This window comes from Cottoperca gobio, chromosome 4 (genome assembly GCF_900634415.1).
Source record: "Cottoperca gobio chromosome 4, fCotGob3.1, whole genome shotgun sequence".
NCBI classification, from domain to species: Eukaryota; Metazoa; Chordata; class Actinopteri; order Perciformes; family Bovichtidae; genus Cottoperca; species Cottoperca gobio.
This window is the reverse complement of record NC_041358.1, coordinates 13,538,128-13,610,216: the sequence shown is the minus strand read 5'-3', so window position 1 is coordinate 13,610,216 and position 72,089 is coordinate 13,538,128. Positions and strand designations below refer to the sequence as shown.

General features: G+C 39.8%; 2 protein-coding genes across 2 annotated transcripts; both read right to left on the bottom strand.

The window, feature by feature from the left end:
* Positions 1–17,129: 17,129 nt before the first annotated feature.
* On the bottom strand, positions 17,130–52,968 carry dnajc6 (DnaJ (Hsp40) homolog, subfamily C, member 6). The gene is given in 19 exon segments (XM_029429907.1): positions 17,130–20,029; positions 22,786–22,962; positions 23,378–23,526; positions 23,987–24,322; positions 24,398–24,517; positions 24,675–24,776; positions 25,906–26,049; positions 26,744–27,115; positions 29,165–29,358; positions 29,469–29,548; positions 30,511–30,628; positions 30,856–31,050; positions 31,794–31,927; positions 33,369–33,491; positions 35,824–35,861; positions 35,864–35,971; positions 38,811–38,860; positions 44,781–44,931; positions 52,494–52,968. Coding segments are annotated over 19 exon segments (2,904 nt in total). The 5' UTR covers positions 52,705–52,968; the 3' UTR covers positions 17,130–19,927.
* A 5,632-nt stretch (positions 52,969–58,600) lies between these two features.
* On the bottom strand, positions 58,601–67,673 carry ak4 (adenylate kinase 4). Its single transcript, XM_029430143.1, has 5 exons — positions 67,234–67,673; positions 66,222–66,341; positions 63,178–63,350; positions 61,933–62,051; positions 58,601–61,091 (listed from the first exon to the last, which is right to left on the bottom strand). The coding sequence occupies exons 1-5, from the start codon at positions 67,373–67,375 to the stop codon at positions 61,049–61,051; spliced, it is 597 nt and encodes a 198-aa protein (XP_029286003.1). The 5' UTR covers positions 67,376–67,673; the 3' UTR covers positions 58,601–61,048.
* Positions 67,674–72,089: the final 4,416 nt, after the last annotated feature.

The window sequence follows — 72,089 nt, the reverse complement described above, 5'->3', positions numbered from 1 at the left end:
CCATACCTACCAGCTATACCCATCTTCAGGCATCAACAAACTTCAGTGTACTTTCTTAAAATTCAGTATAATCAGACCACTATTACTCAGTGCCAGAAGCACTTGGAGTGACTATTCAAATGTTTTGCAAGAACAATAAGAGAGTTATCTTTTGAATGAGACCACAATCATGCATCTGGTGCATATGGTTGAAGAGCAGCTTATAATATACTTTGGGTATTTCGTTTGTAGGTATTTTTTCATAAGAGGTTAGAGAAATCACTAACTCACATTTATCTAATCCTAGCACACACTAAGGACCAGTACCTCTACCACCAAATGAACTCTAAGTATCTGAGAAATAAATTATTTTAAGATTGTTTTCTGAAATGTCTTGGGTGAATTGTGATATGCAGGAGTTTGGTTTCATAACAAGCTACTGAGGGTTTGACGTTGCTACGTAAACTCCCCAACCACTCACTTGTGTCTGTGCATGAGTTGATGTTTTCATTCAGCGCCCACTCACACTAAAGCAGTCTGCATGCATCAGTCAAGCAACTCATTCAGGCATCTCTCTCTCTGAGTCACACCTCAGATCTCTACCTTAAGGTCTCTCTGTATCCTCTCAGCAGTGGAGAAAGCATCAATTTGGCACATTCACACACATGTTCAATTGTTAAGTGTACTAAAGTTATTCCTATAATGTTTTTCTGAATGAAAGCGTTCCATCTGCTCTTACTGAATCACACTCCCCTGGCTGGGGCCATAGAATCACCCACAATGTTTTGTTTTTTTTCCATCCAAAAGTTTTCTCAGGCCAACCTGGTTTGTAAACATGGTTTAAATTGTTTACTTACAGCGTGTGGCCAATAATATGATATTTCTTTTTTTTTTTTCATTCCTGCCACATTAATGCTGCTTAACCACTGTAATGAGCTACACAAAACCAGCAATGACTGACTAACACTCAGTAATGTGTTAGTGTGTGCAAATGCGTTCATGTTTCTTTATAAAACAGGCTACCTGAAAACATCAAAACACAGCACAGAATGAAAATTAACTCTGAATAAGACGTGAGGGTAAATTAATGCGAGAGAAACGGGAGTGGTGAAAGTGCTTTTATATGGAGGATAAATAAAGAGAAAAACAATGTGGACAACTATAAAATGGGAAAAGTGGAGAGGAGGCAACACAACAAATTAACCAAATTGGAGAATTTGAAATCCTCTCTGGGAACCATCACCTTATCGTGGTGGAGAGGTTTGTGTGTCCCTATGAACCTGAGAGCTGTGTTGTCTGGAGCCTAGTGCTCCTGGTAGGGTCTCCCAAGGCAAATTGGTCTCAGGTGAGGGGTCAGACTAAGAATGGTTCAAAAACGACTTCATGAAAGAAAGGGAAAGGAAAGGAGAGACCCTGCCCGGAGGAAGCCTGGAGCCCCCGTCTGGAGCCAGGCCCAGAGGAAGGGCCCGACAGCGAGCGCCTGGTGGCCGGCTTTGCCACGGAGCCCGGTCGGGCACAGCCCGAAGAAGCTACGTGGTGCCTCCCATCCATCCATCCTGTGGGCCCACCACTCATGGGAAAAACGTTTCCTAAAACATTGAACCCAGGGTCATTGAGCCGATAAGATAAATGTTGCCTCCAGTAATGTGCAGTCAATCCAAGGACATGAAGTCTAATTTAGTGATGTGTGATGCAATGAAATGTTTGTGAATGAATGTGAATGAATGTGTTAGTCTGTATATTAGCCCTTCCTCCAGCTCCATGTGACCTTGAATACTAATAAGCAGGTACAGAGAATGAATAGATGGACCTAGTGATTGATAAAAGCTCATTTAAAAGCTTTCAGTTCTAAGTTTGATTAGTTTTCCAACTCATCTGATTTTGTACCTTGACACAGAGTTTTAGAACGACTGTGTTCAACAGTTAAAGTTTTCCTAAACACTCCACACTCCTAAAAGAAAGTGTTTAATTATTTGGATTTTATTTATAATTTAGCCATTCAATTATATTCCTTTATTTAATATTTAAAAGGAGAAGCTTTAAAAACAACCTTTGCTCCCTGTTATCAGTGAGAGATTACGTACTTATTGACCAGAAAGTATTGTGCGATGCGAGGGTCTAAGGACAGAGGGTGTCGTAACCTGTACAGTCTGTAAAGCACACTGAGACAAATGTATAATTTGTGATATTGGGCTATATAAATAAATTTGATTTGATTTGATATTAGGGAATGCAACTATGTGTTACGGTTCCGGATAGGACCCAAATGCAGTAAACGGACAAGGTTAAACAAACAGAGAGCTTCATTTCCAAAAAGCTAATCCAAACAAGGTAACAAGTTTAAAAAAACCACGCACAAGTGTAGCACAAGTGTAGCACAAGTGTAGCACAAGTGTAGCACCGAACACTGGCACAGACAGGGATATATACACACAGACACTAAACGAGTGAACGAGACACCGCTGGGGAAGAAAGGCAAAAACACAAGGGCAGGGTGAATGGACACAGCCGAAACAAATTAACAATTACAGAGAGGGAATAACATAAGGACAGGAAGTAAAACAAGACATGATACAAGGGGAGTAAACTTTACAAAATAAAACAGGAAACACAAATCCAGAGTCGTGACACCATGAGATAAATCATTTTGTTTTATTTCGCAATATAATTACTGGTGAAGAAATTCTGAATTTTGTTGGCCTTAAAATAATCATATTTGAAGGAAAATGTAACTCTCAGCAAGAAAGCAACTAAGTATTTTCAAAAATGTCTTATTCTGAAGTAAGACAAAAGAAATACACAACAGGTTTTTAATTGCGTAATGTAAACTGCCCTCCAGGTTTCTAAACAGCACAAATTCCCAGAAGCAAATACCGAGGACAAGACCTGAGTGTCCTTAATGGCCACTACAGCCTTAAGTGTGAACATCAAGACCAACAGCAGGGTTAAATAATGACCTACATTTATAGATCAGCCTTCGAGGTCCACCTGAGCAAACAGCACAGTGCAGAAGCCCCTCATCACCATGGAGATCTCTGTGATCATAGTCTCACCTTTCCTTGTTTAAATAAAAGAATTGGTCAGATGGCAGAAAACTACCCCCTGCCAAATATCCGAGGCCGTTATCTCTCACACAGGTTGAAAAACCGAAGTCCCTACCTATGAGAGTTTAGCACTAGACTGTCGATCGAAGGCACACTGGTCAGCTTTCGCCCCGAGGCTCGTCTGAAATGTGTCTGTGGCCAAAGCACCTGATCTCATCTCGCTTTTAGTACAGCCTCAGACACTGCAGTCTGAACATGAGGGCTGTCTCAATGTTGTGAGAGAAATTGTCTCTTTTGAACTAATGCACAGAACTGGAATATGTAATAGATAAATATTTTACTTTAAGAAAGAATGTTTTAAATCCCAGATAAGAGTCAAAGGCAGATTCATATCAAAGTAGGGCAGAGGACAGAAAGCTACATTTGGGCTAGATTACATATCAATGGAGCGTCAATAAAAGCTCTATACTCTGATACTGTCATGATCGTGATTTTCTATATCTTGTTTTATTTTGAAGTGTTCACTCCCCCTTGTGTCATGTCTAGTTGTACTTCCGGTCTCTGTGTTTTCCCTCCTTTTGTGATTGTTGATTAGTTCCTCCTGTGTATTTGCCTTTCTCTCCCAGCTGTGTCTCGTTCCCTCGTTTAGTGGTTGTGTGTATATATCCCTGTCTGTCCCAGTGTTCCTTGTCTGGTAGTCATTCATGTTACATGGTGTTTCCCTCCCCCCTCCCCCCTCCCCCCTCCCCCCTCGTGGCTACCTCGTCTCACCCTATGGTCTGTATTTTCGGTTGTATTTGTTACTGTGTAATTTTGTAATTTTGTAAGCTTTCCTGAAATAAAGCCCTCTTTTGTTAAAAAGATCATCTTGCATTCTGCGTTTGGGTCCTCACCTTTTCTCCACCGTGACAGATACTTACTATAAAAAAGATTTTGAGTGACATGAGAATATCAGTGTCAACCTCATGTCCGTGCGATACAGGAAGACATTTTGCTTTCTTGCCAAGAATATCTGTCCGTTAAATATGAGCCAGCATACACATTTTTACACTTCGTTTTTTACAGATCAAAGATACAATATATACCATGTTAATTAGTAGGATTTATAATGATTGGTAAACATATTTTTAAACTTTGGAATGAGCCATACTAACTGTTTCCCCCTGCTTCCCGTTTTTATGCCAAGCTAGGCTAAACACATCCTGACTCCAGCTCTGTGCTTAATACACAGATATAAGATGTTTTCTCATCTCGCTTTTGGAAAGTAAAATAAACAAATTCCCAAAATGTTGAACTTTTCCTTTGAGTGGATTTTAAGGAGCTTCTAACTGAATGTTTCAATCTCAAAGATCTCCGTTTAGTTCTCTTTGGGGGCGCCTATTGCCATGAATGGTTACCAGACATCCAAAAAGTGTCACCTGTGTGACGTCAGTTTATTTATTTATTAAGTTTCATCGTCTTTCATGCTCTTTTTTTTTTTTTTCAGCCATAGTAACCGTTTTCTCGCAACGCTAGCAAAGACAATTTGCCACTTCACACACAAGTGAGTTGTAGAGCAAGTCTGTTGCGTTAGCTCCGCCTGCCCTCTGTGGTGGACCAACCACAGGTAGGTGATGGAAAACGCGTAACTAACTGTGCACAGTTTTGGATTTTTCCCGGTAATGTCACCACAGACACCCAGCTCAAAAGCTTTCTTCAGTGGGCTCAATCACCATTGTGTTACCTCATCTGGCAATACTTAGTGATTTAAAAGACATTTATTAAATTAAATATCTTTAAACTTTAAAACAACAAGAAAATAATGAATAGAATAAAAGACTTACTCTGAGCTCATACCCCCTCACCTTTTGTTTTCCGGCAAGCGGGAATGTACAAAACTGTCATGATCTCTGCAATTCTTGTTGTATTGCGTCATTAACATTTGAAGCAAAAGACTATGGAGGCGGAGTAACAACAGTGAGATAAAGCAGCAGATAGACTGCAACAAAGAGCTGAGAGTAACTAATTAGAGAAAGGAAGACAGAGACATAATGAAAGAGTGAGGGAGGTGAAACTGTTTCATGTTTCAACATGACAGAAGAAATAACCTGAAGCGAACTACAAGGTTGAACCTGCACTGTTAAAATAAAAGAAAAATATTTCTCCTATATAAACTTCAACACTACAACTCCTGTGACTCAGTATTAAAACAATATCAAATCAGGTGTGAGTCGTTGTGGGCAGTTTGTCTTAGGGTGTCATTCACCTCACAGCTTTTGTTCCTTATGAAATGTTGTAATATAACAATGAGAATAAACACTCACCAGCTGCCCCGCACCAGCAAACTTCTAGAAGTATACCAAGTGAAATAAACGTCTTTATGTATCTAGAAAAGCGTTATATAAATGTAATGTATTATTATTAAATAAAGCTTTCCTTCCAGCTGATATCCTGAGCATTTGTAGAAAACAGAGCTTTATGTGGAGCAGTGTGTCTCTAGGCATGAGGAGCTATTTCTGATCCACGGTGTCAGAATACACACCAATCGCCCACAACACCGCACACAGGCCAGGATGTTGCATGCAATGCGTTTGCACTACTCTGTGTATCTGCAGGTGTGTATGCATTGTAAATGTAGATGGGGATTAGAGTTTACTGGATGAAAGCCATCTCTACTTTTGTGTCCATACACATGGACTGGATGTGTATGTGAATCTGGTGGTAGAAAGAGATTTTGCAGAGCCTTAGATAAACACGCGCATAGTGACAAGCCTAGCCTTCAGTCAGTGGTCACCTCAAGTGTTTCACTCTATTTGAGGTACAAAGGGGTTTTCTGTGTGTGTTTGTGTGTGCACCGCATGTGACGAATGATATTTGATCCCATAATTCCTCTGAGGATTCCTCTGACACCATTGACAGCAACCCCTGATCCTGAGCAGGCCAAGCCAGCTCTCTTCATGCTGCTTCATCAGTGAGAAAAACAATTTAATAATAATTATCTACAGTTCCCTTCAGCTCAATGAAGCATTTTAAAATGTTTCAGCTCATTGTTTTGTTTTTTCAGGCCACAATTTTAAAGAGCCAGATATTTCCTTCAGGAGTTGATGGAGACCAACAAAAGAGTTAAAAAGAGAGTAAACATCGGACTTTAATTCATCATGTGGCCCAATACAGGATTCAACTTCAACGGTGATAATCAGATCAACCCTAAAAGTAGCGTACAGTAAGTATAATTTCAGAAGCGAATAGCAACAAACCCCAACAACAGCTATTCTATTTTAAATGCCTGTAAAAGGTATTATAATTGTGCCATTGTTAGTTTCCATCACAGCTGCCACTTCACAAGCTCGTGAAGTGACAGAGCCAAAGGGGACACCACTATTTTTAAACTGCCAGTAAGATATCAAAACTCTGCTGACAACAGCAGAGTTAGGAAGTTGACTTGCATGACACCTATAGTGGTTTGAAAACACTGTGTGGCTCTAACCTTCACATGTATGGGTGTTCTGATAAACACACGTCAGGTCTAGAGACAGAGACCGCTCTGCAGTCATCTCGCACAGCAGCACTGCACCATCATGTTACTGCGATAGTATGTTAATATAAAGACACTTCTTCATCACATCATTTTGTCTGTACTAATTTACATTAGTCAGGAAACACAATGAAGCCAAACAGGAAACTCTAACATTACAAAAACAATGTCACCAATAGATGCTTTGATGTAATAAAATGGGCTTTTAGAAACATTTCTTGGCTTCCTGTCTACAAATGTCAAAACTGGGTGTAATAATAAAGTGACATTTCATTTGAAAAACAAGCAACAAAAGTGGTTCAACCATGTTTTATCAGTTGAGGAGCATAGTATTTTATATTTTATATTTATTTAGTATATAGTATTTTCTCTCTTGACTTGATCTCAAGGCCTTTCGTGGTTTTGTATTATTTCACCTAAATTACTGTTATTTCACTGTAGGGTTCAGGGTTAAGACAAAAAACTATCACACCTTCAGCTAGAAAACACACATGATCAGGCTTTTAACAAATACTAGATGCCATCAGCCCTGTTTAAGCTTTTCTCCACTGGTTACCAGTACGTTTTTTTATTTTACTTATTACCTTTAGCCTTTAGGGTGGGGGACTTTACTCTAAAATATGAAAAATACCTACAAACGAAATACCCAAAGTAAATTGAAAGCTGATCTTCAACCATTTGCACCAGATACATGATTTTGGTCTCATTCAAAAGATAACCCTAACCCTAACCCTAACCCACTCCAGTGTTTCTGGCATAGTGGTCTGAATATACAGAATTTTAAGAAAATACACTGAAGTTTGTTGTTGAAAAAGATGCCTGAAGATGGGTATAGCTGGTAGGTATGGACTGGAAAACACAATAAAAACATAGCACCAAGTGTTATGAAGTACAACTTCCAATTTCAGATAAAAGGGATAAAAACTGAATTTATTAGACATATTTTTCTAACACCAGGCGTACACGAACTGTGCATGTGTAAATATTATAATATTTATTAATATAATATTATTTGTATTGCTCATAAATAACAATTATCCCTGCCAGTAGTAATGACACAAAGTACAAATACATTTCTTGTAATATTTTTGTGTTTCTTTTGTATTTTGTAATTAATAAATACAATCATGAAAAAGATTACAACATTTGAAAAAGTAAAAGTATGAGTGTCAGATGTCCAAAGATCGAGCAGTTCATTGGCTACACAATAAAAGCGTCACCAGGAGGCTGAGCTGCTGCTCAGTTCCGTCTAAACAGAAGAGAAGGGCTGGCACTTCCTTATGAGATTGACACTGATTGGCCTTGATGGCTTTAGGTATCGAAACGAAGCTCCGATTGGCTCAGATCAAGTGTCAATCTAACAGCTGATGCCCGCTCTCCACGTGGGTATGCAGACGGATTAACATCTGCTCCGTGTGAAGAAAAACATCTTACAAATGATTAGCTGATTTCAAAGATTGCAACAGCTGTTCATGGGCTTTTATCAATGTGACTATGTTCAAGATGGAAATGTTTTTTTACTGGAAACGATGTGTGGACATCGATAATGAACCGAAGTCTTTCTTTTTTAATCATTACTGCCGACGGGACAATAATGAGACCTAATAGGTAAGTTATGGGTTTGACTGTGAGTGTGCTTGCTTATGTGATATGCCTGCTGTACTTGCTGTTGTGATTTTGATCTCAAAACAGTTTATCTCACTAAATAGATGAGATTTGAAGCTTTCTAAAAATATGCGACATTGCGTAAAAACTCCAACTACAGCTGACTGGACATAGCTGTAGTGCCTCTTAAATGTGGACGGCCCGCCGGTAAGAGGTTAGAGCACTTCAGGTCCCTAGCTCTGGACAGTGACATCTTTTAAATCACTTCTCAAGACGTATCTTTTTTTAAATAGCTTTTTATTACAAGCAGATTTTTTTTATTTCCAACATGTCTTGTGTATTTTATTATTATTATTAATTGTGGAGACTCTTGTCCACAGTCCGTTACAAGGATGACAGAGAGGAGGTGTAGTGTTATACACACAGCTTTATTCTCACACAGGAAAGCTTTATATCACAGGCACAGCTGACAGGTCGCTCTCCTGTCCGTCGCTCTGCTGTCCGCTGCTCTCCAGACTGCGCTGCGTCGTGGCTGAAGAGCGTCTCCGTCCCCTCTAGAACCCAGCCTACTGCAAGAGAACAGAACCAGGCCATCAACATTCATTTATTATGTGACTGATTACCTGATTCCGTTCAGCTGTCTGGCCTCCAGCTGGGACACTCCTGTCTCACCCCAGCAGCCGGCACTCTAACCCTAACCCCACTGCCACACACGCCCACTGCCCGACTCAGGCCAGGAGCCCGCCGGCTGCAAGCTAACCCCCCCCCCCCCCCCCCCCCCCCACCCCCCCAGCCACAACCATTCGGTTACCCGGCCTGTGGATCACCTTGAAGTTGAACAGTTGCAACGCCAGATACCAACGGGTGATCCGGGCGTTGGAGCCACTGGAGCGGGGCATGGTCCGACCAGAGAGTGAAAGAGAGCCCCAGCAGATAATAATGCAGGGTGTCGACTGCCCACCGTATGGCGAGGCACTCTTTCGCTACCGTACTGTAGTTCACCTCCCGCAGAGCCAGCTTCCGGCTAATGTACAGTACAGGGCGGTCGACCCCCTCTACCTCCTGTGACAGATTGGCTCACACCCCGCTGTTCGAGGCGTCGGTCTGCAAAACAAAAGGGAGAGCAAAGTTAGGAGAGAACAGTAGTGGCTCCCCACAGAGGGCTTTCTTTACCCTCTCAAACGCCCGCCGACAAGGCTCCGTCCACTGGACCGGATCTGAAGCGTCCTTTCGGGTCAGGTCGGTCAAGGGGCAGGTCAGCTCCGCAAACCCCGGAATGAACCGACGATAGTAGCCGGCCAGCCCCATAAACCTCCTGACCTCTTTTTCCGTCTTAGGCACCGAGCAGGCGGAAATGGCGGCAGTCTTTTCCAGCTGAGGCCGCACTTGCCCGCCACCCAAGTGGCACCCCAGATACCGTACCTCCCTCCGCCCAACCAGCACACTTCTTCAGGTTGGCTGTGAGCCCCGCGCTCCTCAGGGACTCGAGCACTGCCCCCACCTGCTGCATATGCTGCTCACACGTCTCGCTGTGTATAATCACATCATCCAAGTAGGCAGCAGCATACGCAGAGTGAGGACGCAGAACCCGATCCATAAGCTGCTGAAAGGTGGCTGGGGCTCCCAAACAACCCGAACGGAAGAGTCACAAACTGGTATAAGCCATACGGAGTGGAGAAGGCCGTTTTTTCCCTGGACTCTGGAGACAGGGGAATCTGCCAGTAGCCCTTGGTTAAATCCAGTGTCGTATAAAAACGAGCCGTACCCAACCGGTCCAGGAGTTCGTCGACACAGAGCATTGGGTACTCGTTGAATTTGGACACCTCATTAACCCTGCGATAGTCCACACAGAACCGAATTAACCCGTCGGTCTTGCGGACCAGCACAAGGGGGAAACACCAAGCACTGCTGGACTCTTCTATTACTCCCATTTCCAGCATGGCCTGAAGCTCCGCTTGAACAATTTTCCTGTTCCTGTGTTCAGGCAGCCGATAGGGCCGTGACCTTACCGTCATGCCCGGGGGCGTCTCTATGTGGTGGTGTGCGAGAGTGGTGCGCCCGGGAAGGGGGGGGGGACACATCGGCAAAAAGCCTTTGCAACGCGGCGAACGTCCGCTCTCTGACCCAGTGAAAGCTGGCTGTCACAAAAGACCGGGGCTGATTTTACCATTTTTAATATCTCCGGCCCCAGCTCATCTTTCTCCATCACCGTAGTAGCCAGAGAGACAGAGGCCACCTCTCTCCACTCTTTTAAAAGATTGAGGTGGTAAATTTGTGTCGGGGCCAACGGGCCGGAGCTGTGGAGGAGAGGTTACCCAGGCTTCGGCCCCCAGGCTTCGGCCCCCAGGCTTCGGCCCCCAGGCTTCGGCCCCCAGGCTTCGGCCCCCAGGCTCCGCCGGGGCAGGGAGAGGTGGTCCTCCGTGAGTCCGGCGATGAATTGCTCCAGGGCCACATACCCGACGATGTCCTCGGCGGAGTTGACTCCTGGCTGGAGCCAGCGCCTGGCTGAGTTGAGGAGCTGCTGGGCAAAGGGTCGGCCATAATAATAATAATAATTGTTTTTATCTTATATTATTGTTGGGTATTAGATTTCATTTTATTTTTGTATTATTTTCAATTGTCTGATTTTATTTTCAGTTCTAAAATGTTTCAATCCTGGTACCACCAAACTTTATTTTGAAAAGTGCTTTATAAATATAATACAATGTAATATAGTCCTGAGATAATGCATTTAAGGGGTTCAATCTTCCATTACATTCATGATTTTACTTACTGTTAGGTAGTATGATCTAGTGTTCCAAAAGGAGGTTGTCTCAAAAACGCTTGCATTTTTGAGATTTACAAAGAGAGTTGATCATCTTTGGTGAATGTTACTGATCATCAAGGGTTCAAACTTTATACATCAGTAAATCAGCTCTTTGTCTTTTGCTTGTTCACATCTCCAAAATAAGCAATAAATCAGCAAATGCCAAAGACAATGTTGAAACTGATCATATGTTCTGTTTCCTGTGGGAAATATGCATACCCAGCGAGCAATATCTGTCTTGGCCTGCAAGATACACTTGGCCTGCAATATACACATTCCCCCCCCATCCCTTTTATCAAGTCGCTACATGTAAGCGAGTAGAGTTTACATATTAGTTTATGGCTAGGAAATCAGAGCACTTCACTGTATCAGAGAGAAGGGTTATTCAGCAAGAGAGCAGCAGTAATTAAACTATTCTCTGATAAACCAATCATAATGCAACCCTTCCTTGTTAGGAGACATAAAACATATGGCTTTAATCTCTGATATGCAAACTAGCTCCCTAAAACATGACTTGTTCTGTAGGTCAACAACCCCATCAACCCTTGCATCTCTACCCAAACATCCAATCCACACACACTAAAGAACCTTGAGAATGACAAAAGTGCATCTGCATAGACATTTTAGTCTGAAATTGCTGCATTTGAACCATTAGTGGATGATGCTGTACCTACGAGTATAGCAGGTCATAGGCAAATTAATACAATGTCACAGAGGTCTTGCTTTGTGGAGGCCAGAGACCGCTTAAAAATAAATGTAATGGACTCCACTTGCCGGTTTCCTGCTAAATATAATAAGGATTATGTTTGTTTGCAGTAATTAGAAGCAATGGATTTTGAATTAGGCTGCTTTGCTGTTTTTCCCCAACAGTGTGTTAGCCAGGCTTGCAATTAGCTCTATAGCGATGGTAATGTCGGTCTGTCGGTTGATCCACATGGAATTATTTCAACAACTATCAGACGGATTGCGATGATATTTTGAGTATAAATCCAAATGACTTTGGTGATTCCGTGACTTTACCTCTGGTGGATTTGGTGCACACATTCATGTTCTGCAGAAAATAGTTTCTTATGATTTGTGTGATCTAAGTTTTTATCAACACCATCATCAAGTGTAAATGTTTATTTTTTGGTTTATGAGAAAATACTTGCAAAACTAATGGCCATCAACCTCAGCTGTACTTGATATGATGCTAAACTGAGATGCTAAACTAACCCCTAACCCAGGGGTCGGGAACCTTTTTGGCTGGGAGAGCCATAAAAGCCAAATATTTTTTTATGTATTTCCTTGAGAGACATATATTTAAATACATTTGAACGCAACTTTATGCGTGCATTTTTAAAGAATAACACGTCTCCGAGTACTAATAGCGGTATCAGTGTTTCATTGAACAATTGCTCTTTTATTAAATAAACTAAACGGTTACGTTATTTATCTAATTTATGTGCACGTTTCAGTGTTTACTGCACAGATCTCCGGGACGATGTGAGCTGGCCTTTTTGTGCGACATAATGAAGCATCTCACTGTTAAACCTGCAGCTTCAGGGCCGTGTGATCACGGTCATGCTGCCTGTGAGAGACACGGATGCAGAAGGAAACTTTGGTCACTACGTGTTTCCAAACACTGACAAACATCTCCACCGCTGTGTTCCCGACAGCATTCTGCTGATAAACTGAGCGCATTTGCCGACTTTGCAGCTCAGAAATAAAAATTGAACTGCTAATCCGTTTGCAGTTGACTTAAATATGTTGCATATCTTTTTGCACTTTATCCAATATGTGTATCCTGTTCAATAAATATGGACCGTGTTTGGCCCTAGACGTAGTCCCAGTTTTTAATGTTGGCCCTCTCTGTGATTGAGTTTGCTTAGTGGTGGGCGGATCGATCTAAAATATCGATGTATCTCTTCTCTACGTTCAGTACACAACTCCCGTTAAATCATCGAGGTTGGGCACCTGCAAACACCGCTCCTCTCGCTCATGCTCACTCTGCCCCCCCCCCCCCCCCTGAAAAAAACTGTGAGTGTTGCCAGTGTGACGTCACGTGACGTCACTCAGCAGCGCACTGCTGGCTGCATGATGGCAGAGAAGAGGAGCGCTGTTTGGTGTTATTTTACAGCTGCAGACCAAAATAATACAAGCTGCGATGGTTGCAGAAAACAAATAAGGTACTGTGGCAACACCACAAATGTATACAACATCTATAAACACACCCAAAAGAGAACTCCGAGGTGCAAAGTAAACGGAGGGAGGAGGGCAATCCCCAAACCACAACCAGACCCCCGGCACCGAGACAGAAGTCACTGGCAGAGGCCTTTCAAAAAAAGTATCGGAATCGGCTATACTGGCCACATTTTTGAGGTATTGCACACCCCTACTACTGCTTGCTTTGTGCAGTTTTTCCTCTGCTCGGTTTCGCGATGGGCGGGGCTCCGCCACCTACGCACACCTGTGAACTCACCTTAACCTACAGTCAGAGACAGAGCGGAGGAAAGGAGAGGGGAGAACTAAAAACAAATCTGCTGCTAAATGTTTTACTTTAAAATGACACAATATAATTATTTATTACTTGTTAATCATGTCAGCTCAAAATTATCTGCTAGCCATATTGCGTTATCGAAAGAGCCATATATGGCTCGTGAGCCATAGGTTCCCGACCCCTGCCCTAACCCTAACCTAGGCTCAGTTTGCTGTTCCCCTCTTATGTTGATGTAAATTAAACAATGTAAATGTGTACACATTTCAAACAGAAAGCATTTTTGCATAAAATATACAGTATGTTGCCTATTACTGACCGATTACTTCAAGTTTGACTTCACTGAAGGCCATATTCTCCATATTCAGTTTTGATACAATGCTCTCAAAACTCTGTCACATTATTACAAAATTCACAGCACACAATACAAAAAAAATGCTGTAACAAACACAAGACTTTCCAAAGAAATGAACCATCCACAAGTGCAGTATTTCATCACTGGAGAGGCCATGTGAAAACATGTTTTACGTTCCTTGTAAAACTGGGGGAGTAGCATCTCTGGGGACATGAAAGTTTCCCAGCCAGTTAAGTCTTTAAGATAACAGTTTATCGTGTGCTTCTTCTTAATTTTCCCTCTGGGGATCAAGCTTATTTTGTGTTATCTGGCAACAACTCTAAAGTTTGCTTTTAGGCTTATTTATTTGTACTTAAGCAGAGCAGTACATGCACTGTTTTCCAGACATATCCGGTTTCACATGAACACAGTTACACACAGTTACAGTCGCAGCAAGTTTCAGCAGGAGCTCTTTTTATCGAGTGACCAGTGAAGCGCTTAGGGGTTAAGTGCCTCCATGGGTAAATTAACAGTAGTGCTTGACAGAGCAAGAGGCATCATTTATTCAGTTTTCACCTTCACAACTTCACAGCTTCTCTAAGGCAACAGTTTGGATGCATAAAAACAATGTTCTGTTGGTTAAATGCAATCTGTGTTAGAAAGAAAGACGCACCCTGAAGTGAACTTTGGATTTAATCAAAATACTGCCTCTTAAGGAATAACATGTCAGCTTGGCTTTACATTTGACCTCTACTTTTAAATTCAGACAATTAAATCAAATTGTTGAGTTTGATGACCGAGTTCACGATTTTATATAGTTTATTTGTCTGTATACTCTTAGAGCAGAAATGTGAACACGTAAATAATCAGCCGCAGATGCACATATACCACAGCACAATCATTCAATTGATAAGTAAAACCATGAATATGTTCAATAAAATAGAGCACCAGTGGTTTATAAGCCCACACTATTTACCTTAAGAGGGATGCAAAGATAAAAGCAAGTTTATGAAAATAATTATGATTTGTCTGGGTCAGAGACACCTTTTCAATTATGTACCGCACACACCTGAAGATAGAAAGATCATTTTTTAATTCACCTTGTTTTGCATGCTCTGTTTTTCATGGGATGATAATTATTACATTCAGATGAGAGAAACATCTATTTATAAGCCTTCCCATAAGATCCTGAGTTTTTATTTAACTTTTAAAAATGGCAAAACTTTGATCTAAAGCAATCAGCCCAGTGGAAGATCTTCCTCTCTTGACGTCAAATTATTGAAAATGAAGTGTGTTTCTCACTTTTATGAGAATATGATATGAGAGGAGCATAGTGCACATGCTCAAGTGTGAGTGTGTGTGTGTGTGTGTGTGTGTGTGTGTGTGTGTGTGTGTGTGTGTGTGTGTATGTGTGTGTGTGTGTGTGTGTGAGGTCATTCAGGAGGCCATAGACACCATGATCGGAGTTGCCTGGTACATCAACGATATGAAGAGGAAACACTGTCAGAGTGCAGATTAGATGGAATTACCACGCATGCCAACATCCTCTTGAAAATGTGTATTTACGTCATTGCCATGGAGTGCTTACAGACGGTACAACATGTACTTAATCAAGGTGCATTCGCAAGATAATGCTCCTCTGTGTGTGTGTGTGTGTGTGTGTGTGTGTGTGTGTGTGTGTGTGTGTGTGTGTGTGTGTGTGTGTGTGTGTGTGTCAACAGCTTGACATCTAGATGCGACTTGTGCCTAATAGTGTAAGTCTTACACTGTAAGATATCACGAAACATGCTAATAGTCTCCATCCATCAATGTGTCTCAGAAAGTGCGTCAGCAGAGCGAGTTAGAGGAGGGAAAATCTGAAGACTGCAGCAATCAATGAATCACTGATTGGTGGGACTTTTTTTCAATTACTTTAAATTTCACTGACACTGACAAGGGAGTCCTGTTTTTCCCGGAGCTGAGTCCGAGAGGAAAACTTATCAACCCCCTAAACGGTCTCATTTGAGAGGAGATGAAGTCGTGAACAGCAGCATTGTAATGTATCTTATTGTTACAGTTTGTTTTCAGTACCATCAGTGTTGAAAGGCAACTCCACTGAGAGGGATCATCTCCGAGATTAAATAACTGTTTTGTTGTTGTATAACTGATAGGAAAGAACAAAGCAGACAGTTTTATAGAGAAAATGTTCTTCTCACATTGACTTTAGGGCTGCAACTGACTATTACTTTTTATTATCGATCAATCTGCTGATAATATTCTTCTAACTTCCAACTGATATTGCTACCTGTTGATTAAAAAAGCTAAAACAACATTAGGTTTTAGTCTAATATACCTATACGCACGGATTTGTTCAAGTACTGTACTTAAGTAGATTACAATTTTGGGGTCATATTTCCATCTTGTGTACTCTGCTACATTTGTTTGACAGCGACTGTTAGTAGTTACTTTTCAGATTAAGATCTTACATTAAAAACATATTTAGACTTATAAATTATAATGTATAAAAATAATAATAACTATGTTTCTTTCTCTTCTTTCTCACCCCATTAATCCATCATCTCATGACCTCTCAAACACTTTGGAGGGGACTCGGTTGGGAGCCAGTCAACTAAAATACCTAGTAGTATAAAGCAGTTAAAACTAGCTGCACCTCAGCCAGCTAAAATAATAAAATCACACTTTAAGCATTGATGCATCAGTAACAATCTAACAATGTAATACATGATAATACATCAATCAATCAATCAATCAATCAATCAGGCACAGGGGTCACTTTTACTTTGATACTTTAAGTATATTTTGCTGTTATTTAAGTGAGTGTCTGTCTCTCATGTGGCAGGTTGCCACTGATAAAGTTTACGTCAGGATCAGGAATCGTGGCTGCGCCTGCTGCCCTGGTCCTGCTGGACACCGGGAAGCCTTTTTGACATTTTCCTGGATTCATCCATACTTTCTCTTTTTTCAACACAACATAATTTCTGTCAAATCTTGTATTTGTACTATGTTGTTTATCCTGTACACACGACATCTATTGCACGTCTGTCCGTCCTGGGAGAGGGATCCCTCCTCAATTGCTCTCCCTGAGGTTTCCCCCTTTAATTATGGGGTTTCTTTTAGGAAGTTCTTCCTTGTGTGATGCGAGGGTCTAAGGACAGAGGGTGTCCTATTCTGTACAGTCTGTAAAGCACTGAGACAAATGTATAATTTGTGATATTGGGCTATACAAATAAATTTGATTTGATTTGATTTCAATGATCTGAATACTTGTTCCATCACTGCAGTAGTTCAGTCTTTGTGTTGTACGCTGCTACCCTCTAGTGTTTGAAAGTAGAAACAACCAATGAAACCTGCTGACTGCTGCTTCTGTTTTCTGTTGACTATTTATTTTTGTGCACTGCACTTGATCATTATGTACATCATGTAACGGTAAACAGACCTGAAAAGGAACACATGAACAGAATTCTTTACACAGTTTAGTAATACTTACAGCAGACAGGCAAACACATAACGTACAGTAGTCTGTATCCAAATCTGATCAATTCCATACGCACCACAACTTCAAACAACACACATTCATTGACTACAATATAGAGGTTAGCTTTTTAACATAGCCGTAAGATTGCAGATAGAGAATTCAGTCAGTGAGGGAGCTTAAGAGGGTTATTTCACATGTAGGTCCTCAGTGTAAATAGAGCACAGAAGCACACACGACACACTTCCTGTGTCTGGTAAGTCAGTAGCCTTGAGATCAGGGTCCAACATTTTCAGCCTGAGACCCAGAGTCTTGTTCAGGGATCCATTTCAGTCAAGACGCTCTGCTATGTGATCCATTCTGGGTCCCAACCCCAGTTGAACAAACGCTTTATAGCAGTCATACTCTTTTTTTTCGACCGGACAGTATCGAGTCAACATCCTTAACACAGATGAACCAACTGGGAATCTTGGGTAATAATGTCCAACAAAAGGGAAAAAAACATTACGAAGATCTCCAAAACAGAGAGTATGAAAACAGTAACGATATAAAGATCAGTTCATGAACATGAGGAGGCAAATATTCTGCTCAATTTGTGTGTGTGAAAATTGACTTTAAACACATTTTTGATGTCAAACATCAGAATAAAATGTCTCTACAGGGGTTTACAGTAGAGCTCTGTCAGTGACACAAAGCTGGAAGGTAAGGATATTACAGGATCACATTAGAGTGAACGAATTGCTTCAGTTTCCACTTGTTAATGAGTAAATACGTGTATATTCTGTTTTTGCATATGTTTGTTATTGGACCATGGACTTCATCTCAGGACAATAAAATACCTTTTACACAAGGAGACAATGTCAGGAGTCAATTTCCATCATACAGAGGAACAATAACATCAACATATTAACAAAAGTATATGGAGAGAATTTAAATCTGTTCTGGATTCAAACTATTAGAAACCTGCAACATGTACAGGCATGTGTGTGGAACCACGCTGTTGATATGAAACGGTGTCAGTATGACTCATCCAGACAAAAAGCTGCATTATAATTATAAATAAAAGTGTCAGTGCTGTGATGGAAATATCTCACAAAGGTTACATAAAGTAATACAAAAAAACATGTTGCAATCACTGCGAATCAGTGTTTTGATAAAAGTCATGACGGGAGATATATGAAGGATCTGAGAGAAATTAGGAATTTGAGATACGAAGAAGTGAGATATTGTAAAGCACAATAATTCATATCATCTTACAGAATGACAATATTTTGAATTGCCCGCAAAATAAAACCACAACTGCATTGTAGGGAGTTTGTGGGGCCAATAAGTGCCACATCTGTTGTTTGGACAAATGTTAATGCAGACTATAAAAGGTTATACACACAAAAATTGTGATATAGTCTTACAAGTCATTTCTGTGTTTAGCTAGCTTGTCAGCTAAAGAGTTAAACACAGTGGCCTACAAATATCCCGAACATGTCCTTTACATACATTAGCTGACGACATGTGCAGTTCATTTAAACCAAAATAATGCAGCAGGTCTGATACATAAAACAACAAAATAAAATGAACAAATAAATAAATAACAATGGCTTTCCTCAAAAGCTGCACGGAGTAAAGTTTATGCTTTCACAGATCTCCCTTGCAAAAATACATGTTACTGTATGAGTGGGTGCGCATGAGGCCTCGAGGTGCTTCATGTATGGAACTGTACATGTGCTAATCCTAAAATACAGTAAACAATCCTCAGTTCCCTGCAGACATGGGAACAAACAAGTCTTGATTACATCAGACACACCAGTAATGAATCACTCTCCTACAGTACAAACACCTTTTTTGTCATATGGATATTATGTCAGGAATTGAAATTGTAGCAGCCTTCTGATCTGGGTTTTTATTGGAGAGCCCCATCATTTTCATTTTAAATTATCCTCAGCAGACTAAATGTTAAGGCTAATGGAGAAGCCAACCTGTAATCAAAGCGGTATTAGCAGTTTGTTTTCATCTCTTTGCACTTACATATCACTTTTTAAAGATTGTTACCTCCAAACACCCTGTTTTGGATGGAAAACAGGAAAAGTATCGCAACGTGACGCCACTGTTCTTTTCCATACTTCTAAATACATTCAATTGCATGAAAAACTATGCATTTGATATGACAGAACACCACACAAAGTATCGTTTGATTTATCTATTGATTGATGTTAAATGCTTATTTGTGCCTTACAGCCTATCTGGCTACCTGAATGCCTTATTTAGAGCAGTCACATGACGTGTGTTTCTCTTATCTTGTGCATCCGCCGTCTCTCGTGTCTTTTGATTAGTCTCCTCTGAATCAAGCATTTCTTTTTGTTTTTCTAGACGTCCCGGTGACTCTGCTTTGATTGGTGGGTTGGTTTCAGGGCTAAGGACACTCGACAAGGGAGTCACAAACATACAGTAGGGAGGTACATTTGAGCGGTCACACAGTTAGTCAATGAAGTTCTGAAGTCTTTTACCGTCTTTGCAGATCAACTGGATGTTCTGTGTTTGTATGTGTTGAGAAGAGAAGTATGGGTCAAAGCACAGGTATAAAGGCAGATGTTGGAGGGTGCGGCTGTAGTATGTTGACCAGAGGTGGTGAAACATTTTAGGATTAGATGACAGAATCAGGAGGGGACATCCTCTCCTCACTTACTTCCTCTCACTATTCATTCAGTAGAGGGGTTTTTGTCCTTGGCTTTCAAATTCTGACCAGGCGTCATTTAGTTCCATGAAAATCATCTTGGCATATTGTTCATAGGGCTTTCCTGTCGCCTGTGAGAGAAGACAGAAAAAGCAGTTAAACCCACAGGAAAATGAGCTGAAAACATGTTTATCTCCCCCTCATATTTAAATGATGCTTTTTTGCATTTGGCAAACAGGATACAAAACACCTGCTTTGAAGATAACAGATTGCCGAGGTGTTTTAAAGCCATAACACACTGTTAAAATGTTTCATTATCAAGCCATATGGGTCTCAATGGTTGCAGTCAAAAAAAAGTAAACTAATTGACACACACACACACACACACACACACACACACACACACACACACACACACACACACACACACACACACACACACACACACACACACACACACACACACACACACACACACACACACACACTCACAATCAGTGCATTTACACACAGATGATGAACCACTGGGGTTTTTTGGAGCTCCAAAAAATACTACAACATCAGAAAACCTCAATCATTAAACTCAAATTAAATTAAATTCTCCCTCAATGTGTTTTCCGAGATTTTAAATTAAAAACATTTTTGCAAAATAATAATTTTGAAGCTGCTGATGATTCATTCAATAATCAACACCTTTTTGTCCTTTACGAATGTCCTCATGTTTTTGTGGTCTTATGCAACTAAATCATATCAGACATAAAGCAACCTCTAAGTCTGCCCTGCTTTGATCATTTAAATCCTGCCATCTTATGACGATTGATCAGTGAGTGTTGATCTTGTGATTAACTCAGTAGACCCTGTGATTTGGTACATGTGATGGGTTGTGGCTACGCTCTTGTTCTGATAAAAGAGAGGACGAAAAGTAAAGAAGTATATTCTCCTTGCATTACTGCTAGTGATGTCTACCTGCCATGATCTCACAACAGAACATAGAGCCATAACTGGACACCACTGAGTATTCCTGAAAAAGGCTGCCCGGATTACTGAAACCACAGGTAAGCTCATTTTATCGGCTGATTGTCTTTCCCTTGCCTTGCCATATTTAAAGAAAGTGAGGAACCTATTGTTGTTCTTGTGTAAGTCATTCTCCGTCCATTGTATGTATTTCACAGGTACAACCTGCCTTCCAGACTCCCGATGTTCAGCTAGCGCCTTGTGACTAACTGTGAAGATTCTGAGAGAGACTTTGTGGATCCAATTCAACAATGCCGCTGACCCTTCACCTTCTCACCCTGATCTTGGTGGAGTCCACCATAGGAGCTCCACATGTCATGAAAGTACCGATCACAAGAGTCGATGATGTCAATATTTTTCTGACAATGGCATGGCAAGTAGCCAACCACATACATCCTAACTCCAGCTGTTATGTCTGTGGCCTGATGCCTTACACAGCAGGACAAGGTTTACCTCTGATGGCCATACCTGCCTCTGACTGTGACACCTGCCATCTGATGCATATTCCGTTTTCTCAGTCTTATTCTCACCCTAAGTGTTCCAGTCTCTCCAAAATGAGGCCACTTAACTGTTCTCGAGGACATGTAAACTGCTACAGATGTGTCAAAACCCCCAAACCTGTTCCCATAATGCTCATCCCTCGGAAATTCCCTTGGTGTCTCGAGAATGATGGCGGGACAGCTGTAGGACATTCGGACTGCCTTCACACATTCAAATCGGACTCAAAACAAACGGATATTGATTTTAAATCTCTGGTTTCTGCACCTCAGCAATGTTTGGAAGAAGCAGGCCAGACTCGCTTCAGTGCTCTCGCTCATCCGCACTGCTACCTGCTCCATCTCCTCTCCTGTGGGAATGTACTGGGTATGTGGAAACCTTGCATACCCGCACCTTCCCGTGGATTACAAAGGACGATGCGGCTTGGCGTACGTTGTCCCGGCTATGAGAGTGGCTCACTCCATGCCCCAGAAAGCTCTTGAACGGCAACGGCGTGGACTTTCAGACATCTTTGGGACTCATCATCAAACAAGTTTCAAGAAGATACTGGGCCCGCTTCTTCCTTTTTACGGAGTTATGTCTGCGTTAGATCAAATCGCCGATCTGTCTCATGCAATAGAAATTATAGCTAATGAAACAGGTAGGGCTCTCATGCTCCTGTCCAGTGAACTCGCCTCTGTCAGACTTCTAGCTTTACAAAACAGAGCAGCTTTGGATTTTCTTTTAGCAGCCCAAGGAGGAACTTGCGCGATTATTGGTTCTGAATGTTGCACCTTTGTGCCTGAATATAATGCTACGATATATGATATAGTTAACCACCTTCATGATGCTGCTCACTCTGCTCACTCTGTTCACCAGGATAGTAGTTCTTTATTTGATTGGTTGAAAACTACTTTTGGTTCAATGAGTTATCACATTTTTGAAGTGATGGTAATTGTGGTAGTTTTCCTTATATTACTGTCCATCTTTATATCATGTGTGAAAAGGTTTATTTTCAATATAAGTTAAGTACAAACAATCACAATCCTCTTTGCGACCACCCCTGCAGTACCTCCGTGGACCCTCTGGGGGTCGCCCTGTTAAAGACCTATACCCTAGAGAAGGGTTACCACTTAAAAAATATATATATATTTGACAGAAGTTGGATACAAATTGTAATTATACTTTCTGTTTTTACACATAGAGTCTGTGGGACCCCAAACAATTAAGAAATAAACCCGATGTCAACAAGAAAGGGGTTAATAAAAGAGAACTTGTGTGAAGTGGGGACAGTCTTGTTTTCTCTCCCTGCATATATGCAGGTAAATATCCTCACTTTGTCATTATTAATATTATTATTATTATTATCAAGTCCACCAGTAATTATGTGTCTCACCTTATCCGGGTGGACGACCAGGACGGCTTTGCGGTAGACCTTCTTGACCTGTTCTGGGGTAACTAGGTCAGCCATGCCTACAGGCTTCCAGCGCGTCTCTCCCTCCCACAGCACAGTGTGCATGGTGGACAGCAGAGCACGGATGTTACGCTCCTTCCCCTCGATCCAGTCTAGAATCTGGGTCACAAACAGGAGAGGGAGAGAGGGGGAGCCATTAGACAGTGATGCCAAAAATTTGGAACAATTATTAGCAGAAATGCTTTGATGACAATTTTTGGCTCTGGTGAAATGTATTTAAAGGAGTAATTAGGGGAACCAAAGTTTGGTCGTGGGAGAACTACATTTGTTGCTTCATTAATTCTGAAATAAACAGAAAGGCTTTTACAGCCAAAGGGTTTTGAGTACACTATCCTACTTTGAGGAATCACTGAATTGCTTCTATTGTGCTAAACTGGATAAACAGATGATAAAAACCCAGTGAACTGATGTCGAACCATAATTCTATTTGTGGGACTATAACAGCACATAAACATACCAAACCATTCCTTATATCAGTATACAGATTTTACTCAAAATGAAAAAAAGCCCCTGCCTTTATTTTCTCAGGGTCCATCTCTTTGGCCATCTCCTCCTTCCTCATCTCTGCTATAGTCCTCGGCCCTTTCTTCTCTTTGGTCCCTGCAAAGCCCTGACCAGACAGCAGGTCATCAAAGTTGGCATTCAAGACGTTGGGCTTTGGACCTGGCAGAGAGGTATACAAACACAGAGTGAGAAAGAACATACTTTTTAAAGATAATCTGCCACCTATGTTCCTGCACTGATGCAATGCACTGCGAAACGTTGTCTGACAGATCCATTTCTCCAGCATCAAAATGTTAATGCATTAAGAAATCGAGTCATCAAGCTTTACACCTACCTCTCTGCTCTTTCTAAAATACATTATTTGTTACTTTATTTAACATAGACAATACAGATAAATAGTAATGCAACATATATATAGACAGGGCATCTAGTTGAAGCTAATTCCCTGCAAACTAGGTTTTAACAACTAAACAAACAACGGGATGAAACAGATTTAGGACAAAATCAACAAAACATAATTGTGGCAATTTATGCAAAACATGTCATGTCTACAAGAATTTACCAAATTCCCAACTTCATGACAGACAGCATCAAATCTACTTCCACATCTCCTGCTCACCCGTGCTAGCCTGTACTTTAATCCCCGCAATGGGAGAGCCCCCTCCCATTGCTGAGAAGCTGACATTGTAGTTGGGTCGGTTCTGGGGCGAAGTGTGAGGCATGGGCGTGTGGCTGGGGCTGGGCTTTGGCTGCGGGGCAGGGCTCTGTCCTGGGTGTTGCCATCCTCCACCGCTTCCAGCACCTGGCTGCCACGAGGGGAAGCCTGCTCCTGTGTGGGACTGCCACCCTTCTGCGTGCTGGGGAGATGGAGGAGGTCGCGACGGGGAGCCCATGGGAGGGAGGGAAGGGGCAGTTCCAGTAGGGGTGGTGGGTTTGCTGGAGAAGCCAGAACCTGCTAAAGGAAAGAACGGAGACGATGACATAAGGTGAAATTATCAGACTGCGCTTCAGAAAATGTCTAGTGACTGACCTCCAAGGTTCCCTATGTCAGCAAACGGGTCCAGGGTTATTGGCTTGGTTTGGTGGGTGGGGGTACTGTTGACAGAGCCTGTGGGGCTCGTAGTGGTGGACCGACTGCCCATACTAAAGCCTGCTGGATAATCAACAAACAATGCATACATGCTTGAGCCCTACATGGTTTGGTTGACTTTCCAGATTTTAGTATTAGATGAACATTTAGTGCTGTTCGTGTTTATGTAAGAGTGTGTGTGTTTGTATGTGAGTGTGTTTGGGTTACTGGTTTCTACCTGTGCTTGTAGTAGCAGGTCTGTTCCAGTCCCATCCTCCCTTTGCATTTTGCTGCTGAATGTTGACGGTCGGGGCGGAGGGCGGGGCAGGGGAGCTTCGGCCTATTTAAGCACATGAAGGTTAGTCACAGACTGAGCACACAGTGAATGGGAACTGAGCGAGATGAGGCATTATTAGGGGGCTGTTTGATGTCTAGATGGATCAAGTTGTCATACCATACTGCGCAAGTCATGTAGAACTTATTCGTAATAACCCTCTGACTGAATATGTTTATATCTCTGTATTTTTTTAATGTAATTGTCTTTTAATATTTTAATTTACTGCTCTTCATATGTATTTGTATCACTTATATCTGTTTAATATGCTGCTCTTGATTACCTGATTCTTTGTATATTATCCTTTTGTCAAGAAATACATTTTTTATTTGAAATAGTTTAAATAGAAGTCAGAAACTTCTCCTACAAATGTATCAGGCCTGTTGCAGTAATACCTGTTTTCACAAACATTACTGCAAGTTCAGGTTGGGTTCAGGCCATCAATAAACATTAAATGTTACTGTCAATTTTAAAATTAGCATGATAGACTGATTAAAAGGCATACTGGTAATGTTGCTGTCTAGCTTCATCACTGCTCCATAATGCTGTAAAGTGTAAAGAAATGTCCTTAGGGTCAAAATGTTGTTAATTAATGAGGAATGATTTGTGCTTGGGTGAAATATCAAGCCTGTGCAATCCCAATGCAATACTAATCTGACGTGCTGCAAATACTCATCATACATCATGCAAAACCATTCATTTCCAAACGTACGGCAGAAATATCAAAAACTCTTGCAAAGCCATGCGTATGAGTAAGCAACAAGATGAGAAAAATTATGGGAAAGGAAAAAGACATTAAGCAACTGTGCAGACTCGTGAATCTTCTGGGAAATAAGACGATCACGATGCATGATTATGTGTTAAGGCATAGCAGCAGATTTGCAGATACTATATAAAATGCCTTATCCTAATGTGGACTCTTTAATTAGATAGTAAATTGCCATTGCTGCCTTAAATAACAGGCCGCGCTGAGTGTGTGTACCTGTACCTGTACCTGTGTCATGTGTGATGCTATCTGTTCGGATTCTGTGTTATTCGTTGTATATATATTGTATGTATACTGTGTACATGTACAGTTCCGTGAAAATGAATTTCCCCCTGGGGACAATAAATCTAATCAAATCGAATGCCTTACCCAAGCTTGTAGGCTGCAGGGTGGGTGATGGAGAGCGAGTAGCATGCAGGAAGGGGTCTGGCTGCCCCACATTACCTGTTCCAAGCAATGAACCCATCATGTCCTGAGGCTTCGGCATAGGACCCGTCCCAAAGGGATCAAACGCTGAGGGAAACAAACATACCCACCATTGTTACAGAGTGTGTAGTGCTACTGGGTTTCCTTGTATAATATATTTTGAAATAATCCTAACTGGTGCCAAAATGAAAATTACTTTACCTTCAGATGTAATTGTCTAGTATTTTTTATTTCACAATATATTACAGTTCATTTAGCTGACGCTTTTATCCAAAGCGACTTACACTGATATATCTCTTATTGTTTACGTAACTGTATTACATATTGTGAAATATCTTAAATCATATTCTTCTTACTTTCCCTAAGGATACAAAAAAATAATGGGATCTTACCTTTTGTGGTCTGTGACCTATTTTTCAGATTCTAAATTTTCATGGCCCAGGTATGACTATTTCAGTATAGCATGTTTGCCTTCTTAGCATTTTTAAGCATTTATATTCAAATAAATATGAACTACATCAGCTTGAAAAATATATATAAGTGTACACTGTCATGAAGACCATGAGATTGTGGAGATTTAACCCCATGTCATCTCATGAAAACTCTGACATGTGGTTAAAAGTGTCAAAAAAAGAATAAACTTTCATGCTTAATTAACTCTGTCGGTCTTTAGAAATATAATAAACCCTAAATGCGTATCAAGCTATCTAAGTTTACTTTGTGCAATATCACTTTTGAAGATTTTTTTTATTCAAATGTACTTTCAAACTTGTTATCTCACCTGTTGGCGCAGGTGAGGGACATGGCGAGGCAGTGCTTGGGACTACTTTATGTGGTGTGGACTGGGCAGATGACGCGGCACTCGTTGGCTGGGGTGGGCCCCCGAACAAGTCCCCTAGGAGGTCAGTGGTTGCCGCTGCAGCAGACGGGGGCTGAGATGAAGGACGGTTGATTTGATCCCCATCGAGGCCAAGAAGATCCACTTCCTCGGCGGGTGCAGCGGCAGCAGGCATCTGAGCAGGGCGGTTGGGTTTCTGGGGGGCCGTGCTGGCGTTGCTTCGCTGGCTGGAGAGAAACAGCATCTCATCATCAGAAGGCTCACTCTCCTCGCCGTGGGCCCGACCGTCTGCACCTCCTTGGGGCCGACTTGGTTCTGCAGGAGGATGAGAGGGAAATAGAAGAAAAGAGGTAGAGAAAGAAAGAGACAGAGGAAATGTATTGAATTACCAAATGAGACGGAGGCAAGTGGACAAATTAGAGAAAAAATAATGCAGACAAAGGAAATTATTGGGGCAAAGCAGACAGAGATACAGAGTAGGTTAAGAGAAAAAAGGAAGGAATTATGGACAACTACCAAGGTCATCTCTGCTGCAAGCACCAACTATTCTACTGATACTGTGCACTGTGTGCTATAATACACTAAACTGTACACTTTGCAGTTTGTCACTGGTAGATGCTCTTAGCTATACTAATCAGAGGAGATGATTTCTAAAACAACACAACAAATCTTTATTCTTAAAAATCCAATCAATACAAATATACAGTATGCTTTTAAAGAAGGGATGGGCAGTATGACTATAAACCTCAGCTAGTATTAGAGCAATATTTCACTTTGGTAGAACATTTTTAATTTGTCACACTTATTAGTTTTCCCCTTTGCTTCCTGTAGCTATTGTCACTGGGATCATGTGGTTTTTTTTTCCCAGTTCTCCATATTTCTCAAGATACAGGGAACACATATACATTAGTCCATAGGGTATTAGGGGATGTGTGTTAAGGGGAATCCTTACACTAGTAGTGTATTCAGGTCCCCAGCCGATTGGTATTTCTGCCAGAGACAGATTAAAATCATCTACCAAAATGATATATTACTGCTCAACAAGGATGGGGTTAATTTCAATTCAATCAATACAGATCGTAAATGGAAACAGCCAAGAGTTTTTCCAACAACAGAAGATTCATTCGTCAATACGATCAATGCTCTCTTTATATTTTGGGGAGAGTATGATTGAATTGAACTTATCCCTGGGTAATTTCTCTAACAGGTCTGTGGTCTCCACTACTGTCTTACCCTCCAGATCCAATCCCTCCATCTCATCTTGTAGGAACAAAAATGAGAGTTAGTTCATTAGTGTGTCTGTGTTTCTGCATGTAAATGTATGTGAGTTTGTGTTTTTTGCTGTATAGGCCTACTATATTATTCTATCTTATCAATGATAACATTTGTGCATTGCCATTTGTGTACGAGCGTATGCATGATATTTTTGTGGGTGTGAGTTTATGAATTTGTGTATTATTCACTTGTTTAACTATCCAAAAGTCTGAGTTATTTTTGGCAAACATCAGTTTTTGTAAGTAGCTGACAGGGTTACAATTTGTGTTAAATGAGTGTAGGGTTAGTTTAGGGTTGGAGCTTATGTTTAGGGTTACTTTAGGTTTATGATTAGTTTGAAGTAGGCCTAAGGCTAAATAGATAACGTTTAATTATTTATTTATTTATCACATTCAGGTTTGGAAGCTCTACGTAAAGCAAATAGGCCTAAGGACAAAAAGTGTCCAAATGTGTAAACAAGATTGTCTACAATCCCAGAGTCATTCATGTAGCTAACGTTTCACAGAAATACAGTAGGCTAATCTGTTGAATCAAGCGAAGGTACTTTGATACTATGTAAATAGCTTGTAAAGCTAGCTAACTAGCTAGCTGGTGTCCTGCTAGCTTTTGTTCCTTTTTGAGTTGTATTTTCTTACTGAGGTTGTGAGCTGAAACTTAATACCGGTCCATATTTTTCAAGCTTAACTACTAACTAACTGCTAATGATGTCGTTGGTGGTAAAATGTGACACTTAAATAAATATCAAATACCTTTTAGCAACTACAGCCCCCAAAAGGCTACAGCCCTTTTCGTGTCAGAGCGATGAGATATGTTGTGATTGAATTAACAATATAATCAGTGTTTAAATGACAAGCATTTAGTAGCCTAGCAGTAGGCTAGCTATGAACATAAAACCCTGTTATCATCATGATTGAGCTATTCAGAAACGCTGATAAAACACAAAAGCTAATCAATCATAAGATAGAGCTTCCAACCTAGAGTGTGATGTAGCCTTCAGTAGGCCTATGTTATGGATTAAACAGTCAACTGTTGCAGTCCACATTAGCAGAGGCAGTTTGTGTGTCTTTGTCCCCAGTGTCCCCACAGTACCAGCGATAGCTAGTGCGTCCTGATGCTCCTGGTGGCAGGAGAAGAGCACGTTGGGGTTTAGGTCTTTAGAAGGGAACTGCTCCCATGGTGGTGTCAGGTCTTTTTGCTTGTCCACCCCCTCCACCTCCACGTCCAGTATCACATGGAAAAGCTGGGGATACTTCTCAGGGCAGTCGCATGCATCCAGCTCCGGTCTGAGATGGAAATGTGTGTTATAGTAAGAGAGGGAAAACAGCCTGGAAGTAGCAGGGTTTGTTTTTCTGTCGTACTCATACATGTGATTAAATAGAAGAAATGTCCTTACTTGCTAAACTTCAGCATGGTGGTACCAGGAGCAATGAAGCCAGTGTGGAACTGGATCTGGAAGATCTGGGTGTTGGACACCTAATAACAGTAGATCAAATGTAAGTTTGGACCATATTCTATTTCAGTGTATCATACCAAATTGCATCAATAGTCAAAAGTGCTGTAGTTTCTACTCTATCTGTAAGCACAACATTCTTTTGGACTATGAGATGTTTATTCAAAAGAGGGAAATTGCATGTTGCTTTGCCATCCTTAAGACGTAATTCTCATAGATTTTTTAATCATTCCTGCCAAAATCTTAGCTATCACCTGAATTGCTGTAATATAGGTTTGAGATCTGGGGAGTGAGAGGGATATCCACTCCGACCGATTTATATGATTACATTCATAATTGAAAAGTTATTACCTAAACAGTCTGCTGTAAAGGTCAGTTTGTAGTATATTGTTCCTAGGATGCGTTGACCTACTGTAAAAACCAATACCTGCACATGCCCTTTTATAATGCAATTAAAACCTAAGAAGGAAATGTTGAGGGATGTACACCTTTAAACCAATATTTTAGCAAATATACTGTTGGAAGTACAATAACCAAAGAAACGATAGCCAAAACTAGACCCAGATTGTTAAAATAAAGTTTTGATTTTAATGTTAACTATGTATAAAAATTCTACAGTGTCTCCCAGTGCTGCTGTTTCAGGAAAACCGCATGTATCCATAAACTAGGCACTTCAGGTAATGAAAAACCTGTCTCCAACGTGTTACTCATTTTGTGGGTTTGTGTTTGAATGCAAAAATATTTAATTAAGTAGCAACCACATCCTGAGACTGTTTGCTGGATGATAGTTCAACATATTCTTGTGCCAACAAGAATCTTCCAACATTATCATTGTGCAACATCTTGTTTTTGTCAAGTGTGATTGAGATGTCGACTTAATCAGTACACACACAGGGTTTGTAGTTTGGTTACATTACTCCTCAACGGATGTTGGCTATTTCAGTAAAAACCCTTCTTAGGATACAGCAAAGCACATCAAGTTGACCTTGGCCTGCAGACGTCCTCCGATGGTCGACCTCATGTGGTAGACTGAAACAATGACGTCTCCTTGCACACTCACACCCAGAGGGAAAGCGACCTTACCCTCTTGGATTCTGTGCTCTCTGGACATGCAGAATGTGAAGGAGGGAGAAACATGGGCAGGAGGAAAGAATAAATGGGGCAGCAAATGGGAGAAAGATTATTAAGGGGAAATGTTGCAGGGAGAGAGAATGGGAGTGGAGAAGGAGGAGAAAAAAGCATGATGTGTTTCATATATATCATAGGTCGTATAAAAATATTGATTTCTATTTGAGGCTTCAGACTTTAAATAAGATGCCGCTGCCCCTACCTCATCCTCTCGTACTCCTGTGAAGTGGTGAAGATCTTTGTCTCTCCGATGAGGACGTCGCAGAAGGGCCGACAGCCGCTGCGCTGCTTGTTGAAGCAGGGAACCGGACTCATGGTGAGACCCTTGATCATCAAGGGCTTGGAATGGGGTAGACTGGGTTTCTCTGATACCATGCTACACACATAGCCTATGTACCTACATGGAGAGAAGGAAAGATAATCGCTTTTATTCTGTTTTAGTGTTTAATGTCAAATGCCTAACTTTGTGTTGTGTTATGTGTATACAATAAGGATGAGTTATTGCTGCCATTTAAATAAACTCTCAGTCCATTTGCACTAAAACTCTGACTCATGTAGGAGATCTTGTTAGATGCTCTAACACGGACTGATAAATAATACAGCTACTGGCTGGCAGGGTAATAAAATGTCCATCCAATGTCCAAGGAGCTCTTAGGCTGAGGAAACTGAAGACTGCTGCACTATTTATGTTTTCATTAGCCTATCCCCCTAAAACAGCAAATGTTCTGAAAAAATGTTATTATGCTAGAATGAAACCATGTATTGCCTCTAAAGGGGCAGATATGAGAATAAAAAAGGCTAATAGTAGAAACCGATGATAATGTGAATGTGTTTCCAACCTCAATAAATCAGTTTGAATCCAATCTCTTGGTGAAAAGCAATCCCAATACTTTCATATTGTTCTTATGTTAATTCTGGCAGCTTTATTAAATGGTAAACAATGTAGCATGCAATGGCAGAGAAGACACAGGAAATAAGATAGTGGTACAAAGAGGACTCAAGCCAATTTGAAATCTAAACATCTATTGTGTGACTACTGCAGATGCCATTTTCCCTTTCTTTCTCCGTCCCTTCCCTTCTTATATTTCTCATTCTCTGTCACACCCACCTGCAGAAAAACACCTGTTCAGGGTTACAAACCTGCGGTGTGAGGGCCAGAGGCCGGATCCTGGTCTCTTGGCGCTGAGCAGCTGCATGGCAGGAACCGGGTTGTTGAAGAGGTGGCAGAAGCAGAACATGGCACAAACCAAAACACCCGAGGGAGCACGACCATCCTAAAGGCACACAGCAGATAAAATGCTGAGTAATTATTATATTTTAAAGCTTTACTAATATACTATTTTGTCTTGTCTGCCATGCATGTTAACCACTGCACTGCTGCCATTTACATCTAAGCATCGCAGCAATGACAGTAGCAAGTGTGAACATGTATAGAACCAGCCACTTAACACTGTGACTCAAACGTTGTGAATGCTTTCTGTAGATACAGCTCTAAGATGAACTGATAAAGTAGAAGCTACCTAATATACTACAAGTCATAGCTCAAAGAAGTCCTTTTAATACATCAGTTTAGGAAAATGCTTGATGATGAAGTCTGGTGTCCAAACAAGCCAAAACTTTTTTCTCTCTGAATGAACTCACTGTAATACATTTACTCATAGTTCATTTCAGGTTACAGGGAGACAAACATTCCTGTGATCCAAAGCAGGGATTTTTTATAGAAAGGAACCGTTTTGTGGAAGTTATGCATGTTGGAGCAGTTTGCCAAGCTACAGCTAAACCGCAGTGACTTGGCAATAACATGCTCCACCATGCCAGTGTACAGTGCGGCTGTCACTGAATTAGAACAGACAGAAATGCCTTTTTCATTGAATACTTCAGTAGTGATTGTATGAAAAAACATTTGTATCTAGGGTTTTAGCTGTGCTTGAAATATGTCTGACATTATCAAAGCAAAATAGAGGACTTTTGGACAAGAGGACTTCTTTATCTACCACCTAAACTGTAATATCTCTTTTTACCAAACACAGAGAGCTAAATAAGAGACTCAAGAATACATTCTGAATTTCAACCTCCAAGGTCAACATGAAGGACTTAAATGCTATTCTCTTCTACTTTCTCAAGGACATTTAATGTTTTTTTGTGTCCTTCATTTCATAGAAAATGGAAAAATCACCTTGCAATTGTTTTTACTCGTAAGGGAGAAAAAGACAGGTTGACGATTTCTTTACATGATCATTAAGCATCTAATTCTATAGTGTTTTAAACCTTTTTCCCCTTCAGGTTTAAGTTTTGAGACATAACTTTTTCAAAGTTTCTCAAAAGCATTTGATGTCACAGCCAAATGGCAAATATTTTCAGCAATAAAATGTACGTAAAATGAATCACTGTGCTGTGAAATACATTAGAAACAGTAGAGAGTATGTTTAAATTTGTGTTCTGGCAGCATCTGACGAATGCTGTGCAGAGACTCACAAGTGGGTCAATTAAAACACAACTCCAAAAACCTGGGGATGTGTTGTGGAACAATCGAAACCGGTCTCTACACATTAAAAGTATCTTCACTTCATAGTAAACCGAATGGCAATGTACGAGGATAGCGGCGCAAAAGCAAGGACAAATTGTATTAGCTTCAGAATCCAGACAAACAATGACAAATAAATGGAAGATAGGGAAGAATATGATGTAGGTACTTTATGATGAGCGTCTTCTTACCGAGCAGGTGAGGACACACACATTCTTGGGATTCTGTTTGAGCCAGTTGTGCATGTTCTTACACACAGCGAACAGGTTGTGGAGGCTGGGAGCCTGGCGGGAAGGCCAGTTACACTCGGAAACCTGGAAAGGAGTTGGTGCAAGAAATAAGAGTGGGATGAGGAATTAGGAAAACACAGAAGCACACAGACATAGAAAAAGTGCAGAGACGAGGCAGAGGGCAAATGAAAAACAGAGCATAGGAAGACAGACAGACGGGGGAGAGAAAAGAGAAGAAGAAAGGGAAAGAAACAGAGGAAACGAAAGAAAGACATCAAATCCAGAGGGGAGGAGAAGGGAGAGGTGGAGGTTAGCAGCAGCACTGCAGCAGCAGAGCAACACACCACTTGCCATGATGAGTCATCTGCTAGAGATACAGCAACCTCCACAAGCAGACAGGGGGACATCTTGGCCAAGTTAACGCTGCAGCTTGACTTTTCAGCTTTCTTGCAGTGGCAATCTATAGAGATGTGCCTTCCACAAGCTGTGCAAAATGCTGAATGACATGAGCCCAAGACCCCATGCTGAGTTTAGTCATAGCCATAACGATGGAATAAAATATCTAAATAGAGCAGTCAGATTCAAATCCTGCTTTTTGAATGGTGATTTAGCTGGGATACTTGGATAAGTGACCCATAAATTAGACATTTTATCTGGAAAGATGTGGTTATTACTGTGAATAATGTAAAATATGAATCACTGCTTTTGTTACACTATGAAAAATAGCAGAATAAAGTTTGTATAATTGTTAATTGGGGATGCTGTGGGCCTCTATAATGATATTACGGAGTGCATCTCAAAAGCATGAAAGGTTAGTTCTTAAGGATGGGAATGTCAAGCACTATTCGATATTCAGTGGGAACTATTCAACCGTTATTTGAAGATACCAAAACATATTTTTGTTTATGTTTTTAACTTTTTTACAACTGTAGTCTTTGCATGTTTCTCCTGTGTGTACAGTAGCATCTCAAAGCGCTGTAGCAAATGCTATACTCCCTTTGAGCGGAAAAAAGTCGAACTGAACATGCAACAAACGTTTTTACCGCCGGCGCCAGGGCACGTGAGCGGAGTGGAGTGGTGATCATTTCTGCTCCTCACTCACGGAGCTGTTCATTCCCTCCTCTCCCCCGCTCAGCGCCGCCCCAGGTTGCTCTGCTCACATGCTCTGCCAGGTGCCAGTTAAAACAAGGTCAAATATATTTTTTTAACACAAGAAGATAGTCGCATAAACTATTTGATTTTGTATTAATCAATGACTATTCAAAAATGTATAAGTCATGACCCATCCCTAGTAGTACTATATGGGATTATCGGACTCAATATAGAGTAGAAACAGTAATGCCTCCCTGAGTTTTAAGTTGTATAGTCATGAGTTCAGATGGTGTCCGTCTCAATTAGACCTCCTTTTAGATATTAAAATATTTTGTATAATTCTGCAGCTCGTAACAACTCTAAGCCAATTTCACTTGTTGTTTTACTTCTCTGCTCTGTATGGTGGCCTCTCGATGATTCAACAATTCAACAATTCAAAATGTAACAGTAGCAAGCAACCGCAAGCTAAGCAAGTGGTAAGCAAGACGATCGACATCAGACATTAACCCTGCAATAACTGAATTATTGCCAGCAGAAATAAGATGTTAAGATAACATAATATGACATATTATCACCTTTTAGGTTGATATTCACACAACAATGAATTACAAGTATTCCTTATAAAGTTGATATTACAAACCTGTTAGCGAACAGTTGCCTAATTACACATTCAGCAGACACAGAGCAACATTGTAATTCATTTTGAGTGGTGTTTCTGTCCACATGATGAATGTAAGTCTAATATTCACTTTCCTTTTAGCTCTGTTTTTGGACTCCATCAACTCCTGAGGGAAATATCTCACTCTAAATGATCCACCATGTTCACAAGCTAGTCGCTAACTTTGTCTGTCTGCTGTTTGGTAGCTTACAGTGGGTTTATCACAGGGTCATCTGCAAAAAGCTGCAAAACCGATGACAGCATTGAGGATGAACCAAAACTTTAGTTGCCGGCCGTTAAATCAAAACAATAACAAAGATGCTAAAATGCTCTGTAGAGGTGTTGGGTGTTGCAGAGTCTGAGTTAGAGGTGATACTTCTCTGAGGGTTTGTCACAACTGTCTCCCCAGTGAAAAAAACAAAACTTAATTTAGCTTAAATGAAAGGAAAATGTAATTAGAGGCTTCTCTCTTGGTGCTTCTATAGTTTATGAGCAGAGGTAGAGGCAGTCCCCACTTAAAACGCTGGCAGACCAAAAATAGCCATCAAACTGTGACAAAGTCCTCATATCTCCTGTTGTAATAATGCAGGGAGTGGAAATGGTGCAACAACCACTAACAACTAGCAATAAACCTGTACTGGCTTCAGGAGGCAGTATCACACTCACCCTGTTGGAAAATTTGGCGCCGCGGTAGTTGCGCTGTAGAGATTGAAGACAGTGTAATGGTCGGCATGGCGACTGTCGAGGAAGGAGCGAATGTCCTCTACGTGGTTCTGGTAGCCAATCTGCACTGACTCCGCTGGTAGGTCAATCACTGAAAATAAGAAGTTGGAAAATGAAGCGTTTCAATGTCCTGTTCAATATATTCACATATATTTGGTAGAAGATTAATATAGAAGAGAGATTAGATAAGACACTAGAGAGAATATGAGAAGATAGAGAGAGTATAAGAGATAGATAATAGAGATAGAATAGAAAGAGAAGAGATAGAGAAGAGAAGAAGAGATAGAGATGAGAGAGAGAAGAAGAAGAGAGAGAGAGAGAGAAAGAGAGATGAAGAGAGAGAAGAGAGAGATAGAAGAAGAGAGGAGAGAAGAGAATAGATAGAGATAGAGAAGAGGAAGATATCTTAAGATATATATATATATATATATAGAGATATATATATATAGATATAAGCTATTATATTATAGATAATATAGATAGATATATAGATATATTACTATATATATATATCTAGGAGATAATATATATTAATATAACACTATAGATAGATAACTATATAATATACTAATATATATATACTATATATATACTATATATATATATATACTATATATATATATATATATATATATATACTATATATAGCTATATATAATATCTAGCTATATTATACTATATATACTAGATAATATACTTATATATATATATATATATATACTATACTATATATATATATATATATATAATCTACTTACTATATATATATATATATATATATATATATATATATATATATATGATAGCTCACACTCTGACATTGTCCTTCATCTTTTATCCTGCTCTACAATAATTCTGCAATAAGGTTTTTGGAATTTTAAATGTGGAGAGTGGGTCCACATTCACGCATGACTATCAGCAGCCGCACACAAAGCATTATGGGATAGAAGCCCTCAGGTGACAAGTGTCCAGCTGACTATGTTCTCTAAAGGACACACTGCTGCTTCATGCTCATGAGCATGTGAAGCTGGAAGCAATGTGACAATTAGAAATGAGGATATTTATCTGAATGTGTGTTCATGCCTATGTGCTAAATGCTCTGTCTAATCTTGTACTATGTTTTTGCTGTGAAGCATTTTGGGCTGCAATTCTTGTATGAAAGGTGCTATACAAATAAAGCTTATTATTATCATTATTGTGTGTTTGTGTGTGTGTGTGTGTGTGTGTGTGTGTGTGTGTGTGTGTGTGTGTGTGTGTGTGTGTGTGTGTGTGTGTGTGTGTGTGAATACAGTCTTAGGATCATACATCAACCCTTATTCACTTATATAGCATACCTTATATTGTGCAGGTATAACACACTTTTACCTTCTCATTTATAACGTTTTTTACATTGTACATTTAAAGTCCCTGAAAGCTATCTTAGTAGCTTCTCACTCTGTGAATTTGGCTCTTACATGCACACACTATTTTCAGTGTGACAGCCTCAGAGGTGGCCCTGTCCTGTCCTTCCCAGGCTGTGTTCTTAACCTGCGTTTCAGGAGATTGATTGGTGGAGCTGAGACCTCGTCAGTGAGCTGTTTGACCAGGTGCGGCCTAGCAATGACGCTAAAAGTGCAGCCTTTGGTTATTTCCTGCAGAGTGAGGTATTGGTGCGTAAGTGGGTGCCCCAGGGTTTTGATTGTGTGGGTGATTCGGTGGTCCAAATAGTGGTTCCAACTAAGTATCGAAATAAAGTGTTGAAATGTTCTCATGATCAGACAGGGCATTTGGGAGTTAAGAAAACGTACTGTCACATTTTGCGTTACTTCTTTTGGCCTATGGTGATGTGGCAGCTTATATTAAGACTTGCCATACATGTCAAGTAACGGGTAAACCAAATCAGTCTAAGCGATTGATGATGCTTTACGGTGTTTAGCGTTTGAAGAACCGCCTCATGCAGTGGGCTCTGTTTTTGCAGACTTACAACCTGGACATCCGCCATATTAAGGGCAAGGATAATGTTATGGTAGATGCCTTGTCCCGTGCACCTTAGTAACCCTTCGCAACTCTACCCTTTACTTAACTAACATGTGTTCTACATTGTCCTCTGCAGCTTTTGTTTCCCTTCCTCTTAAATTGCTCCTAGGAGCCAAGGTTGCTGAGGTTGGAGTTGCCGAGTCTGGAAAGGAAGGAGTGTAAAGTTGTGTTTGGTAGGGGGGGTTGTTTCGGCCAAGCATTTTTAAAAATATAATCTGTGTGGTTAAAGTTGTTGCATTGTTTATAAGGTAATGCCCATTGTTTAAGGTCCAGGGTGGATCCCTGTCTTATGGGGGGAGTGTGACGGCCTCAGAGGTGGCCCTGTCCTGTCCTTCCCAGGCTGTGTGATTAACCTGTGTTTCAGGAGGTTGATTGGTGGAGCTGAAACCTCGTCAGTGATGCAGCACACCTGAGCATGCTGGGCTCAGGCTATAAAGCAGACCTGCAAGATTTTCTCGCTCTCTTCCCTTTGGCCTGCTGACTGCTATTATTATTTGTTTGTGCTTTGTGTATCCTTTACTTAATTAAACCATAGACCAAAGTTACTGATTGTGTGGTCTCCCTCCTTGTCACCTCCTTCGAGCCAGGTTGTGACATCAGCCATGTATTTCAATGCACCTATCAGGATTTAGAAATGTTTGAATTCATTCAAATGATAGTTTTTTGGGTTGTTTGGTCACTGAGTTTGAGTGTTAAATAAAAAAAAAAGAGTAAATTTATTGTTATTTAATTAGTCATTGGTTAGTTTTAAATGTTATAGAAAATTACTTAAGATTTAAACTTTTCAGGATCTTTAAAATGCAGCTTTTTAATTGAGTGTTTTGGACACTGATTCATTATTTTTGGTGACCATGTTAGAGTGCATCTATACGCAGCTTACACAAATTCCATTTGCTAAAACCAAATGTGTTTACCGATGATCCTTGATGTGATGTAGGCAATGTCCAGCTCTCCTTTAGTGTACCTGTAACAACAACAAAAAAACACCTTTGAAGATCATTTTGAATATTTTTTCCATGCACTTGAATCAGAGAAAAGAGAGAATTACAAGCAAAAGCTATGATGACCTTCAGCAATATTACAAGCAGAAAGAATGTGAAGCAGTCCATTGAAACTCCAACACAGTATTTGTAAAACCTTGTGCCTTTGTGTTGTATTGCAGGTAAATTGTTATACATCATTAAAAATAGGAAATCAATGCAAAGGTTGATCCACCTCTATGCCTCGGGCTGTCAGAGCATCAGGCTGCATGTCATGTAAATCCAAGTAATTCAACTCAACAGGCTTTAGAGCAGAAGCTTCACCACACTAGGCTGAACTGACGGGATCAAAGGGATACCATATGTGAATTCTTCAACTGAGCACCATTGCCTTTCATTGCTAAATTTAGCTATTCCATATGGAGGGTTTTTTCAGAACTCTGCGAGCAGCTGCAGTGCACACTCATACAAGTAACAACTACTGCTGCGCCATGGAAGTGATGGCAAATAGTGCTTATGAAACACTCGGGTGTCAAACAAGCAGGTGCGGAGTGGAAGTTGTTTAAATGGACTCAAAGAAATGTCTTTTACAAAAATGTTTTTACCCACCAGAGGCACATAGCTCAACCACCCGCTGCACTGCAATTATCATGCAAAACCCATTAGCAGGCTAATGTGCATCAGATTGAGTTGACTTGTTGCCGACTGTGAAAATCCCCCAAGCAGGGCTGATCTGGGCCAATCACCTCCGTGTGGCCATGGAGGAGTGCCATATGGCCCTGACGCAATCCTAGACCTGGTTATGTAATCCAGTGCTACTTAAACAGTCTGCTTTGGAGTGAGAGCACACTAAGTGTGTCTTGGGATTTTCTGTGGTGTGCCACATAAATGAATTTTTGGATGTTATGATTTTTCTTACAGCATCATATAAGCTATGGTAACTCCAAAAAAAGATTTAGTTGTGTGGCATAGACAGCGGCTTATATAACAGAAAAAACACCTGAGTTAGATCCATCAGAGCTGTTTTGTCTGTGAGCCCTACATAATGAAGTAATTGAACCACAGTTCAGGTTTCTATTTTCATCCAATTCTGTGTGTTTATCCCAGTTTGAAAATGCAGCCTGTAGGTTTCACAGAGTGACATGACAGGTGAATACCTAGACTGTATACTCCTATTCAAGCCAGTATACATGTTACTTTTCTTAACCTTAATGTGAGTTTTCTAGAGCCAAATTAGTTTATTACATTGGGGAAAAAAGAGGAATGTTTGAAGAATGTTAAAAACATATTTTAAGGGACTGAAAAAACGGCATTAGTTTCTACCATTTTATATTGCCCACAAATCTGCAGTTCTACCTGCTTCTCTCCTCAAATAGCTCGAGAAGCAGGGCAGGTGTCAGGTAGGTTTAAATGGTCATGGCCAATAGCCACGGAGTATGTAAATGAGCCGCCTCCCTGACATCATGAGGTTAGAGCTGCAGCCAATAAAAATGTACCGCAAGATGTGGTACAGAGAATGAACAGACGGGAAGGACACCATTGAAAAGAAGGGCAAAGCTGACACAGGGGGATTTTTCTTCTTTCTGCTAACCCAGCTAGCTACTATACAGTCTGAGGCTAATGTGTTGCTAACACAACATTTTAAGCAGCAGTTAACATTTAATTAATATTGGGCTAACTGTTATGTGTTTTACTCTTTGTATCTTTACTGTTGTGGACATTTACTGGCAATAGGGATAATGCAAGTAATTTGACAGTTAGTCTATACTTTTATAAAATCTACTATTGTTATTAGTTATTAATACATTATTACAAAAGCCTCCCTTTGGTCTAACTCTCTTGTTTATGGTATCTCATATGTTTCTAATTTGTAATCACTATACTTCAATATGTTGTCCAATACTGTTTTAACAGGTTTACAATTGCTTTCAGTCCACCTACAGTCCTTAACCTTTATTGTAAGTGTGTTTAGCTTGCATCATAGAAGTGTTATTACACGCATAGTGAGGGCAGAAGAATGACAGCAAACACACACACGCACACGCACACATTCAGATACCCACAAGCACCAGCCCCACAGTGCCTGTTGTTTATGGTTCCTACTGGAAAGTAAACATCAGGCGCACGAAATCCATTTTAGGCCTGATTACATGAGAGGTGCTCTAACTGCTCTCTAATGACTATACACACACAAGCACTGACACACACACTCAAACAAACCCAGTGGAAGTGGGCTAGATCCCGATGGATATTAGATTTGGGTTTTCTACATTTCCTCCATGCTTCTCTCCAAAAGGATTCTCTATTTGTCTTTTTTTGAACCACATTGTTACATTATACATTTGCATGTCCGTTATTTTACATTGTTGCATCATAATGGATAGTTCAAAGTAGACAATGACAACCAGTATAAGGTAACAGAAAGCCACTGAGCCAGGGACTTAATTTAACTTGAACTAAAAATGCTGCCAAGACTAAATAATGCACCAGATTTATTTTCTCGTTGATCCTGATTTCATTACAATTCTGTCATTTACAGGTTAAAGTACATTATCATAATCTAGCAAGAGATTTATGTATTTTGGCCACTGGAAAAACAGAGGAAAATAACTGAGTGGAGAAATAATTATAGAGAAACGAGAGATGTCAGCCGAGTGTTCGTGTTAATGAAATGCGGACAAATGAAAAATAAAAAATGAGAGGCAGATAAATGTGTCTGGTTGGGGAGGGCGGAGGGTGTCTGGGTGCAGACACAAGGACACTGCGCCTTTCACAAAACCAGATGAGCCATGTGTTGCTGACAGACAGAGGGAAACACAGCTGAGCGTTGTTGAGAGATTGGTTTCCATGCAAAAGTTCTGTTCAGCCAGGTAAACAAACAAGTAGGCTGCTTTAAATAATTCAGCTACAGCCTTTTGCTTGGAATATAATTGAGACCTGAAGCAAAGAGAAACCATTGAAGTCTAGTTGGGCTGTTAAAGGAGGGCATGGTTAACAACTGAGCTTGCAGGGGTTTTGCTTTGTATCAAACATGCTCTGGGGAATTTCTAGTCAACACTCAGTAAAGTTGTTTAAGATATACATACTCAACCTCTGGCAGAAAGTGTACTAACCTAGAAAACCTTCAAGCTGCAAAACAAATCCCCTTCTATATAAAAGCAGAACACTGTGATCTAGAGAAATGTCTGCCAATGGGGTAAACAACGGAAGATATCTAGAATAAAAATCAGGCCATTAAAAAACAATACCTTAACTTAAAGATAGTCAACCAAAACATTAAAGTTGACGACTGTAAAACCAAAACAATGAGCTGAAAGGCGCTAAATCGTTCCCTGAAGCTGAGTAGAACGGCAGCGTCGATAGTTCTCTGTGGGTTGGTCACCTGCGAACAACCCCATTGATACAACACATGTTTATTTGACAAAGAGAGATGTGAGCCAAGTTTAGTGCTAATGAAATGGGGACAAATGAGAAACAAGAATGAAAATAAGTGAGAGAGGATGGATAACAAGAGTGAAAGAGAGAGAGAGACACGAATCAGGGAGAGCAAGAGAGCTGCCGAACTCTCAGGAATACATCGTTAGATCCTGCAACTCTTTATCATATGTCGTAATTAACTGTTGACCTTGTTTCATGGAGCAACACAGGGAAACCTGCAATGACAGGACAATGATCAGAACATCATGATACTATATCAATATATTCCTACCATCAGGCTTGAAGCTACTTTGTAGATCTACTAGATAGTGAGCCTGTGGCTCAGTTCACACCCTGCTTATTTATTTATGCGGGCCATAAACCATAGAGTGCTTCCTCATCCTTGGGAAATCACTTGTGTTGTCACAGTCATCTTTTCTGTCCTTCAATTTCTAAATAAATGTAAGTGTAACGCTCTAAACTGGCACATTAATGTACTGTACCTCTGCTCATCTAACTTTCCCTTCTGAGGCTTTCAGCCGGTTGCCACGGTAGCCTGCCTCCCACCGCCCCATTATCCCAACCACCCACTCACACATACAAATACACAAACACACAAACACACAACCACACACAGGGCCCTAATGAAATGAATCCTTCTGTATCAGCAGTGCACTGGCCGTTTGGCACAATGAACCGCCATGAATAATTCAGCCAGGAGAGGAGACGGCACAGAGAGGAGAGGAGAGGAGGGAAGGTGAAGTCGAGATGAGAGGCGACGGGCAGCCGAAAAACACCGGGGGGACGACAGGACAGGAGTGTGGGAGTTTGCCGAGATGTGAGCAGCAGAGGAGGGGAGACACAGCGATCAAACTTGCTGAGTCAATAGTGAGAGAGGAGCTGTGTGTGTTTCTGACAATACAGAGGCCCCTTTGTGCTGCCTTGTGCAGATGCCTGTGCACAAACACACTGGGACGACCGAGCCGTGTCAGACTCTGCTGCTTCCCGCTTTTCCAACCCTCCCTCCATCCACATTGCTCTGTTTCTTTCCTAAAGCTGTTGGAGACTTACAGAAAAAACATTCAATTAGCAATCACTACATTTGATATATCTAAACTATTCTTATATTTAAGCTAAGTTTCAATTCATTGTTCATTAGATCTCTTGTTAGGGATTTTCAAAATAAGAGTGAAGAGATGTAACTATCCAGTGTAGGGAATGACCAGGTCTGTGCAGTGTGATGTTATAAACTGTTCCAAAATCTATAATATCGCTTCTCACATGAGGTTTCTTAATACAGGCAGATATGGAGTGTGAAATAACAACAATATCACAGTTTCATTTAATGTAACACTGTACGAGATGACGCTTAATGTCAGAATATACGATATAAGTATCAAGCATTTAAGATGCATTGAATGCCTGCTAATCTACAACGTAAATAAATGATACAAGAAGTGTGGACTCAGTTGCCAATTATGCAACGTGACTTTTGGGTAAATGTGTTTTTCAGCAGTAGCATTACACTAGCGTCTCACTGTATTTTAATTATTTGGTTTGTAGATGTTGATTGAAGCAGCTGTCACATTGTGGGATTGGGGTCCTCAATATCAGGATTTTGATGCAGGCTGTGTTGGGTCACCGAAGCTCCCAATTGACTGTCCTTCTACGCGTCTCACGGTGCAATCATCCTTTCCAGCTGATAATAAAAGATTTTACAACATTTCTCTCGCGATTGTCAACAGGAAAGCCCACAATCACAGAGTGTTAAGAGGCCTTATATCACTTATCAACGCACAGTGACTTTGATATGAACCGGGCCCAACCAATATCATTAAGTTGCAGAGATGTGACACTGTCAGACCTTCCAGCCTGTGCCATACAGACAAGCAAATTGCAGGTGATAGCACTTGAGTCACCTCAAACTGTGTCGCTTGTCCTCCAAGACTGTGATGATTCATTTAGAAAATTTAGAACAGATTTTATTTATCTGAAGAAAGAAGGGGATAGGGATTCAGAGAATGAAAAATAAAAGACAATACAATGTATGTTGACATGATGTGTTAAAATCAAATGTTTGTACATACTCTGCCTAGTTTTCTAGTATCACAACTACAAACATGGCAGGAGTCTTGTTATTGCTGGACGTACGATAAGTTTTACTGCCCTAGCTTTTTGCAGGCAAGAGCAGTGAGCATATAGCAAACAAATTACATAGCAAAGAAGAGAAAAGCAGAGTCTGTCTGGAGTTCGTGATGATGCTATTGAAGAACCGGGCACAGTTTGTGGAAATATCTGATTTAAATGTAGCAACACACTTCTTCGGTCACATAGTGTTATTAGGATCGCTGTAACATGCAAAGTGCCTAGGCCAAACCTCTGTCACTCAAACCAAAATGAAAGCTAAGTATGGCAACAGTAACTGCAGTTAACAGTGGGTGCTGTGCATTAGTACAGTTCATGTGGATGAATGCAACGGTAACTTACGTGGCAACCTGATGCATGACCTTGGTGGAGGTATCTTTCAGCGTGTCCTTCAAGTTGTCCTTGAAGTTGCTGAAGAACTTGCCAGCTCCTCCCTTCACCATATCCAACAGTCCTCCGCCATAATTGGCATCCATGTCTGGGGACAGAGGACCTTTAGCCAATCAGAATCCAGAAGGAAACAAAATACTTAGACACATACACAGTGAGGATGCCAACAGAGAGGCACCCTTCCATATCAATGTACAGATGTGACTGTTGGATAAAAACCTGCTATCTGACTTTGTCAACTGAAGAATAATGGCTGTTTTCTATGCAGACGATGTCTTTTAAGAATTTATATAATGTCTAATTAAATAAACGTGACCCTTCAATAACAAACTGGAGATTTAAGGTTTTCATTTGACTTCAGTGTTGAACATGGATTGCATGTTTGGACTGCATTTTTTTATATAGCGCTTTTCTTGTCTACCTACCATTTACTTTACAACACATGCCAACATTCACCCATTCACACACATTCATACACTGATAGCAGAGGATGCGTTAAGGAGGTTAGGGGTTCAAGGTCTTGCTCAAGGACACTTCAACAATCTATGGAGGAGCCGAGGATCTACTTCCTGAGCCATGCAATATGAGTCACTGCACATTAGTGTGTACACAAATAAATGCATACCATCTGGAGCTGTGTGTGTGTGTGTGTGTGTGTGTGTGTGTGTGTGTGTGTGTGTGTGTGTGTGTGTGTGTGTGTGTGTGTAATTTAACTGTAAAAGTAAGTAAGTGTTGGAACATGTGTCATATATTAGTCAGCACCCCTCTGGTGATTTGAGCTTTTCTCTCCTGTTCTCTGTTTGCTCAGATGGAGGTTGGGTTTGGTTATTTTCTAACATAATTCATTAAGAAGTCTGCAGTCTGTGTCCGTTTGTGTGAAACTAGAATATTTTAATTCCAACAGATAAAGAGACTCAAAGAGTATAATCTATGTAACATTAACCCTGGACAGCTAAAGCCTTTTGATTCATAGTTCAGCGTTACATTTCACGTGCTGAACCCTAGACAGATGCATGATACGTGATCCGACTGTATCATGCTTTAATTAGGTTCCCCACAGTAACTACGTTAACTTTCTTTCATTTACTTTGTGATATTGATACGCAGGGAAGGTCCGCCTTGTTTCATTAATGAATGAATGAAACAGAATTGAACCGTCCAAGTCAGCTGAGAGAGAAGTTGTAAGTGTACCAGAAATGTCCATCCAGCCTTTACTAAGAAGAGTTTGTGTTAAAGTTGAGCATGCCGAGGTGAGGCAGATGGTTCATTATGATGAGAAGGTTTAGTGTCATTAGCTGGAAGCAGGCTGAAATGTGAGTGATGTTATTGTCACTAAAAATCTAACCTAAGAGAAATACAAGCCACTTGTGCTTTATGCTGTTGGGCCACTGTGCCTTATTCTGTGTGGACTTATTTACCTCCTTCCATAAAGTGCTGATGTTATCACACTAATTGTCAAGATCTTCACCTCTGAGATAGATAACAGTTGTGGTGCAATTGAGCGACACACTTTTTGATAGTTTTAACAGCAGGCTTTCACATTTACTCACAAAGACATTGCAAACACTGTCTCTGAGGAAACCTGCTGGCCGCTGAGTTTCCTGATTAATCATAAACAGTAACTGCTTTAAACTCTTTCACTACTTGTCTACGTCTGATGAACTCCGTTCCTCTCTCTTTCTGGTTCACTCCATCTCATTCTCAGACTTGAACTTTTCAACCCTTTTGTTTTCTGAAGAGTAACGCTCCTGCGTTTTAAACTCATACAGGATATGATCTTCACAAATTTCCAAAACTCAAATGGAACTTTGCCTGTGGCATACAAGATTACCACTGTTAACTGAACAGAGTGACTGAAGTGTAGTAATGGCTTCATTAAGAAAGGTTTAATACAGTAATTCAAAACAAATACACACACATATATATATATATACAGTATATATATATATATATATACAGTATGTATATGTCATCAGGGTCTGAGATTAGGCTGAAGACTTCAAATGATAAACAGCAAACCTGTGTTATGAGTTTAGGATGTGGAGTTTGAAATATATAATAATGTCAGTGGTGCAGTACTAGACAGGGAGGATCTAACGTGAGCTATTGTGAATTGTGTGTTTTTGGAACACAACCCATACTATAGGCTAAAAGTCAAGATATCGCCAGCTTAATAAAAGTGCAATGCTAGATCGCTGGGGTGGACCTTTAAATGACTCCTGTACAATAACAGGTATGACACTAAGAGAACAAGTAAATAACAAAAAATGTTCACCTTATTGATAGTGTTTTTCTAAATATAATTTTGTATTTGCTTGGGACAAACCTGAAGACTCGCTGAAACCTACAAAGACTGGGCAGAGATTTTTGCTTGGAAACACGAGCATGGAAGCAAAATATAAAAGGACCAAAAAAGAATTCAATGTTAGTAATACACCACTGACTTTATCACATTCGTGCCTTTAAACCTTGACACCTCTAGCTGACAGCAGGCCTCATTTTTTTTTACATCCTGTGAAACTGTGTTGCACAGATATACTTTTCACTGTGTACACTTCATCTTTATTTATCTGTAGAGCAGAGAGTGTCAACACTTTGTTAGAGAAAAAGAAAGGGAAGATAAGGTACAGCAAAGGCTGAGCTTCCCAGTAAAAATAACATGTTCTTTGTTTTCTTTTGTCTATACTGCTGACTGAATTTAACTTCTAAATCGTTTAATGTGTTGATTGCATCCTGGGCTAATGCCATACAATCACCGTTTAACCTTCATTTGCAGATGGTTAAATTAGTAGATCAATATCACTCTCATGTCTACACTCTAATATGAACCAACACCCACCAGCTGGTTAGCTTAGCTTTGCAAAGACAGGAGCAAACAGCTAGCATGGCTCTGCCCAAGAGTAACAAAATCCGCTTACCAGCGCCTGTAAAGTACACTAATTAACATGTTAAGATCGTGTTTGTTTGGCAGATTTTGTTACCTTTGAAAGGAGCTAGGCTAGCTGTTTCCCCCTGTTTCCAGCCTAATGCTAAGCTAAGATAACCGGCTACTATATGTAGCTTTATACGTACATGAGAGAAAGGGAGTAAGCATATTTTCCGAAATGTTGAGCTATTTCTTTAATATGGCAGCCATATTGAGCATGTCTGTACTGAGGAATACAAACTGAAATGATCCCCTTGCATTCTTCCAGCAACACTGTCATTTCAAGTTTTTGCCTATTTTTAACCTCCTTACTATGCAAATTTCCCAGGCTGTGAGCATGACAGGATGTATTAGGAAAACCTGGATCCTGCTCCGCCATGAAATCAAAAGCTATATGAGCTCGACCTGGAACTGCCAATCATGTTCAGATATTTGCACAGGTAAAGAGGCATCTGCTATGATGAAGGAACAAGCGTGCTTCAAAGAGAGAGCTGTTTCACAAAAAAAACAGGACCCAGCCAATAGCTCACACCTCCACCCTCCTCAACCGCCTCCTATCGCTTTCACAGACCAATAGAAACAGCTAGGTAGAGGGACAGGAGAAGAAAAGAGAAAGACTGTTCTCGTTTTGAACCAGAGGGATCAGTGGGCTGTCTGAATATGTCTCCCTCCTCCTTCAGGCACAAACATTCCTCCCTCAATATCCGGCTTGGTTGGTATGACACATGGATGCATCACACAACAATAAAGCTTGACAAGCAAACACACTGCACTTAATCTCAGTGCTGCAACTACACCGGGCCTTGTTGTGTCCTGTACCCGAATGAATGCGGCGACAATCCCGGACTCTAATCTGCTTAATTATAGATGCTGCTGATGAGACAGAAAAGTGTATGATGAATCATCTACTATACTGGTTAACCAGAGGATAATTCCACTGTGTTGAACAGCAAGCCTGACACAACAACAATATGGTCTAAAGTTCTTAACTACCTCTGTACCTTCACATTGATTTGAAAATGCTTGGCCTAGTTTTATACTATGGAGAATTACATATGTGTCTGGATTGTCCTTTTGCATTTTCTTCTAAATAGATTGTGCAACCTAAAAATGATCATTTTTGAAAACAGGGGACTTAATTAGCCTTATCCATGGCATCTATGATTCTCCTGGATATAAGTGGTGGGGGAGAAATGGGGAGCGACGTGCAATAAAGGCTACCAGACGGACTCAAATCTGAGATGTTGCGCTTTATGATCTGCACCTTAACCCCTATAGGCCCGGCCAAAAACTGCAGTCAGGGTATGTTAATCGCTGAATAACACTTTGAATCCATCACTTTATGAATCAGGCTGGTTTTACTACCATCAATCAAATGATAAGCAAGGCCACTGAGACAGGAGACACCTCTCGTGTTCAAAACAAAATAGGTAAAGTAATGTTGTTGAGAAATGAGCAGTGCTGGAGATCATGCTGAAGATTGATGTTGCGCTCAGTACCTTAGTTAGAAGATGACTGGACTATTATTGCTAATGCAACGAAGATCACAACTTTTCATGTTTCATTTTAAAACCATATCTAATTGTTTAAATTAGTTATCTTGAGTCTTACGCTTGTATTGTGTTATATTACATACATATTATATTACATTTTACATTTTAGTAGACGCTCTTATCCAAAACGACTGTCGACAGGGACAGTCCCCCTGGAGCAACTCGGGGTTAAGTGGCTTGCTCAGGGACACAATGCTGGTGACATTTAGGGAGTTGATATAGTCTGGACTAGTGGCTTGCCTTTTGACACAGTCTGCTTGTGATATGTATATGTCTATACATCTACATTTAATTTATGTTTCACAAAAGAGAAGTATCTTGTCAAGCTATGTAAGTACTGTCAATTTCTTCTCATTGTAAAGCAGGTTAAAAACGTTTTTGGATCAGTTACTTTTCAAAAGACTAATTTTCTTCATTTAAGAGTAGGTTATATTAAAGGTTATTTTATAAATGTGTATGATTGAATTTGCGCTCACTCAAAGGTAGTGTAAAGCGTTGAATGTCTTTGAAACTGCTTTTTTCCATAATTTTGCAAACGATGCATCCCTAATTGTTTCATTAGATTAACTATCAGAGACCAAAAGAGGTAATGCTTTCCAGTATTTCACAAGAAATAAGAAAGTCAGAAAGTAAAATCTAAATTTTAATTAAAATGTTCCTTTTTCTTTTCGCATTAATCATTTTGTGACCCCTCGTTTTCATCTTGCTTCTATATGTATATCATCAATAAATAGAATCAGAAATATAAAATAGCTACCTGCTAACTTGTTAGCATTGGGCTATATATGCAAGAATCCAGTCATATTGACAAAATAATCATTGTTTTCTTCACGCTTGTTGCCAAAGCAACAGATCTGAAACCTTTTTTGAATAACTGGCTTGTATTTGATCATCTCTAAACAATATAAAAGACTAATTTAGCGGTTAATTTGTTCACCTTTTACGTCCAACTCAGTCTACTATGTTGTGTCATTTTCTTTTATATCTTCCCTGTGTGGTTTCCCATCCTGATGATACTGTAAAAATCTATTACTGTACAGTGTGAATGAATACCTTTTCTCTTCAAATGTCTGCTCTCCAGTATATCACGTGCTTTGTCTGTATGTTGTATCTATTTATCTGCATATCTTTGTGAATCTGTGAGCTGGACTATGTGCCTCTCTGTCTGTGCCCAGATGGATGTGGGAGTGTGTAGACTGCTGAGCCAGTCACAGTGACAAACATGGCTAATACACCAGGGGGGAGGGTCTGATTCAAGCTCCATCAGGTAATACAGCAGCAGCAGAGAGCCCGGCCACAGTAAAAGAGAGTGGGACATCAACAGAGCAGAGAGATCAATGAATGTGTCCCCCTTAGAGTGCCAACCTTTACCCCTCAGTATCAGGCTGTGTGTGAATGGGACAGATGGATACATAGACACACACAGACAGAGACAGGCGCACACACGTACATGAAAGAGACCATCCGTAAGGCTTGGCAGACCAGACAGACATCTGACACTGGAGCCCCCTCCTCCACCCTTCCCCATCCCCAACCCCAATCCCCTTCCCTCGTTGACCCTCCTCATCCAGCTTCTTTTGTTTCACACAAATGTTCATCCCTGGAGGCTGGAGCCCGACTGCACAGAGCACTGCAGTGGGGCTCTACAGGCCTAATCTTTACACACCCAAAGTAGCAGACTTCCTTATTAATTCCTAATTACTGTTATTATGTTGTAATATTAGCAGTAATAGTTGCAGTAGTAGTGATTCTTTTTGGAATATTATTTCATTATTTTGGTATTAACATATGAAACATTCAAACGAACAAGATTGCTTGGAGATTACTTTATGAAAGTAATGTAATTTAATACATTTTTGATTACGTTTCAAACAAATGTTTTAAACAGGGCGATGAAGCTAGATGGATCCTCAGGTTTGACATCGGGCATGTCAATATTAAAGACATTTTCCCCACTGTACAGTAATGTTAGAGGTTTTTTCTGATTTCAGAAGGAAAATATTGTTGAATTTCCAGGACTGCAATAGAATGAACGTTATATTCTATATACATGCTTTTTACCAAAGAGAATATATTCAGATGTGGCCCCTTTGTATCACCAAACTTTTGATTATTAGCTGATATTGAATTGCATGTTTTTTCTCAGTAACTGTAACATATTAAAATTACATTCATTTTTAAATGTAATTATTACATAATGTAACTATTACTCCCCAACACTGAATACAAACTAACTAAGTAGTAATAGCAGTCACACTTATAGCAGTAGTTATTGCAGATGTGGCAGCAGCAATGCTTGCAGTAGAAGAAGTAATAACATAAACCACTATTCTTCTAAAGAGGCTCTTTTACAGATGACAGAATTGATCTCAATGAGGAATGAGATGTCTAAATAAATGAGCTATTATGACTGAATTCAATAAGGCGTGTCGGGGATTTGCCATCAGATTAATGATAAACAGATTGTAGTTTTAATTGGATACATTATGTTTATAATCCATCATTTCATATTGACATTACTACAGTTAGTGATGTACAATTTCACACTTAAAGACCATATGATAAAAAAAACAAGCTATGAAATGTGTGTTTTATATATATCATTAAAAGGTGGCTGGAAATGACATTGTATACATATCCTTCCATATGTTACATATTGTAATACACTATGGACACTAGAATAGAGTATTGCACGCTAATATATGTGTGTGAATATCATCTCAAATGTTATAAGCATTCATTCAATGCACTTTTTTAACTCTACACATCTAAAGCATAGTCCTAAACTTAGTCTGAACTGCATGTCAAATGCATTGGTACTGTTTACCTTATAAGAAGTTGTTTAGTACTGGTTAGCATATCATATAAGAACACACACACTGCAGACTATTTTAGACATTTTTAACAAAACCAACAGCACTAAAACATGGCTTAATCTGTTCTGTTTATAATAGCCCAATATAGCCATTTCAGTGGGGTCTGGGAGCCACTAGGTGCCCTAGAGGGGGGGGGGTCCAAGATTCATAACATCAGTGTACACTTTCACTACTGTTAGCCATTGTGTTGTCTACTGCTACCCCTACACCAGGACAATTACAGGCCACGTTCACGTATAACTAACTCAAGCCCTCTCCATGTCAGTTTACAATCGCCCTCCAAGTTGGCTTAGACGGTGAGGACTCTTACCTGAGCTGTCCATGGTGCTGCAGTCCTCCTCTCTCAGCGGGCCTGCCTTCGATCCAAGGGTGGCCGCTATGGAGCCTGCGAGTGTGGCGCTGCCGCTGCTGCTGCTACTCCCTCTGCCGACACTGAAGCTATCTCCGCCGCTATCGACCAACTGCAAAGATTCATAGCCATCGTAACTGGTCTTTTTCTTGTAGGCCCCCAGCAAGCTCATTACCGAAGCATAAAAGAAAAATAAATTAAAGACAAAAGAAGCTCCAAAGACGTAGTAAGCTACGCCGCTCCGTCGCCGCCAGCACCGCCACAGCCGCCACTGCTGCTGCTACTGCTGCTGCTGAGTGCACCACATGTCCGAGGAGGAGAGGACGACCGGTCGCCTCTGTTTTCTGGGGAAATAAATATTCTGCCGGATGGTCTTTCTTTCTCTCTCTCTCTCTTTCTCTCTGTTCTGTCTATCGCCTCCTCTTTCCTCAGCAGCACCGCATTTTACTACGACGCTTCTGCTGCTACTGCTGCTGCTGCTGACGCTGTAGTCCACGACTGAGTAAAAGGGAAACCCACCTCAACGCACAATCCTCTCATGCTATTGCTGCATCTATTATTCACATACTCTAATCAGTTGTTGTGAATACGCCAATAGGTACATTTTTCGCAAAGCTGGCGATGGCCTAGTGGTCTAGTTGGTAATGGCTTCCAAATACAACACCTGATGGTTGTGAGTTCAATAGCAGGGGCTGCCACCATTGTGCCCCTGAGTTGGTCCAGGGGGACTGTCCCTGTAGTTAGTTCACTGAAAGTCACTTCTAAATGACCTGTAATGAAAAAAGCTCATCAATATAGGGCATTATCATGTAAAAAATGTTTAAATTAAATTAAAAAACTACAAAAATAAGGTTGTATACATTAAGATATTATGTTAAAAAGTTTTAAAGATGTCGCTGTAATTGATGACTACTGACACACTATTCCCCATCAGTATAATATGGGTATAACTCAAACATACAAAATCTGTATAATAATATAATGGAAATATTTTAGTTGTCTTTGGTTGTGAAAAGATGTTGTCATTAAATTTGTTTACATGCCCCTATGTAAAATGAGTGGGACCCCAGGTTTGTGAAGAACTGCACAGTTCTCATTCTGAGTGGATTTCCACATATAGCTCTTTTCAAAATGTCTGAGGGCTTCCAGACAATTGTGATTGTCCTGTGTAGGAAAGGTAGATGGCAGTTGTTCCACCCTGCATCCTATTAGTTGTTTTCATTATCGATTGATCTGTCGATTATTTCCTTAATTAATTGTTATGTATATTTTGTCCAAGCATCAATCAAAAAACATATTTGATTTACAGTGATATAAGACAGTGAATAGCATAAATTACTCACTTGTAGCTATAAAAGCGACTCAAATGATTTATCGGTTATCCAAATAGTTGCCAAATTAACTGATCAACTTAGATACAGATGCAGTTTAGATGCATGATGTGTGCTCTAACCATGACTGTAGTATATCATACAAAGACACATAAAAGAATGGTTTAAAATGTTGCTTTCTTGGGTATAAATTAGGAGAAATTGACAAATTTCTCATTTAAGTCCTGTGTAGAAAATGAACAAGGACCCCTGGCCGTGTCATAATAAAAGATTTAAAAAAAGGTTGGTCAGCTTTGTAAGGCAACAGCACCATGCTTTGTCAGAAAAAGGAAACTCACTCTGTGACAAAGAGAATTTTCTCAGAACTCAACTAATAGCAGACTTGAATGTTAATAGGCTCTTTGTAATCTAATTAAAATCCTGCAGATTTGCAATTTTACCTCCAAATGTATCATTTTACCTCCAAATTTGTCATTTTAGCTCCAATTTTTGTGTGCAATGACCCTGGATCCATGAAGGACAAAACATTGACCACTGATGGCATGCTTCCTTCCTTGGCCGTGTCCCCTGGCAACGGAAGCCCTGCATGGTTCTGAAAAGAGGACATTAGCCTGGGAAACTCTTTTCGGAGAGCAGACGGGAGCTCTGAGCACAGCGGGAACGGAATGTCCAAAAGGGAGGAAAGATACCCCCGCCATCACCGGACGCAAAGCGCTGCCGCTCCATTGTTGCCATGGAGCTTCCTGTCCTAGCTGTGCCTACCAATATTTAGCCCTTGATGCCCTTATGAGTGTGACTGTTCAGCATGCAGCAAGCAGGTGCAGTAAGGACGTCACAATCTCTGCCACGATCAAAGGTTTACACATAAATACATGTCTAAACCCAATCTAAAACGTAAAAAGAGCAGAAAACAATAGTGTATTCATTGTTTGATCCATGGACAGAAAGTGTTCGATCAATTATTTTGTTAATCAAATAAACATTTCAATAACTTTTTTGAAGACATTTTGACAAACATTGACTAGTTCCTTCTTCTCAAATGTGAAGATTTGCTGCTTTTAGATAGTTAACTGAATATATTTGGGTTTTGGACTGTTGGTCAGACAAAACAAATGTGAATATGTTACTCTGTGCTCTGGGAAAATACATTTTATAGACAAATGTTTTTTTTAAATTAATAATGAAAATAATTTTAGAATCTTATAATGTCCAACTAGAGCAACATTGCAGACTTTGCATAAACAAAGCATAGCTTGTAGAATATTTATTGTGGCCTATATCCGACCTCTTATGTCTCTTATTGCAAAAGTATCAACAACACTTTGAGGCATTGTATTATAAATCCTACACAACAAAAAGTAAATGCTCACAATACAACTGGTGCAGCACTTACATTAGTGACCTGCAGTGATACCAGAGACGTGATAGACAGGTTTTTAAAGGCCTATCACAAATCTGCTTCTCATGCTCCTTGGATATTAAGAAATGATTACTTTTTAGGTACTAATTAATATCCCTCTCTTAAGAAATCTTTAAATGCAATGCTCAGTGCCATTTCAACTATTTTATGACATTGCTGTGATACTGACTATGGCCTTGTATCTCGTCACTGGGTTTTACCATCACTCTCAAAGATACATTGAGCATTAATGATTATCCTCGTAACAGTTAAAGCAGAATCCAGGAATCTGCAGGATCAGCTCTCACTTTGACAGATGGTGGACTTGAATCTGTAGTTAAGTGTGTGAGACTTTAGATCCTGTAATCCAAGGATTCTTGTTCTGTGTGGTAAAAACTGAAACATGTGTTTATTTCAGAGAAAAACTATGGTATCCATGCTGCCCTTGTTTGCCACTACCACTGAGCTGACAGACGGCCTACCTTATGGACTGAAGACTGGAGGATCATCCTCGTTTTCATCAACAATTTCTATCTTGTTGAAATGTTGCTGAGCATGACACAAATTCTCTACCCGTTTACTTATTTACTTACTCAAGGTCCCTGCCTTCCACCATAAAAAGGCTTTAACCCCTTTTACACCTGCTCTTTTAAATGCACCATAAACTGAATAATAAAAAAATAGAAGAATCTATTCATTTAGTAGTGTGCTTTAAAGATACAATGAAATGAAAAATACAGAGAGTTATTCAATCAAAATCCTTCTCTTTTCTCTTCCTGTAAAACATGAAAATATTTAAAGTACTGTACTTAGGTACAATCTTGAGGTACTTGTACTTTGCTTTAGTATTTCAATTTCATTCTACTATATACCTCTACTCCACTACATTTCAGAGCCAAATATTGCACTTTTTTCTCCACTACAATCTATTTGATTATTTAAGTTAATTTGCAGAGTCAGATTATTATTCAAAATATCATCATCAAATAAACTATAATGTAATTTGTTTATACATTAGGATAAAATACAATATGACTTCCCCAGCAGTATAAAAATAATTAGAATTAGCTCCACCTTTACCTGCTGCAACATTAAAGTGATATACACATTAGTGCATCAATAATTAGAAACCAATGATATCCTACAATATACATTATTATGAAATGGGCCACTCTGCATATGTGCTTTGGGTTTGGCTTAAAGTATTTGTTGATGCTAATACTTTTATCATTTTAGTAAAAATGTGAAGCCCTGACTTTTACTTTTACTTAGTATGTCTACACAGTAGTAGCCTATTGCTACCTTTAATTAAGTAAAATATCTGAGTACTTCTTCCACCCTTGTATAAAACCGCTCTTGGCAGTTATCTAGCACAGCAATATCATAGAAGAAGGCGTGTGTTTGGCGTGTTTCAGCTGGTAAACAAGGTGACTCAATGGCCGATGATCAGAGCATGAAACCACACCAAGCTGCGTTAAGCTGCTCACGTGACGTGTGTGACGTGACGCTGGTGGCGATGTGACGAAAACGGCTATTGGACAATACGAGAGAGGAGCTGTCCTCTCAATGTAGAACCAGCTCCTGGACGATGAAGATGGTGATTATGATAATACTGATCATTAGGATACAAGATACATCACGTCCAAATACTGATAATAGTCCTATATGGGCTATATGTTTAAAAAATATATATATATATGTCCTCTTTAAAACAATTTGCGGACAGATTGTTGTGTTCCTTTATACAGTGTCCTGAGATGCCGTTGACATAATCAGCTGACAGAAAAATCCAGCTGTCATCAAGCAGCAACCTTCACACTTTTTATTCAATCTAGTGCTGGGGATGACGTTTATTGTAAGGATAATGCAACTGTAGCGATCATTCTCATACAGATTTTTTTTTTGAATGTCTCTCATGTGAAACATAAATCGACATCTGCTCGACAACAATAACCCAAATGATGTCATTCATCATGCTCGTGTGCGCATCAAGGCCCTGAGTTCAGGATTTTAGAAGAATTTGTCTCCTTAAGTGAATACTTCCTCAAGGAACAAGTGCACGGTGGTGATAACTGCTCTGTCCACCGAGCAGAGATGCGCTGAGGGGGGGTGGGGGGGATGAATTTCCAGAGGCAGCATGATATTATGTAACATACACACACACATCATGATGCTCACTCCTTCTTTGCCTGGTTACAGATGTACAAGAGAGGCTACAACAATACAATCACGTCTCATGAATCGCATCAAATTAATAGAAACAGATGACTTTACCTTTCAGAGCGCTTTCTACCATTCTCCCGGGAGAGTCGTCTTGTGTCGTGATGGAGATGCGCTTTGAACCCCGGCTCCGCTCACACACACCGACCTTTGATTTGTCATTCGCTGCCAGTCAAAGGTCAAAGCGTCAAACGTCCTGTGAGACGTACTGTCCTGCGGGGATTCCCGGTATTTCCCAGCTAACCTGTCGGTAAATTTACAGAGGCAGCACCAGGGCTACGGCATCATCATTAATCACATTATAGCATATGAGCAACAAACAGGGTCCAGCGATGGTGATTGGTAGATCTGTAGATGGTGTGGATGAGCGTAACCGATGCAGTGCAAGGTAGAGTGGATGTTCATGAATCTGGACAGAAGAAACTGCGCCGCTCAGCGAGCCGGCATGGTAAAACCTGGGATGGATCTCAAAAACGGGCTGAATGCAGGAAATATCTTTACACTTAAAACTGTAGTGATCTAAAAAGCAATACTGGTGATATGCGCCAATAATATAATAAATATTATGGGGATTAAACATGTATTTATCAGTGCACAAAACGGCTGAGCACCACCAGTAGAGGTCCCCATAAAAACAATCATAAGGCGATAAAAAACTAAAATGCAACATAAACTGTGATGCATGTCATGTATGGGACAAACCAAATCCTCAAGATCTGCATTATGTTTCATGCATACACAAACTACAGCGCTGCACCTTCTGGCAAAGGTAAACACAGCAGATGAGACTGATCCGTGGAACTGGGGCACGAGTTCAGACCAATCTCTGCGTCTAATGTACGTGGAGGCACATGGGGTTTATTTACACAACTGAGAGGATTCGACACGAGAGGAGATGTAAACAGTATTCCTATGTACTCGCATGAGCGTGTGTTTATTTACGACTTATCCACCATAGTGCAATATAGAACACCCGCCTGCCGCCTGCTGCTTCCTGTTTTTCTCACATGATATGAAAGATCACACTGAAAAGAAGGGAGGGGCACTTTTCTGAAAGAAAGAAAATATTTTGTAGTTTCAACCAGGCAGGCCAATACTAACAATCAAAACTCGACACATCCGAGAAAAAACAAGCTTTATAATGCCTAAAGTTCAAGTGTGTGGTTACACTGCCCTGTTGCGTACAGTATATTTAGACTGAGAAATGAATCTAACAAGAAATCTGTTAACACCTAAATAAATTAGTATGAATTATCTTATTGTCTGCTTCAAAATAAGATGCACTAAATTACAGTAGATACATTGTGTTGCATACAAGAAGCTAGTACAAGATTAAGTAGGCTCTACATACTCTACTATAGCCTGCAGCTTTGAGAAAATAGTTTTATTGTTTTCAGAATGTAACATGTTTGGACAGCATGGTTTGAAAATAGGGAGGAAAAAAAGCCCACAATCCTGGTGTTACACAAGAGCAGTGGGTGTGGTCGGGTACATTAAACTTTTTACACCACACCCTTACATTCAACAACACTGACTGGCATATTGTGCTCCCCAACATGAAACCAAAGTGTCAAAGTGTCAGAGCATTTCTTTTTAGGATCTTTGGTCTGCCACCTCAAAGGCTTTCAATTTACATACAAACTATTTTTAGACCCTGCATAAGGAAAACAAAAAATGCCACTAAACAAAAACTTTGAAAAAAGGCAGTTTTCACCTCAAAATAAATGTTAAAAGAAAAAGTATCTTTGCAAGTGATGGGTTGCTGCATTGCTAATTTGTGGCTTCATAATGAATTCAGGTGATAACATTTCACTATTAAGTTTGAAAACAGCAGAACCAGCATTAACATAGCTGGAAGATACAATTAAAACCTAGTTGCAATTTCTTTATTGCACTCGTGTGCTTAAGTAAAAGGCAAACTCACATTAGGCGATTAGGTGAAAATATGTCATTTTTCAACTTCATATGGTGCACCAGAAGCTATTCTGTAGGGTGATAAGACTTTACATATCACTAAAACACTAAAAAACTAAAATCAAAATCTACAAAGTCAACATTTTCTAAGTTGTATGACCTGCAACAGTGATTTATACGATCAAACAAACAATCTGAAAGACCTTTACATATATGACCTTGGCATGCTTTTGAATCTTCAAAGTGACCTTAAACTTTCCCCAGCAGTATCTTAAAGTTGAACAACACTGCAAAACATTACATTTTATAAACAATAATCTGACATTTCTATGATTAAAATCTCAAGGCAACCATATATATTTAAAGAAGTGTAACAACATCGAAGGCACTCTTAAGTTCTGGGCATTGGTCTTCATCCCAGCCACAGAGTGTACTGTAGAGTGACTGTGAGGGCTTCTTGAATCCTGTACAAGTCCAACACCAGCCCAGTAGATTGTCCTGCATGTTATCGATCGCAGATTGCATAATATTCATTTCAGTACAAAAGTAAAGAATAGCAGTTCATACAGTGCACATTGTTCACATAATTGATGGATATTTCTAGAAACACTAAACGGAGCAAGCCAAACAATTAAAAACTGGCTCTGCAGGATCGTTGCTTATCTAACAGCTGATTTGTAGCCATATACAGCTTATTAGACACACACACACACACACACACACACACACACACTCAACCTTTTTAGCAAAGATTGATCCAAATAATGTGTGTCTAAGATTGATTTTGGCTTTTGATATGACACAATGCCTCATATTGATCAGTGAGTCAGTTAAGACTGTGGTGAGATTTTATTCTAAATGATTTTGTGATGTGTATTCAGCTCAATGAATGCTACAACTCCAAGTTACTTGCATATTGAAGGGTGATTGAAGAGTTTCATTCCAAAATGATATAGAGTATATTCATAGAGGTGACGTGATATTGTTTGCCTGATTATAAAAAATGTAATTCATTGTGTAATCAATCAAATCTGTAAAAACAACTGACTATTTTAAGTAATATTCCAATACATTTGCTTTTTATTAATGTATTATTTTCAGAATTGTTTTTTAGAGTTCTCTATCACATATTTAGACTGTGTCCTTTTTCTTTTTACCACAGCTTCCCATAATATACTCTGGTTTAAATTCAATGTGTAAGAATTGGAACAATTGCAGATAAAAAGACAAAAGTGTTGCTTGTTGGTGAGTGCTTGAGAAAAAATAAGATTTACACAAATGATCAGTTTTGATATTGCCTTGAAATATCTTAACGTTTCATTATGATAAAGAAGAAAATCACATAAAAAAATCAATAAAAGCTCTAGAAATATTTGCGTTAACTAATTATCTAAAAAAATCTACCGGTGTTTGAATCCCAAACATGTTGGATGACTACAGTTTTGATCAGTGTCCTTATCAGTCTCTCTAAACCTCACTAGGAAAGAAGCTGAAAGCGGAAAGCTGAGGCCAGCATGTGGAAAACATCACCGCACTTCCTCTCGTGGTCTTTTCATTCAGAGTAGTGTCAGGGTGTCTGGGTTTGGAAGGCAGGTGACGGCTGCGTGTGCATCTTGGTGCTGAGGAGGGAGTTTATGTAAGGCCAAATCCGGTCAGTCTCTGTACCGGAAAATGAGTGGCAGGATTCCCTGTGACCTGAGCAAAGAAATAAAATAAGAACAAATAAGAAGACAAGCTTTTAATGAATGGCAGAATGTGGCTTATTAGAGTTTGCATTTCTAAGGAGAACTGTACTGATTCAGCACTGTACTCCTATAATACTGTCAGACTAATGGACCGTTAAATAGAAGATCTAAATCGATGCATCCACCTACATTTTCTTCCTTGTCAAAAACTGGGACTTAAAAACAAAACATCAGCACGAACACTTCTTTCTTATAGGCACAAAACAAATGCGTTTCAACTAGAAGCCATCGTTAGCATTTTGATGGCTTCTCTCTGAAACGATGACTGCTGAGTAAAAGTACTTTTATTGCAAGAAAATACCAAATTCACATGACCCCTTTCATAACCTCCATGTTTTGTTATTGTTTTACATCTGGGTTTGATTTCGTGCGTAACTTTTCAAGTGACTGCACTTCTTTTGAGTGTCATATCTTAATACTCTTATAGGCGCCCTGGTGGGTTCATCTAAAGCAGGCGGCCAATGTACTAAGGCTAAGCAGCAGCCGTGGGTTCGAATCCGACACATGGCCCTTTGCTGCATGTCATCCTCTCTTCCTCCCCCTTTCCTGTCCCTCCAGCTGTACTATACAATAAAGGGAAGAAATATACATTTAAAAAAATCTTAATCCTCTGTGATTATAATGCTATGATGATACTTTGCAATTATTAAACTAAAGACCAATTATCTGCTGGATTATCTATCAAAAATAAAGTTCCAATCTGATTTGTATATGTTTACAGCAACAACTGACACTACTAGCTGCCTGTAGGATAATCCCTGCTAAAAATACAGAGTGTAGTAATTACTGACTTGTATAAGTCTATGACAGGCTTGGCCACATCTTTGTAGTGTCTCAGTCTGGTCATCAATGCTTCTGGTTTGTCATCATCGTGCTGCACCAGTGGCTCCCCAGTAATGTCATCCTTACCCTGAAGAATGTGATACATGGTCAATCATACAACGATGCAACAAATGTGAACTCAAGATCTGTCAAAATATCATAGTACAGGAGATTTCACAGTACAATCACACTGCAGGTAGACACATGCATAAAGCCATTATTGTATCAATACCAGGATCTTTTTGAGCTCATATATTATAAAGATATCAAGAACATAACGTACATTTTTCCTTTTCACAACTTGAGCCTCGATCTTTCCAGCCATTGTTTAATGCTGTTGTCAATATAAAAAGGTACTATTGTGTCATTTTTATATATTAGTTTCAAATGCCTCCCACAGTATGTCACATGAATTCCTTCCTACTCTCCTTCCATCCTTTTTCATTTCTGCATTCTGTTTAATAAAGCAACTTTATCACGTGACCTATTTCCTGTAGTGAGGCAATCAATGGCAAAAGAGGTTGTATACTGGAGACAGCGGGCATTTGCTTTCAGAGCTTCAACAGAAAAAAACAAAACAAAAAGCTCCAGCTGTCACACTATTTCAGAAACAATTATTTTATTTTTAATTATTTAAAGATCCCCTCCAGACATGTTTTAAGATTTAAAAACACTCTGCTAACGTGTGCTTGATGTCTTTTTTCTACACAAAAGGTTTCATTAGTAAGTTAACATTACAGTTACTTCTTCACCAGAATCTATGAAAATTTATATTTTTTCTTTCAAAAGTTGAGCTACTTGACACATTAGACATGTACATGTTTATAATGTATGTTTTACATGCTGTAAGTTATTGTTTCATCAGTATTTATGTTGTATAGGTTATAAATGGTTATATCTACAGATTGTTTTTAAGAACTACACAAAACAGTCAATGTCAAAAGTCAATGTGACAACAAGAACCTTGCAAAGTGAAATAACAAACAGCAGGTGTGTTTTTGTTGTTGTTGTGCAGGATTGTGCGGTAGTGAATAAGTAGATTGTACTTCATCTGGTTCTAATCTGCTGGAGCCAGACATTCAATCCCTACCAGCTTCAAAACACACTGAAACAAATCTTGTGGGGAAGAAACTAAAAGGACAAAATTGTCTTTCAAAAGGAATCAATAATGTGCCACAAAAAAAATATTTCAAGCACTTTTAAACTTTTGAGACCTGCACTTGTGGTTTGTTGAAGCCCATGTTGTAGACTCGGCCACTGGCTGGATGGATCAAGCGGTCGCTCAGTCTCTCCCTCAGAGTCTCGTAGGGGATGTTGAGGCTGATGACCAGGTCCAGCTGGCACAAATTGTTCAGGGCTTGGGCCTGCGACAGAGTCCGGGGGAAACCTAGACAGAGAGCAGAGGGCAAAGTTCAATGTTATACTTTGAAGTATGATCTCTATTTTCCAGTAAACTACATTTAAGACTATGGGGCATGTGTATTTTTTAACTTATGATTATCATGTTGAGTCAATAACATAAGGAAGACATATTGTACATGAATAATAGGCCATTTCAGTTCAATACAGTCTATTTTCCTGTTTCAATGTTTGCTTACAGCCTTAGCGAACAGCAAACAAATTGTTCCAGTTTTCCAGTATCATAGCCTATAGCCATGACATAATAACAAGCTTATGTACATGTTATTGAAAAAAACTGAAACTGAAAAAAAGAAAATAATGCTCTCAGTTGCGTAACCTGGATGAACCCCCAGCAGTTATAACAAGACAAGTCTACAGTCATTGCTCTGTAAGGGTGTACTGAAGCCCAGTGTGGCTTGGAGTTCAATTTGAACAAATGTTGATGTTTAGCAGGTAATGTTTACTATGCTCACCATCTTATTTTAGCTTGTTAGCATACTGGGCATACTTTGCTAATAAGCACCAAACACAAAGTATAGCTGAGGCTGGGAATGAAGTTATGACAACTCATTCTGAAGGGCAACTGAATGTCAGTACTAAATGAGACCATTTTCACAGGAGATGTTTTGACTTGCGAAAGCAGGTGAACACAGGTGACATTAATAACATTAATGACAGCAGCATTCCATGTAGGTGAGCCATCTCCAGTTCTCTGGCATTGTTTATGATGAGTCACTGACATTTTATCCCAGATTATGGTTAATGGACTTGCATTTCTATAGCTCCTTTCAGAGAATCTAATGCTCATTCACACAAACTTCCAATTAGTGGACGAACCGCTCTACGTCCTGAGCTCTACCAACATTGTGCTTTTCCTACTTTGACAGGCCAAAGTGTCTGCTGTGCAAAGGGTCTATGAAGTCACTTAATGTCCAAAGTCATCGTCTAGGAACCATGAAATGTCTGTATGAAATGTGTGCCAATCCATCCAATCCACGGTTGAGTGAAAACGTTGACCTGCTGATGGCGCTAGATGAAAAGTTTAGGGATCACCAAGATCAACATTACCATCCCTCAATCCACGTTGCTAATGTGACCACAACAGTAGTAGATGTACCAAAGTAGAACTACAACTAGAATATTGTTGTTCTATCCACGTGTTATGAAACATGTACATTACATTTGGAATTGGAATACATTGCTATGATCTCTACGGGGAAACTCAGCACCAGAGGGGGTGGCTGGTATTTAGAGTCTTGCTCAAAGATATTTCAGCATGGTGGGTGTTGACTTGGCAAGCTTACTGTAAATAAACGGCATTTAGTTTTAAGGTCATTTTCTCTCTCTTGTTTTTGTTTTAGTATGCTTTGGTATGAATGCAATTGTGCTGGTCCTCTGTTAATTGCTTTCTTATGTGTTGGAGTGCAAACTGGCAAACGCCCTGTAGGTTCCATTGTTTAGTAAATAAATAGCTGTTAAATCTCTCAAACCACCAGAGCGTCATGCTGACCACAAATGAGTGACGGGAAGGCACCAATCAAAAGTTACAAGAGGGAAAGAGACGGTATATTTTGGGAGGGTATATGCTTAAATGTGTCCATGTTAGTCGGTTGGGGGAGGGTAGCAGGGGTTTCATTTCAGTAAACATGATGAACTGAGATTAATGAAGGCAAGGTTTGTGTGTGTGTGTGTGTGTGTGTGTGTGTGTGTGTGTGTGTTGATAAAAATGTGTTTACTGTTCATGTTTCAAGGTTTAAACACATAACACCAACTGGTTGTCTCCAAGAGAGATGCCAAACATTGATGAGTGGCTAATATTTAACTTGAAAAAGACAATGATCCACTGAGTTTTTCATCTTCTCTGTTACTAATGACTCAAACTACCAAAATAGTCTTTTCTATTTTACAACTACCTAAGTTGACACACTTCCATTTCCACAGTACTTGTACTTTTGTATATTCATGGCAAAAATGTGAATTATCATGCATCACATACACACAAATTGACATAGGAATGTAACAATATCACTTCATAGTGACTTGATCTCCACCAGAAATAAAGACATATACACCTGACCTGAACCTGATGTTGGGACAAAGGTCACTTGGCACTAAATGTGAATAAATAATCAATTGTGAAACTTGTAATAGAGTTCAGAAAAGCATGAGGAACTTGGTGGATCCTCCTAAAATCATTGACAAAAATGTTATACCTGTGATATTTGTCTGTACGGATCTGCTGGTACTGGATTCAGTACCTTGGAGTACTAATCACCCACAGATAGTAGGATAATATAGAGCGTATTTTTCCTCTTACTTACTCTTCAGACTCAAGTAAAGGATGCAATGCATTTGGCACTTTAGGGGGGCATGTTTCTGAGCATGCAGAGGTGTAGAAAATACTTGCTTGATGGCCTCCAATAGAATATTACAGTGCCTCCCGGAGCTCAAGAGCTCAAACTGGCTGAAGAGAAGATGGAAGTTATCTGACAGGATACTCCTTGCTTTCTTCCTCATCTTTTTTATCTTTTTGGGTTTGACAACTATTTTGCTTGCCATTGACACAATGCTAGAATGTTTATTCATAGATCTTCAGTTAATGTGAACTAACATTGCTATTAGTCTGGGGATGTTGTGGGTGTCTCCTGGGGTGGCTCCTGGATTTAAGGAGTGGCTGGCAGTTTCCATTTCTGGGCTTGGTGCTGCACCAGAGAAGAACTGATTCCCTCACTACCAATGATCAAAGGATGGCAGTTGATGTATTGTAAATAATGCTGGTGTACCATAATGCATCAGTAGAATAAAGTACAGAACATGCACTCTGATCGTATGAAAACAAAAACACAATTGTTCATACCGTCCAGCAGCCAGCTGTGGCCGATCATATTTTCCAGTCTGGGCAGCATCAGTTTGGTCATCACATGGTCAGGCACCAGCATGCTTCTATCTACATAGGTCCTCACCAGCACACCGGCCTCTGATACACAACACACAGGTAAAGATGCTTCCTGCTTCTAAAGTTGAAAAACCAGTTGAATGCATCCAGGCCTTGATAAAAAACTAACACTTGGCAATATCTGGCCAGATATAGTAAATGGTTAAAACTCTCCCACCTGTAAACTCCCCCATTTTACTCATTTAAAAGTACACTGAAAATACAGGGCCTGCTCTAGAATAATTACACAAAACACATATATTGAATTTACTAGATTATAAATCCTGAAACTTTTAACAACAACAACTTTACTGAAACGTTTAAATTATGACAACCAAGCAGCACATATGTTTCTACTTGCTATCTGCACTGAACTCCAATTTAATTATCAGTGTGCATTGGCCTGGCACATGCTTGGAATTAAATGCATTCCAGTTGTGCGGCTATAATGAGGACGTTTAAAGAGACACAGTCAATGGTTTAAGGAACTATTGTAAAAAAGGAAAAAAAAAGAAACAAAGTCAAGACTTGCAACTTGCAATATGGTCAATATAGTTCAAACTGGGTTGAACACTGAGGCATATAGGTGTTGGACATTTAATCAAGTTAAGTATCTGCACTAGAGGAAAATCGTATAAATAAATAAATCTTCCAATTGTCTCGTGTATTAGCTTGGATTGAAAATGTTAACCGTCAAAAGAGCTTCTAGAAAACAAACTGTGGATCAGAAAATGCGCACATCTCGCGTCATTCTGCAAACGTATCATCTTTTTCAGCTATGATTACATTTTTGTGACTATTTTGTGATTATTATGATATCAAGAGGAAGATTCACACATGCAGCATAGCACAGACTTTTCTGCAGACTCGTTATTCCTGTTGACACCACCAGTGTTGATGTTTGGGCTCCAGTAAACGGGCAGAAGTACCCTACCTGTATTTGCCGCTATACTCTCTCGTAGGTAGTGGCCACTGGACAGATATTGCAGGCCAAAGCTTTGCGCAATCCTTTTGGATATCGTTCCTTTCCCTGATCCTGGTGGGCCCATGATAGCAGCACGGAATAACTTGGCCATGTCTTCCTCGGATGCACAAATGTTAAGTTTCCTCTGCGTGCGTGAGGGAAGGAAGTAAATTACCGCTTAATTAAATAAACTCCTAATCAATTGCACGCATGAGCGACCAAACTGATCCAAAACCTGGAGGGCTTCTAAACTTGTCTTGTAAATGTATCTCTTGAGTCTGTGGTTATTTACGCACTATCTGCGCATATATTGGGTCTATCCTGGTTGGATCCAGTCAAAACGCCCTTTTCCTTTTTTTCTCGCAGGTCCTTTAAGGATACATTACACCCGTCTACGTCTTTACGGACAGAGACTTTTGTCTGCGAATGAATGGGGGAGTCTCTACAACGCCCTATCTTTCTGCGCACATCATCCAGTAAAAATGCGGATGACTGATTCCCATGAACTGCGGGGTAAACTGGTTACTGTAGTTTTTATTGCTTATATAAATTAGGTAAACCAACAACTGTCGCTTGTTACTTTAAGTCATTTGTTTCCCTTATGAGATGGGAAAATAATAGGCCTACTCCTGGATACATTTTACAAGAAAGAAAATATCCTTACATATATCTAATTCTATCAAACAAAAGAAGGTAAGAGGAATAAAAGAAGACGTTTTTGAGAATGTATCATAGTTCTAACTCCTAAGTAGAAAGACCAGAATGTTTCCCTTCATATTAACAAGCAAAGACATAAAAATAAAATATAGAAAAATAAAACTGCATAGCCAACTCATTTCACTGCAACATATCTGAAGTGTATCAGGCCACAGTATGGGAGTGCCCTTACTGTAGAATCTGTCCAGCCTTTTTGTTTGGGAAGCCTTAGGCTTTAAAATATAAAGTTATTTTGTGTAGACAAACTTCCAAGTCACTAATATATTACAAGCCAGATAAGGGCGTGTCAGACAATGTAATGTCACATGATCCTATACAATTTGTTGACATTTGTTTTGCATTTGAAATATGTAATATAATTCGACCACTTTATTTAGAATTATCTAAGAAAAGTTGACATTTCGAGATTTAAATATGCAATAAATAAATTATAGTTACTAATTTCTAAGTATTAGCAAAGTGGACTATTCTTGGATTCTACCACTTGTTGACAGTATTTCTCTAAAATCTGAGATTTTATTGTTCATTATGGTTCATGTGGTTGTTATTTGTCATGGTTTTGCACTGCTGGCAGCGGCTACAGAGAAGCACATGAGTCGCTGTCATTTCGCGCAACATTTGCGGACGGGCGGATACTTGTTGAGAGTCATACAGCAGCGGCAGCGTCCCGGAGCTGTCAGATGTTGCACACAGCCTTCAGTCTAGTGTCAGGGGAGTAACCAGACTAATCCATCAGACAAACAACTCGGAAGATAGACCTTTTTTAGCCTTGTGATTCGTGAAACTACTTTTCGTCTTAACACCCGGAAGCCTGTTTTTAATTATGCGATCATTTTTTTTGTCACATGGCTTTGGAGAATTCAATAACAACAAAAAATGGCGACAATCACGTTGCTCTGTGTGGTCTTGCTGCGTCATAAACAATATTCATGTAAACACGGGGAATTAAACGGAAAATTGCAGGTAAGTGAGTCAAATATTTGTTATATATATAATGCGGACTGAATGTAATTAAAAATAAATGATTATATTTGAATTGTTCAGCATGCAGTTTGTTTTTGGCCAGAAAAGGGGTGTGTATGCAATGCTGGGCGTTAACGTTTGGCTGCACAATATTAAATACGAACATTGCACTTATATTTCGCCTTTAGTCGCTTTTTAAAGAGCATATTTAGCCGTTTTAAATCAGGTATGCGTGTGTATATGTAATGTCAATAACAACGGTTTTGTTTAGATTTTGGCCAACTTTTGTTTATTTTTGAAAAAAAGCAACTAAACGCTTATCAGTTCTCGCTCTTGTCGTTATTCTCGACCATTAGTATCGGAGCCATTTATCTGAATCACTGTCTGTTAGCTTCACGGTTTTGTAGGTTACAAGCCATTCCTCAGTTATTTACATTGAGGGTTTATGCAATATGGACGTGCTTTCTTCACAGAGTCTCCTGTTACATGAACACGGAGCACTCCGCTCTGACAATATGTTTATCCTCCATGTTTAGTTTTTTTGCACATGTTGCTTTCCTTTTTTGACATGAATTTTTTTTGGCCAGTGCCCTGAGCAGCGGGGCTAATGGAGTTGTTTACACGAAGTGCGGAGGGCGGACTGGCGAGGAGGTGGAGCCGCTATGTCGACCAGAGACGCCACTGGACTGCTGGAGAGGCTGCTCGCGCCGAGGGGGGCGGAGCCCGCGAGGGGAATCATAACAAGTCTTACGTCACTCGGCCTTGTGGTTGGTATGAATAATATACAGTAGTTTGCTCCTACCAGGAAAAAAGGTTCGAAAAAAATTCTCTGTACCTGTAATTGTTTAATGACACGACATCTATTGCACGTCTGTCCGTCCTGGGAGAGGGATCCCTCCTCAGTTGCTCTCCCTGAGGTTTCTTCCATTGTTCCCCCTTTAATTTTGGGGTTTCTTTTAGGAAGTTTTTCCTTGTGCGATGCGAGGGTCTAAGGACAGAGGGTGTCGTAACCTGTACAGTCTGTAAAGCACACTGAGACAAATGTATAATTTGTGATATTGGGCTATACAAATAAATTTGATTTGATTTGAATGAGATGAAACATTAACGAACCCTCTGTGTAAGAGTGGAAACAAAGAAATAACAAAAAACGAAATCCTTTCATATGGGAAGAGATTGCAAAATTTCACGGGTAGAAGTTTCATCATATAATGAACAATGAGAGTCTGGCTTTTGCAGGACAGAATCAATGGTTGTGCAAATAGTCAAAACCATACATGAAAATCCCAAATAAATAATTAAAATAACAACATAGTCCTGATTTAAGTGAATATGAGAGTTTACTCCTTTAACTTCGGAGGCTCACTGCTGAGCCACTTTCCCAAAATCTATACTTTTCTGACTACTTCTCTGAAACAAACAGTTGGAAGTAGTTTTTTAAAGATTTCCTGCTGGTGATCATTGGGAGGAAGGATATTTAAAACATGTATGTATACAAATAAAGGATTGTTAGGTTACGTGTCTATTTTATTATGTTGATTAATCTGTTGTAATATTAGCTAATGTATGTTACTTGAACATTATTTATATGGAAACAAATGAAATGCTGGATATACAACATGCATGTGTTTTGTATGAGATATCAAATATTCTGCACAAATGCAAAAGGCAAACTTTTGTTATATTTGCACCTGTTGACCTGGACCTCGGGTATTATGGGTGGATGACGAATGGAGCGAAGCCCTGGACTGCTAGATTTGTCAGGCTGCCCTGGTTCAGTTATCACAGTGCTGATGCTGTCCATCAAAGGTACAGTACTGTGATAACTGAAGGATGGCTGCCAACTTGACACGAGTGCAGTAAATCAAAACACGTTCGGCTAACCATCCAGAGGACAAAAGAGAAGGTGGACAAGTGTAAGTATGTTAATAGAAAATTATAATTGTTTTTGTTTAATGGGATATCCAAAAGTCCATGTGTTTTTATTTACAAAATTGTTTTCCCTCATTGGATTTGTCAGTAAATTATGACAAATCTATTAGCCTGTAAATAGGTGTTATCTTCAACAATTATGTAACTTCTGCTTAACTGTAAGAAATAAAGTGAAATGTATTTTATTCAACTGTGTACGTTATTTCATTCATCTCTGCTTTTGAAAATTCAGCTTATATTGAATACTTTCTGTATTCATATGTCAGCAAAGTTGATTTAGCATTAAAACGAATGTACGACGTGCAAACCTGCATTGGGGAGCACAGGTCTGCAGGCTGAAGGTAGTCCTGAAGGATTGCTCCACATTGTTGTCAACAGAGGGAGCTAAAGATCTATTATTAATGTGCTTTATGGTCTAAATAACAAGGCTATAATAACAAAGCTCTGTTCCACTGTTTCTGAAACTTTAATATGTTTATTTCAAAGTTGTTAAAACAAATGAAATGCTCATCTGTCACGATTCATGTTAAATACATCAAAAAGATTTGTCTGAATCCAGTTTTGAAAACAAAAGAGAAGCTTTTAATTGTTGTTCCTCCCCCCCTCCCCCCAATAAAGCAGAATAGTTGAACATGACACCCATGTTGGCATGGCAGCTGCATTCTCCATTTTGTTATATCTTTCTACAACATTATTGTTTTAGAGAATCATGTGTACAATATGTGAATATATCGCAGATCAAAACACTTGTACTGTGATCTATGATGTCAATACGCTGAAATGAATCATATTTTTCAGAACCCTGTTTTGAATAATACATGTACTGTTTGAGTCATGTCTCATAAACCCCAGGTCACTGCACCTGTCCTAACAATGTTTAACTCAAAGGGTATATACTGTAGCTACTGTGGAAATCCCCAAAGAGTCATGATACATATTTTGTTTTTGTCTCACTCTAACCTCAATCTGCTCAAGTCGCCTCGATTCTCATGTGTTTTTCTGACTCACCGTGTGCTATCGAGATACCTTGTGGCAAATCATATTTCTTGATTTAAAAAAAACAAACATGACTTTCAAAAACATTAAAAGTCAAGTGAGGTGTACATTTCTTGAAAGAGATATTTTCTAAATGAGATCAGTCATTCAAACGCAGTAAATTCCATGGTAGTATGCTCAACTGCTGTATACTGAACACCAAAATGATGATGAATTTC

Excerpts from the sequence above, each read along its gene's own strand:
- ak4 (XM_029430143.1), bottom strand. The coding sequence starts at position 67,375 with ATGGCCAAGTTATTCCGTGCTGCTATCATGGGCCCACCAGGATCAGGG. Across the intron at positions 63,351-66,221 it reads CCACAGCTGGCTGCTGGACG|GTTTCCCCCGGACTCTGTCG; the intron begins GTATGAACAATT and ends CTCTCTGTCTAG. Across the intron at positions 61,092-61,932 it reads CCTGTCATAGACTTATACAA|GTCACAGGGAATCCTGCCAC; the intron begins GTCAGTAATTAC and ends TTCTTTGCTCAG.